This window comes from Helianthus annuus, chromosome 17 (assembly GCF_002127325.2).
Source record: "Helianthus annuus cultivar XRQ/B chromosome 17, HanXRQr2.0-SUNRISE, whole genome shotgun sequence".
Taxonomy (NCBI): domain Eukaryota; kingdom Viridiplantae; phylum Streptophyta; class Magnoliopsida; order Asterales; family Asteraceae; genus Helianthus; species Helianthus annuus.
Genome location: NC_035449.2, coordinates 129,597,321 through 129,669,409, shown reverse-complemented (window position 1 = coordinate 129,669,409; position 72,089 = coordinate 129,597,321). Strand labels below are relative to the sequence as shown.

The 72,089-nt window shown below is 39.5% G+C and overlaps 1 protein-coding gene across 1 annotated transcript; it reads left to right on the top strand.

Annotated features, from left to right (window-relative positions):
- Positions 1 to 51,038: 51,038 nt before the first annotated feature.
- LOC118488894 lies at positions 51,039 to 54,949 on the top strand. The gene is made up of 3 exons (XM_035986311.1): positions 51,039 to 51,308; positions 54,408 to 54,489; positions 54,588 to 54,949. Exons 1-3 carry the CDS (start codon positions 51,039 to 51,041, stop codon positions 54,947 to 54,949), a joined length of 714 nt encoding a protein of 237 aa, XP_035842204.1.
- The last annotated feature ends 17,140 nt before the right edge of the window (positions 54,950 to 72,089 follow it).

Below are 72,089 nucleotides of genomic sequence, written 5' to 3'. Positions count from 1 at the left end.
TTTTCATTTTTTTACTTGTCTAGGTTTAATGGGGAATTTCAAGTTCTAAAAAAAGTTATATTTTACTAATTTACAACCGATAGCATCGTGATAAAAAGAACCAACATAAGAAAATTATGAAATGGCATGACAACTTTAGTTAAAATTTGATTATATATACTTGATCATATAAAAACCCATTCCCACAAAGTGAGTTTTGAGCCTTTGTTGAGCATACAAATATATATCTTTAAACTAAATGCTCATTTTTCGTTTCTTGTGTGAATAGCCGCTTGGTTCTTACGACTCTAGAACTTGCCACGACGATACATTCCCGGTCCTTACCAACTTAAACCCGAGTAAGTAAATGATGGAGGCACTAGGACTAACCCTTTTTATTTCTACACCATTATTTTTTTTTTTTTTTTTTACCACTTACCCAAAATCCCCCAGTTAACCCCTTTGAGCCTAAACATTTTCATTTCTTAACCCAAAACAAACACCCTTTTACCCACCAAAACCCTTTTTCATTTTAAACCCTTTATTTTAGTAACAAGGCTCGGTTTTTCTTATGACTTCCTTAAAAAAATGATGATGATGAAGCCAAAAGAAATAAACAAACAAGTTTATCAAAAAGAACTTTGTTTGAAAGAAATGCTTCATCAAAATAAAAAGTTATGAAAAATAAAAAGTCTTCCGAAAAACCGATGCTTTTTACGCCTTTCGCCCTTTTACTAACCACTAACCCAACCACACACCTTTAGCCCAAGCCTAACCCTTCACCCCAAAAGTCCTCTTAATATTTACAAAGGTGTATAGTTAAAAAGGAGGAGAATTGATTGCTTGGCAAGCTTATGGTAGGAGAAAGTTCCATGTCGCTCTCGAGTGATTCACTAAAAATACATCTTCGGCCGAGTGTTGAGTGATCCCCCATGAGGTATGTGAACTTGTATATAAATGGAATTTTAAAAAGGCATGTTATGCCCTAATAAGTAATTTATCTTATGAAATGTTTTAAATAAATCATGACGAATAGGATTGTAAATAAATAAAAATAAAACTTAATAAAGAATCTTGGAAATCACGACACTCTATGACAAGCCCAAAAACCTTCTCTTCTACTCATTCCATTTGGGAGTGTAAAGCCACATTATAAAGAGTTTTGCTTGAGGACAAGCAAAGATTCAAGTGTGGGGGTATTTGATGTGCACAAAATGCAACATATAAATTACATTAATTGTGGCATAAAACTAACCCTTTTTTAGTACTAATGTTGGAAAAAGTGTGTTTTTGTCTTCCTTTTGTATTTTCAGGATTAAATGAGCTCAAATGAACAAAAGAAGCAAAAAGACAGCTAAATCTAACATAAATACAAGAAAAGGAACAAACGTAGCATGCCCGACCCCCCGACAACATCTTCCCAAGCAAAAAAAGAGAACAGAAGACTGAACACGCCCCATGCTCAATGAGCACGGGGGCGTGCCCAAGTGTCAGCAGAAAAGACAAAGTTGTAGAAGCTTCTATCACCCACCACGGGGGCGTGCCCAGCGGACACGGGGCCGTGGTCAACTCTAAGATTCACAGAATCTAGGGAAATCTTGATAGTACAGATATGCTTCTGCACACGGGGTCGTGCTCAGCGGACACGGGGGCATGGTCAACTAATGCAGACAAACTGTAATTAATGATGAAAGAGAAGGAGGATGGACACGGGGCCATGCCCAATGGGCACGGGGCCGTGCCCGAGCTGCTGTGTAGGCTATAAATAGGGGTGCTTGGCTCATTTGCAAACCATCCCTTGGCACACCACCTCTCTCACACTTCACCCACCACCCACCACCATCACAACACCATCATCCACCACCATTATCCATCATCCATCATAGAGTGTGTGAGTCGTCTCGGGATCCAAGATTGATCGTAAGAGTTCTTGACAATCAAAGGCCATGTTTGCCTAAGTCTCTTACATCACTTGGTGAAGACAAGTGTCTAGTGTAATACTTTTTACTTTTAATCTTTTCGCACTTTTTATTTGGTTATGTATTAATGACTTTAATAACTAGTTTCTTATGTTGAAGGTGATTCTTCCTTATCGTTTGTCCGTGGTGTCTTGGCATTATTTTACTGTCTATATAAAATAAAAGATTTTCACCATTCATATCTCCGCGGTCTATATGGAGATATGTTGGCTACCTTGTCGGGGGGGGGGGGGTTAAGGGAACGGTTTGGTAAGAGTCTTGCCATTGTTCAGTGTATAGATTCCGCAAAGGACCTGGGTCAAATTTAGTAGGACCTCCTTCAATACCCACCGGTATTGGATGGCGGGGGTCCAAACTCTTTGATCCCCTCATAAGTAAGCTACTATTAAAACTTTAACCCGGCTACTTAGGACTGTATCCCTGCTGACTCAGACTACTTAACCGAGGGTAACGTCACCTTCAAAAGAGGGGCCTACCACATTATGCATTAATAACTTAATTAATTATCTTTCAATAATCCGACCCTTTAGGATTGTATCCTTGCTGACTCAAACTACTGGGTTGAGGGTAATGTCACCTTCAAAAGAGGGGCCTACTATAATAACTAAGATAATCTCTTAAAAAGTGCAAAAGTGCGGAAATAATCAAAGGTTACACTATACACGAGTCGAATCAAAGTGATTCATCTTGTCTATCTGTTTTTACTTTTATTTTATTTTTCAGCATTTTAGTTAGTTTTATTTTTCTAGTTTAAAACCTTTATTCTTACGTTTTGATTTGATTAGACGTCGAGGATAAACCGGTACTAAAAGCTCTTGTGTCCTTGGACGACCTTGGTATGTTACCAACACTATACTGCGTCCACGATGGGTGCACTTGCCCATATGTGTGTTTAGTGTTAGTAAATATCGTGTTTTATAAATTTAAAACTTGCTAAAAAGTGTAAAAGGGCTTAAAATATACATTAAAAATCTATTAAACTACATGCACATCAATTCACTAGTTGGTTTTCTGTTCCACAGATTCTTTCTTCCTCACTAAAGGTAAAAACAAGATCCGTCGTTTCCTCACAATCACTGAACAAAACACAGAATCCTTCCACATGAATATTTCTTCTTCGCAACGTCACTTTAGTAGGTAATCTATCCATCTCCGCGCGCCACATGAAAATATTACATTTATTCGGGAGCCATTTACACCAATTAAAAATATATCTCCCACCAATGTCAACCGTACCTGCTAACCACTGTTTTACCTTAGCTACCGAGAAGGACCCATCGGAGCTCGAGTTCCACAGCCACCCATCCTTTCTAGCAAATAAACGCACCCCTTCCACTAAAGCGCAACACTCTAGAAGTTCCTGTAATTCCTCCACAGAATTCGGATCCACCCGCCAATCCCATAAAATGCCCCCTGATGGTATTTGATCATTGATCGGGTACGCCGTCGCCATCAAATTTGGTTCCTAATTCGGATAGTGAAATCATTGACTAGTTTCTGACTGAAGGAGGCCAAAGTGTGACTGTTTGTAACGACAATATAGTCGTTGCATTTAAAAGGTAATAATAATTTCTTTTCAAACCTAACTCTTCATCGAAAATAACAGATTATACCGGGAAACATAGTAAGGCCAATTTACGAAAATTAAAATTGAACATGTAATAGAAACAATCATTTAACTAGATATGTACAACGAATAGTGAGAAAGACAGTTCAGAGAATAGACGTTGTGGAGATGCAGACAATTTTCATCGCAGATCAGAGAGCCTTTTCATCGATTGGAATGTAACCAACTCTGATGTGTATGGTGATGAAGATCGTAAACTTCATCGACCGTTAGGTTTCTGGTTACGGGGTAGATATATCGGTGAACGTGAAAGCGGGATCGAAATGGTGGAAACACTACATGAATATGAGAAGTATTCACTTTTTCCCCTTAATGATTAAGTATTTTTATATATACTTCCTGTAAGGATCTTCAAAAAATGTCCCTAAATAACCCATAAATACAAAATCGGACCTTGAAACCCTACTGTTCATGAAAAATCAAGAAAAATCAAGAAAATTTGGGTTTCAGGCGGGCCGCGTAAGGGTAAGCCTATGACTTACGTGGGCCGCTACAACTCGATAACTAACCGGATAAGTTTTAAGGTTTCCAGACGGGCCGCGTAAACCATAAGGTATGTTTACGCGGGCCGCGTCAACTTAAGTTTGACCGGATAAGTATTCCAGGGCCACGTGTTGACCAGCTGGGGACCTACTCATGACCAATCAAACCTACGCCTAGACTAGGCGGCCTCGCAGGCCACGTAAGATGTATGTGTGGGTTTACGCGGGCCGCGTAAAACCCATTTTCAGGTTATAAATAGCCTAGCTCAGGGGCTTTCATTCTGTGTCGACGAAACTTTCCAAAAACGAAGTTAGGCTGTTCAAAATCATAAATTCATATAGTGAGGTACTGCTACGATATCGGGTATTAACTTGATCGCTATTACGATTCAATGTCCGATCAATTAAAACTATCCGATGAATGTTTAAGTGCTGCTCAAATTAGGGTTTATACTTTGTCATTCGTCGTTAATTCGATGGATGTTTAAGTATTGCACTTTGTCATTTATCGTGAGTGTTTGATCTCGTGAGTTTTCGTAAATGTTGTATTAGTTACTAACCTGGTTCGTGTGTATTGTTATTTAAATTAGGTTATCAGGATAATCAATAGGCTAAGCTTTGCCCGTATAAATCTGCAATGTGAGTCATTCTCTTTTTACCAAATTTGCTTTCAAAATCATGTTTAGTTTTAAAGTTATAATTACAGGGATTAAGTCTTTGTAATCACCAAGTTACAGCCGGTATGTGGGGTTTTGTATACATTACTTGATAACCGTCACCATTGGACAACGAGTTAGCCAAGGGGTGATATGACCACAGTCACAGACACCTATTGGACAACGAGATAGCCAATAGGTGGTCGAGTGACAAATACTGTGGGTATATGGTTGATAAACAGAAACATTGTAATCGTTCTTAATACTGTAAATTATAACTAAACATTGTTTTAACAAAAAGAATGATTCACTCAGTATTTCCCCGCTGACAAAACCTTTTTCAAACATGTTTCAGGTGATCTGTTGTGATCCAGGAAAAGTGTCGTGAAGCACTACAAGCTTAAGGAAGTGGCTCAAAATAAAATAAAGAAACATGTTTTGTAAAAATAAAGATTTCCCAGTGAAATCACTTTATTGTAAATTACAGGGTTTTATCCCTAAATTATATAATAAATCAAACGGGCATTTCAAGTATTAAAATGATCCTGATAAAATCTTCCGTTGTCGCATTTATTAAATACCATGGGATTCCTGTCCCGTGGCTCTTGACTGGGTCAAACTCGGGCTAGGGTCATGACAGGAAAAGGTGGTATCAGAGCCGCTGATTTAATCCTATTAAAGTATTTGGGGAATACTCAATTTTACTGATTGCCATTCTGTGATTATGTGCTTTATTAACTGATTATTTGTTAGTTACAGTATGGGTAAACAAAGACTTTCGGCTATCTATCATAAATTAGATACTTCACCTAAAGAAAAAGGAACTTCCTCAAATTACCCAGCAGATATGGATGAAGGAATATTTGTCCGTAAAGCCCAGTTTGAAAAGCCACTTTCTCCCAATAAAAGAAGTTTGATTATTAGGAAAAGTCAGGAGAAAGGAAAGAAATCCCAACCAAAGAAAGTGAGGTTTAATCCGGAAACCCAGGAAATAGGCAATGATCCACCTTGGGAAGACAAATTAGATGAAAAATGGGCAGATCTTTATATGTTAGCAACAGTAGCAGTAAATACCAACCTTTAAAAAGTATCAGGACCCTGAATCAGTATTAGCACCTATACTACCTACAAGCCAGAAGCTCTAAAGAAAAGTTATCCCGTAAATAAATAAGTAACAATAAACCCTAGTGTGTTTCAAATTTCAGTTGTCCCTTGTATTAAATTAATTACCCGGTTTGCAAGAATACTTAAATATTTATTTATGAAATTTTGTTATAAAATTTTAACTTAGCATTTTTGTGCATTTTGCATATATGCTAAACAGCATGAATGAGTTATCTGAAGCCTTTCAGAATCTCAATCTCTATCCTGTGCCAATTGAAGTTTCCAACAACTTCACTGGTTACTTTGCCGATGTGGAGGAACCTATGGAATTTCAAGCTCCACCTCCAGAGAAAGCAAAACTTAAGAAAAGAAGAAGATATGTAGGCTGGAGAAAAGTACGTAGGAGGAAACCAGCAACTAGGAGAATTCCAAAAATAGAAAATCCTATGGATAAAGGAAAAGGAAAAGAAATTGGGGAAAGTTCTAGGCCAACAGGAATAGAAATTGAGGAAGAGAATAGGCAAGCAGGAAAAGAAATCAGGGAAAGTTCTAGGCGAATCGAGGAATTGCCACTACATGAAGAATTAGATCGTACACTGGCAAGCTGTGACATCATCAGGCCTATTAACAATAACCTCTACCCTTATTCTGCTGAAACCCAACTTCCAATAAATTTGGAACCAGCTATTCCAGACCCTCTAATCCATGCCCAACCTTTAGGAGGAATGGACGAGTGGTGGACTAACGATTGGCAGTTTCAAAACCTACTAAATAGCCCTTATACCTTTCTCCCCCAGTTCGACCCAGAACCTATACCAAACCCACCAATGAGCAACGAAAACTTAGCCGAACTCCACCAGTTTGGCGAAGAGCTGATAGGTATAGGGAATAGGATCCGGGAAATGGGAGAACAAATTTCCTGGAAATACGACGAAAGGGAACGTCGCTACTAAAATGCCAGTTGACAAAGGAATGGTGGGGTTGGAAGGCTGTGTTTGTATAATAATAGTAATAACAAAAATATAACTTTGTAAATTAAAAATAAAACATTGTAAGATAAACAGTGTGTACGGATGCCTAATATAATCTATAAAAATGGAAGTCGAGAATCGACAATTTTGACTATACGTGTGTTAAAAGATTTATGTGATTATGTGCAATTGTTTTGTTATATTATCAATTATTTGACGCTAATAGTTTACACCTATAATAATTATCAGATGGAAAACGCTAATAATGAACCAGTTAATGAGGTAAATCAATCCGAGCAAAATCAGGAAAATCAATTTATGACTAAGCAAGATATCAAGAATATTGTTGCTCAAGGGATAGCCAATGCTATTCCAGCAATCCTGGCTGCTGCTCAGAAACCTGCTGAACCGCAACAAATTATTCCTAGTAAACGTACGTAAGAAGATAACTTCAGTAATAGCGTAAACGGAGGCGGTAATCACGATAATCACGACAATGATCCACGGCAGGCCCCACTTCCTAAGAAAATGAAAGCTGCAACATCTGGTTGCACTTATAAAGAATTTCTTGCTTGTAAACCAGCTGAATTTGCAGGCAATGTAGGGGCGACTGCAACACTGCGTTGGTTAGAGAAAATCGAAGCAGTAATTATGATAAGGAAATGTGCCGAAGAAGATAAGGTCATGTATGCGTCGCATCTTTTCAAAGAAGGGGCGCTAGAATGGTGGAATACGGTACTTCAAGCCAAAGGAAGAAATGTGGCTTATGCCATGAGTTGGGAAGAATTTAAGCAGTTAATGGAAAGAAAATTCTGTCCCGAATATGAAAAAGAACAAATGGCAAATAAATTCTTAACCCATCGGATGGTGGGTGTAGATTGTCGAGGATATACGTCAACTTTCTTCGAATATGCTAGAGTGGTACCAACACTGGCTTCGCCAGAACCGGTACTCATTTCTCGCTATATTTGGGGATTAATTGGTGAAATCCGTAATATCGTTAAAGCTGCGAGACCTCGCACTATTGACGATGCGGTAGAATTAGCTAACACCTTAACTGATGAACTGGTACGCACAAGAGAAGAAAACCGGAAGAAGGAGTTGGCTCAGAAAATTACCCAAGGATTTCATATGGGTAATAATAGCAAGTTCAAGAAAAAGGGAACCGGGCAATCTTCCGCTCCACCTTTCTACAGAAATTGCAGAAAGAAGCATTTTGGAAAATGCAATGAACCCTGCAACTTTTGCAAAGTTGTAGGACATCGTGAGGAAGATTGTAGGAAAAAGACCAGGATCTGCTATAACTGTGGAGAAGCCGGGCATTTCAAAACTGAATGTTCCAAATTGGTTAAACCAGCAGACAACAAGGCTAAGACGACCGACGGAACTACTAAGAAGAATGCCAGAGCATTCCAGCTGACTACTCAAGAAGCAAAATTCATTCCAGATGTGATAGCTGGTACGTTCCTAGTGCATAATGTGTATGCAAAATTATTATTTGACTCTGGTGCAAACCAAAGTTTTATTAATACTTCATTCTGCCAAGCTCTTAAGTTACCTTTAACCAATCTTAGGCAGATTTTTACAGTCGAAATGGCAGATGGAAATTCTATTAATATAGATAAGGTTTTGCAAGAAGGGAAGATAGAACTTTTAGGCCATAAATTTTCTGCAAACCTGTTACCTGTGGAATTAGCCGGATTCGATATTGTATTAGGAATGGATTGGTTAGTAGCCAACCATGCTCGAATCCTTTGTGATAAGAATTCCGTAGAAATTCGTACCCCTACAGGAAAAGTAATTTCAATTACAGGAGATAAGCCACGAAAACCATTGAAATTTATTTCAACAATAAAGTTGGCCAATTATTCAAGAAAACAAGCAATGGTGTATATGATTTCTGTAATCGTTAACACTAAGAATAAGGAACTTCAGAAAATCCCAGTAGTCTCAGAATATCCTGATGTATTCCCAGAAGAATTACCTGGATTACCACCTGACAGGGAAGTAGAATTTAGGATTCATCTAATTCCTGGAACTACACCGATAGCTAAGGCACCTTATCGATTAGCACCCACAGAAATGCTAGAATTGAAAAAGCAGTTAGATGAATTACTAAGCAAAGGTTTCATACAACCTAGTTCATCCCCGTGGGGAGCATCAGTGTTGTTTGTGAAAAAGAAAGATGGATCGATGAGAATGTGTATCGATTATAGGGAACTGAATAAGGTTACAATTAAGAATCGATACCCATTACCTAGGATCGATGATCTTTTTGATCAACTTCAAGGAGCTAGATATTTTTCTAAGATAGACTTGCGCTCCGAATATCACCAATTGAAAGTACAAGAGGAGGATATACCTAAAACTGCTTTCAGAACTAGGTATAGTCATTATGAGTTTACAGTCATGCCCTTTGGATTAACGAATGTACCTGCAACATTCATGGATATGATGAATAAGATCTGTAAACCATACTTGGATAAATTCGTAATTGTCTTCATTGACGATATACTTATTTATTCCAAAAGTCAGGACGAGCACTGTCAGCACCTACATGCACTCTTAACATTGTTAAGAAAAGAGAAGCTTTATGCCAAATTCTCAAAGTGTGAATTCTGGCTGCAAGAAGTGCAATTTTTAGGACATGTGGTGAATCACGAAGGTATTCATGTAGATCCTGCTAAAATAGAAGCAATTACCAAATGGAAGGTTCCGCAATCAGCCATAGAAGTTAGAAGCTTTCTAGGATTAGCTGGATACTATAGGCGCTTTATTAAGGATTTTTCTAAAATAGCTGTGCCACTGACTAAGCTAACCTGTAAAGCAGTAAAGTTTGAATGGGGACCCAGGCAAGAAAAGGCTTTTAAGATTCTAAAGCAAAAGTTAACAAATGCTCCAATTCTGGCCTTGCCAGAAGGAACGGAAGATTTTGAAGTATACTGCGATGTTTCTAAGTTAGGATTAGGATGTGTATTAATGCAACGCAAAAAGGTAATTTCATATGCATCAAGGCAATTGAAAAAGCATGAAGAAAATTATACAACTCATGACTTAGAATTAGGATCAATAATTTTTGCCCTTAAGATTTGGAGGCATTATTTGTATGGAAGTAAGTTTACTATATATACGGATCACAAAAGCTTAAGGTACATATTTGGGCAAAAAGAATTGAACATGAGTCAAAGAAGATGGATGGAAATCCTAAGTGATTACGATTGTGATATTCAGTATCATGAAGGAAAAGCGAACGTTGTTGCAGATGCCTTAAGTCGTAAGTATCATGAGAAGCAACGACGAGTTCGTATGCTTAGATTAAATCTGCAATTAGATTTAATGGAACAATTGAAGAAAGTTCAGGAAACAGCAATGAAGAACGATGCTGAAGGAATGAAAGGATATACAAAGGAACTGGAGCAAGGAAATGATGGAATTTGGAGATTCCATAAGAAAAGAGTTTGGGTACCTAAGCAAGGAGAATTAAGAGATAAAATTTTAGAAGAAGCACATAAATCTAGGTATACCATGCATCCCGGTAACAATAAAATGTATCAAGATTTAAGAAATAATTTCTGGTGGATAGGTATGAAGAAGGACATAGCTAGATATGTATCTAAGTGTCTAACTTGTTCGCAAGTAAAAGCAGAACATCAGAAACCTTCAGGACTACTACAACAATTAGAAATGCCTGTATGGAAATGGGAACTCATAACAATGGATTTTGTTACTAAGTTACCCAAAACCAGAAAAGGTCATGATGCGATTTGGGTAATTGTGGATCGATTAACCAAATCAGCTCATTTTCTACCCATGAAAGAGACCTTTGGCATGGAAAGGTTAGCAAAGTTGTATGTAGAAGTGTTGGTGCAGTATGTCTAAAGCCTATGTCTTAAGTCTAGGGTCTAAATATGTCAAGTTTGTATAGTTTAGGGGTCAAATATGTAAAGTTTTAGTTTGTTTATTGTCTGTCCGTTTGAAACTAGTCCGTTTGAGTTTTAAAAGGAAGGGTATGTAAGCTGGCCGTTTGAAACGGTGTGTGTTATTTCAAACGGTCAGGAATGCCTATATATAGGCTTGTGTGCTTTTCATTCCAAACGGTCAGATCTGAAGTGTACTGTTACTCTGCCAAATTTTCAAGTCAAAGTGAATGAGAAGCAAGTAGTTAAAGTATCTGCAACGTATCTTCATCTATTTTCTATTTTTTCTAACTGATTCTGCTCTGATTGAGTGTTTCCGCCACTCAATTAGTGTGTATTGCTCAAATTGACTCATTCTAGAGGTCAAACTGTCACACCCCCAAAATCCACACGCGGAGTATCACCGCTTGGGAGCGTGACTGACCAGGACCAAGCCACCAATCATATAGAACATTGTATAAAGTAAAAGTAATTGCAATATAATTCAGAACAAATCCATATGAAAGGTGTTTCCAAAACATAAGCCAGTTATCAATGTTTAGCGGAAGCGTATATATAAAAATATCCAATGTAAAAGTGTATCAAGTATCATATGGGTTCCATATGATGTTCACGATCCAAGTCCACAACAACCGCGCCTCCAGTGCAAGCTCCCAGTACCTAACGATCTGCGAGGCATGTAAAGGAAAGGATCAACAAAATAGTTGAGCGAGTTCACAGTACGTAAATGCGTAATAGTAAGTAACGGGTGGCTCTACCGGGCCAATAGTAAGTTATACAGGTGGGGGCTTCCCATGTTAAGTGACCACTAGACTATTCGTATTATGACCACGTAGGTGTTATCCCAACCTACGGAAGAAGTAAGTAATGCGTACACGTATGTCTTACGTGCGTATCCTTTGTATCGAGGATAGTAATTTGCATATGACCACGTAGGTGTTATCCCAACCTACGGAAGAAGTAAGTAATGCGTACACGTATGTCTTACGTGCGTATCCTTTGTATCGAGGATAGTAATTGGCATCTGACCACGTAGGTGTTATCCCAACCTACGGAACCACGTAGGTGTTTTCCAACCTACGGAACCGTCCTGACATCCGAGGACTATGATAGGTGATAGTCTAGGAAAAGCGTAGTGTATGTACGTTATTAGTTTATCATCAAGCCTTTAACCCATTCCCACAACCCGGGAATCCCATGCCTTAGTAAGAGTGTGAACTCACCTTGGTTTGCTCGGTATGCTAGGTTATGTACTCACAAGTAATTAATCACGTCCTATTGTATGCATGTATAACAAATCAGTTCATGTTCGCAATGATACGTATGCAAATCGAGTGTCACACAATTGCAAATGTAAACATTCATCATCAAGCATGGCATGTCAAGTAAATCAAACATACATTCCACTATCTTTCGAAAGATGTTTATAACCTACCATCCTTCGAATCCAACCTTATCTTTCGACACATTAGTGATCTTTCGACACTTACAAGTTTTCACAGTTATCTTTCGGACTAGTTGGTATGTTTCGTACCATCAGTCATCTTTCGACCTAAGGTATCTTTCGGTCAACTTAATTATGTTTCGGTCATATCTATCCTTCGGTCAATACTATGTTTCGACTACAAGCATCTTTCGATCAATCAACAGTTACGTTTTCACAATCAGTTACGTTTTCACAGGAACAGCAACCCTAATCATCTGTACAGCCGTCATCATCATTACCAAAACATCAGAATCATTTAGCACATCTAATCATAACGCAATCATCCAGAAATCATTGTCTAGCATGAACCTAGTTTAAACGTATCACGAAACCGGTTAACGCACATTAACACATCATCAAACCCTATGTGAAATCTATATCGATATTCAATCGTATTCAAAATCATAATATTCAGGCATGTATCAGTTCAGGTTACATCAACAATCAAGAACACACTACACGTGAACACATACGCATATAAACGAACGATCGAATCAAATAGATTTTACTAACCGAAATGAGGGTTTGGTCGCAAGGGTCTCCTGTGGTTACTAGCTTGCCGTCACAGTTTGGAGAGCTCTAGGGTTGGGAATATGATAGAAAATGACAGCCGATACATGCTGATACGTATTTATACGTATTACAGAAATGGGCCAAGCCCATCTGAAAGACTGGGCCGAAGGATCTGGGTTCCAGTCGAAGGATATGGTCTTGGTTCGAAGGATATGTTTCGAGATCCTTCGAACCGGCAGTTGATCCTTCGAATCGAAGGATATCTTTCGGGGTCCTTCGATTGGCATAACATGTTTCGATCTAAACTAAGTGTTTTAATGATAATTCTAATATTAATTCTAATATTATTTTCTACCACAACAAGTAATCACATATAGGCAAAACAACAATACGTTTCATTAAAACACCACGCGTACAATTCAAGTTCACAACCCAAGCAACTAAGCAGTCAAAGTCAACGCGCATTTAATGCGAAAGCGAAAGTCAGAAACTCGAGTTGTCACATTATCCCCAACTAATTGGAAATTTCGTCCCGAAATTTGGTATGCACTCACTGAGGAAGCTAGGTAAGCTGTATCGTTTACTGGTTTTCCTGGGGTGTCACATCATCCCCCCGTTGATTTGGAATTTCGTCCCGAAATTCAGTAGTAGTAGCTTCAGCCTCAGTAGTGGTTGTATTGGTTTCGAATAACTGGGGTACTTTTCTGTCATCTAATCCTCGCGTTCCCAGGTGTACTCTGGGCCACGTCGGGAGTTCCAACGAACTCGAACAAGAGGGATTCTCTTGTGTTTGAGGACCTTCACATCCCGGTCCGTGATTTCAAGTGGTTCCTCGACGAACTGCAACCGCTCGTCGATAGTGAGTTCCTTAAAAGGAACTATGAGGGTCTCATCTGACAGACACTTCTTCAGATTCGACACGTGGAATACGTTGTGAACTGCACCGAGTTCAGCTGGTAGGTTCAACTTGTAGGTTACCTTGCCAATCTTTTCTGTAATTTCGAATGGTCCGACGTACCGCGGATTTAGTTTGCCCCGTTTGCCAAAACGTACCACACCCTTCCAGGGTGAAACTTTCAATAAAACCCGGTCCCCGACCTCAAATTCCAATGGCTTTCTACGCTTGTCCGCGTAGGCTTTCTGACGGTCGCGTGCTGCCGCCATGCGTTGTCGTATCTGTGCAATCTTTTCTGTGGCGTCCACTACAATCTCTGGACCCGTAATTTGACTATCCCCCACCTCTGCCCAACAGAGAGGTGACCGGCATTTACGTCCGTACAATGCCTCAAATGGAGCGGCTTGAATGCTGGTATGGTAACTGTTATTGTACGAGAACTCCACCAAAGGGAGATGTTTTTCCCAGCCGTTGCCGAAATCAATGACACATGCCCGAAGCATGTCTTCAAGTGTTTGGATCGTACGCTCAGACTGTCCATCCGTCTGAGGGTGATAGGTTGTGCTCATGTCTAGCCGTGAGCCAAAAGATTTATGCATTGCTTGCCATAGTTCCGACGTGAATCGTGCATCGCGATCCGAAATGATAGAATTTGACACTCCGTGCCTTGAAACAACTTCTTTCATGTAGATGTCTGCTAGAGTAGAAAACTTATCCGTTTCTTTGATTGCCAAGAAGTGAGCAGACTTTGTGAGTCGATCAACTATGACCCATATTGTATCGTTTCCATGCTGAGATCTGGGTAAACCCGTGACGAAATCCATGGAAATTTCTTCCCATTTCCATTGAGGTATCTTAGGCTGCTGAAGTAAGCCAGCTGGTTTCTGATATTCAACCTTGACTCCCGCACCGGTCAAGCATTTTCCACGTACGTAGCGATGTGGGCCTTCATGCTAGGCCAGCAATAAGTAGTTCTGATGTAGTGATACATCTTGTCCGACCCTAGATGTACCGAGTAGCGGGACTTGTGAGCTTCATCCGTTACAAGTTCGCGTAGACCGTCGTAAAGTGGGACCCAAATACGCCCCGTTAGATGGTAGGCGCCGTCTGCCTTCTGTTCCATCTGTTGTCGTGAGTCGCGTAAGGCTTCAGCCTTGACGTTTTCAGGCTTCAGTGCTTCTATCTGAGCAGCTCGTATCTGTGCTGGAGGACTAGACTGAATCGTAAGCTGTAGCGCTCGCACGCGCTTAGGTAGAGTGTCCTTCCGACTGAGGGCGTCTGCCACAACATTGACTTTGTCTGGATGGTACATGATGGCGTATTCGTAGTCGCTAAGTAGTTCAACCCATCTTCGTTGACGCATGTTCAAATCCTTCTGCTTAAGGATATGCTCGAGACTCCTGTGATCGGTGTAAATCGTGCACTTGGTACCGTACAGGTAGTGTCGCCATATCTTAAACGCGAAAACAACAGCTCCCAGCTCTAAATCGTGCGTCGTATAGTTCCGTTCATGAACCTTGAGTTGCCGAGAAGCGTAGGCTATCACTTTATCACGTTGCATCAACACACATCCAAGACCCTGGATGGATGCATCACAGTATACCACGAAGTCATCTGTGCCCTCTGGCAATGAGAGAATAGGTGCGCTGCAGAGCCTATCCTTTAAGTACTGAAAAGCGGTTTCCTGAGAATCTCCCCAACGGTAGGTGACACCTTCCTGTGTCAGCATTGTAAGCGGCTGCGCGATCTTGAAGAAGTCTTTGATAAATCACCTGTAGTAACCCGCCAAACCCAAGAATTGGCGTATCTCTGTTGGTGTACGCGGTGCTGGTCTGTTCCTGATCGAATCTATCTTGGATGGATCGACATGGATCGCATCCCTGTTCACTACATGGCCTAAGGAGTGGACTTCACGTATCCAGAAGTCGCATTTAGAAAACTTGGCGTACGTTTGCTCCTTCCGAAAAGTTCCAAGATAAGACGTAAGTGTTGCTCATGTTCTTCCTGACTCTTGGAGTAGATCAGAATGTCGTTGATGGAGACAAGGACAATTTGTCCAGGTAGGGTTTGCACACCCTGTTCATAAGGTCCATAAATACGGCAGGTGCGCTCAATAATATCAAACCATTCATCATATCAAACATGAAGTATAGCAGTTAAAATAATTCATAAAACCCAACATGATTAATGTTCAAACCAAACTTTGTTTGAGTAGCGTAAACATAATAATAAAAATCCAAGACAAGTTATGAGTTCAATTAGCGTTCATTGCGTCTCCTCCTCCTAACATGAAAACTCGACCTCTTGCCTCGTTGCCATTGTTATTGTTGTTTCCCCCGTTGTTGTTGTTATTGTTCCCGTTGCCCTGATTGTTGTTGTTGTTGTTCTGGTTCCTGTTTAGCTGCGGGCAGTGTCTCTTGATGTGACCTTCAGCACCACAATTATAGCACCCCTTGTTGCCCTGTTGCTGATTCTGCTGAGCGTGTGGCTGCTGCTGACCCTGGTTCTGGTTCGCAGGACGAGGGCTCCTGCAGTCTTTGGCCTCATGACCCATCTTGAGGCATCTTTGACAACGACCTCTGTTACACTGGCCGCTGTGGTGCCTGTTGCAGTTGTTACATTTCGGAAGATTTCCCCGATATCCTCCCTGTTTGTGACTACCCGAAGAGTGCTGACTGGGGCTTTGATAACCTTCAGTCTTTCGTTGCTGAGCCTGGGACTGGACTGACGCTGATGCTTTACTTGAATCCCCCTCCCATTTTCGCTTATTGTCACTGGGAGTAGCAGTAGTAGCAGACGTAGTAGCAGTAGCAGTAGCGCTGATGCGCTTAGGCAGGCGATTCTGATCCACGGCCTGATCTGTGATGCGATGAGCGAGACGCTGGATCTCCTGGATGTTGTCGAGGTTAGCTGAGGTAACATGGCTCTGAATTTCTGGAGCCAAACCTTTGAGATACAACTCGATACGCTTGTATGGAGGGTCCACCATAGTTGGACACAGCACGGCCAGCTCATTTGACCGTTTAGTATACGCTTCAATCTCTGATCCAACCATTTTCAGATTATACAGCTCGTCTTCCAACTTGTGAATATCTTCACGTGTACAATACTCTCTCTTGATAAGTTCTTTGAATTCGTTCCAGGGTGTGGCGTTAGCAGCTGCCAACCCGAATATCTGCACTTGCGCGTTCCACCAAGTTAACGCGATTCCCTCTAGGGTACCGGTAGCGTATTTCACCCTGCGTTCCTCAGGGCATTCACACATTTCGAATACTGATTCTAGCTTCTCGAACCAGTGAAGGAGTCCAACTGCTCCTTCTGTGCCGCTAAACGTGCTGGGACGGCATTCCATAAAGTTCTTGAATGTGCAGGCAGGTTGTTGCTGAGCGGGTTGACCTATTGTGTACGAATAGGGCAAAGTTAAATACGAGAATTAATGTAGGATCTAAAGATCCTAGTGCCTATACTGCAGGGTATACTACCTGCTTGGGCGGCTGCAACTGCCGCAGCAACGAGAGCCTCTAGCTGGGCTTGAGTCATGGTAATTCGTGCGGCCATTGATCTTCAAATCAAAGGCAACGTAAGTAAGAAAAAGGGTTCGCGAGTAGTGCGATGACAGAAGAGTGTAGGCACGTAAGTGTTCTCAAGCAATAACAAGTTGTGAGCAAGGTAATGTAAGCATACTACGAGCAAAGTTCTATGCAAATTCTAGCATGTAGGCAATAAACATAAACCTTATTACCTAGGAAGTTGAGTCTTGCACGTGGAGCGAAGCGTCGTTGTGGATCGTTGAGAGCACTGTTCTGGTTATAGTCTGGTTTTAATAAAAACGTTTTTCCATATTAAAACCAAGTTCTCTATAACCAATGGCTCTGATACCAATCTGTCACACCCCCAAAATCCACACGCGGAGTATCACCGCTTGGGAGCGTGACTGACCAGGACCAAGCCACCAATCATATAGAACATTGTATAAAGTAAAAGTAATTGCAATATAATTCAGAACAAATCCATATGAAAGGTGTTTCCAAAACATAAGCCAGTTATCAATGTTTAGCGGAAGCGTATATATAAAAATATCCAATGTAAAAGTGTATCAAGTATCATATGGGTTCCATATGATGTTCACGATCCAAGTCCACAACAACCGCGCCTCCAGTGCAAGCTCCCAGTACCTAACGATCTGCGAGGCATGTAAAGGAAAGGATCAACAAAATAGTTGAGCGAGTTCACAGTACGTAAATGCGTAATAGTAAGTAACGGGTGGCTCTACCGGGCCAATAGTAAGTTATACAGGTGGGGGCTTCCCATGTTAAGTGACCACTAGACTATTCGTATTATGACCACGTAGGTGTTATCCCAACCTACGGAAGAAGTAAGTAATGCGTACACGTATGTCTTACGTGCGTATCCTTTGTATCGAGGATAGTAATTTGCATATGACCACGTAGGTGTTATCCCAACCTACGGAAGAAGTAAGTAATGCGTACACGTATGTCTTACGTGCGTATCCTTTGTATCGAGGATAGTAATTGGCATCTGACCACGTAGGTGTTATCCCAACCTACGGAACCACGTAGGTGTTTTCCAACCTACGGAACCGTCCTGACATCCGAGGACTATGATAGGTGATAGTCTAGGAAAAGCGTAGTGTATGTACGTTATTAGTTTATCATCAAGCCTTTAACCCATTCCCACAACCCGGGAATCCCATGCCTTAGTAAGAGTGTGAACTCACCTTGGTTTGCTCGGTATGCTAGGTTATGTACTCACAAGTAATTAATCACGTCCTATTGTATGCATGTATAACAAATCAGTTCATGTTCGCAATGATACGTATGCAAATCGAGTGTCACACAATTGCAAATGTAAACATTCATCATCAAGCATGGCATGTCAAGTAAATCAAACATACATTCCACTATCTTTCGAAAGATGTTTATAACCTACCATCCTTCGAATCCAACCTTATCTTTCGACACATTAGTGATCTTTCGACACTTACAAGTTTTCACAGTTATCTTTCGGACTAGTTGGTATGTTTCGTACCATCAGTCATCTTTCGACCTAAGGTATCTTTCGGTCAACTTAATTATGTTTCGGTCATATCTATCCTTCGGTCAATACTATGTTTCGACTACAAGCATCTTTCGATCAATCAACAGTTACGTTTTCACAATCAGTTACGTTTTCACAGGAACAGCAACCCTAATCATCTGTACAGCCGTCATCATCATTACCAAAACATCAGAATCATTTAGCACATCTAATCATAACGCAATCATCCAGAAATCATTGTCTAGCATGAACCTAGTTTAAACGTATCACGAAACCGGTTAACGCACATTAACACATCATCAAACCCTATGTGAAATCTATATCGATATTCAATCGTATTCAAAATCATAATATTCAGGCATGTATCAGTTCAGGTTACATCAACAATCAAGAACACACTACACGTGAACACATACGCATATAAACGAACGATCGAATCAAATAGATTTTACTAACCGAAATGAGGGTTTGGTCGCAAGGGTCTCCTGTGGTTACTAGCTTGCCGTCACAGTTTGGAGAGCTCTAGGGTTGGGAATATGATAGAAAATGACAGCCGATACATGCTGATACGTATTTATACGTATTACAGAAATGGGCCAAGCCCATCTGAAAGACTGGGCCGAAGGATCTGGGTTCCAGTCGAAGGATATGGTCTTGGTTCGAAGGATATGTTTCGAGATCCTTCGAACCGGCAGTTGATCCTTCGAATCGAAGGATATCTTTCGGGGTCCTTCGATTGGCATAACATGTTTCGATCTAAACTAAGTGTTTTAATGATAATTCTAATATTAATTCTAATATTATTTTCTACCACAACAAGTAATCACATATAGGCAAAACAACAATACGTTTCATTAAAACACCACGCGTACAATTCAAGTTCACAACCCAAGCAACTAAGCAGTCAAAGTCAACGCGCATTTAATGCGAAAGCGAAAGTCAGAAACTCGAGTTGTCACACAAACTGATCCTACAATTGGAATCAGAGCCAGTTGTGAGTGATTACACTTGAATCAGTTGGTTTTTCAGCTCAGAAAAGGATTACAGAACATTTGGCCGGTTAAATTGGACTGAATTTTTGACAGAGTGTGTAAAACTATCTACTAATCAATCCTTGTGAATATCAGATCTTGATTCAATCTAAAAATTAGAAAAATTGACTGAAAACTACCTTCCGTTTGAACGAAGATATGGTGTCCGTTTGAAATGTGTATCCCATCGTTTGAAAAATCAGGTTCTGTCACACCCCGATCTCCACGTGTCACCGGTGGGCCCGGTGTGGAGTACAGTGACGTGGTTGGCATCGTCATAGACAAACAACACAATATAATAATGCACAGCGGAAGCAGAAATAGATTCATTTCAACTTTATTTAAAATGTAATAATAACCATCATAAGTAGTTGAAACGGATCCACAGGCGGATCAATAAAATAAGATAAATTGTTCAACAGTTTATTTGTCGTCCGAGCTTGCGAGACTATAGTGGACGCTCTTAGGAAAACAGCCAGCCTAGTTCGTATAGTACCTGCACTTAACCTTTTGGGAAAATACGTCAGTTTACACTGGTAAATACAAATCAACTGACTCATTTTGAAAAATGATTGAAAATTTATTTAAATGCACAAGGCATAAATATTTTTATTAACTTGGGATAATTATGCAATATAAACTTGTGAACGAATTACATGTTACTCGTACATTTGGTGGCCCGGGATCTGCTGTCCGGGCTAAAGATTAAATGACACACCACATTAAAGAGTTATACACGTCGGGTGTACGCCTACACCCCGTGCTCTGGTCGTGGCCATCTCGTAAGATAATGCCAAGGATATCCGGGACACGGTCAATAACCCCCCAAACCCTTAAAGTAAAACAAGACTGTTTAAACGAGTCGCACAAACTATTCAAGACTGGACACCCAAGGGTGCAGGATTTGTGCGCTCGATCAAGCGGCATTTTAAATACCGTACCCCAAGCCCGTATAGGGAAAATAAGTCAAAATGTATTTACCTGAGCAAGTATGAATCACAATTTGTAAGTGTAGGTAGCTTTTACTGGGCCTCCTAATCTGGAACAAAGGTTTATAATAACCTATTAGATTCCTAACGGGTCTTTTATTTAAGCTTTAGCTTAGACCGGTTAGTTTTAAGGACGATACGGTACAAGCGCACGATTAAGCGAAAGACCGGATAGAATGTGATTTAGACCCGACAAGTTTGAATACTTGTATAATATGGGTATACTAAATACATTCTGGATTTTGAGATAAAAATGATAACGTTTGACCCGTTTCGGTCAATTTACGCAAACTAGTTACGTAAACCGAACCGAACGCAAAAAGGGCGTTACGGGTAGCCAAAAGAGTCAAATGCAAGTTCCCTGAGATAATATGCTTTAAATATGATATAATATCAGTAAGTTATGTTCTATTATGCCCCGAATAATTTTAAACTCAATTTATGCCTTAGAAGGGCATTTTGGTCATTTAAAAGATTATAAAAGAGTCAATTTGGAAATCTGAGTTACGGGTCTGAATTATACAGTAAATATACTTAATTTGTCATGTTATAATAGTAGGGTATGACCCGTAGACAAAACTTATCATTTAAAATCAAACTATGCACCGTAGGGGTATTTTAGTAATTTCACAAGGGCTAAAAATGCTAAAACTGGAAATCTGAGTTCAAACATTTATACTTACTGTTATTATGTGAAAATATGCTAAATACATCAGTAGGTATAATTCTTATATGTTTAAAATGAGTATAACGCCTACTATGCTCTAAAAACGCTAAAAATGCGATTTAGAGCCGTTTCCGGGTTTTTAAAAGAAAGCTGAGATTTTTATATTTCCAGAATGCTCAAAATAATTTATTTAACATATAAAATCAGTAGAAAAAGGTTTGGGGTCAAAAGAATGTATAAAACTCATTTTATGGCTTAAACGGTCAAAACCGGCATTAACCGAATCGACTAAGCGATCTATGATACGATCAGCCAAAAATTAAATAAAAATCATCAAAAATCCCAAAATAATATATAACATCAGTGGGTAAAAAGTTTTATATCAAAACGTGGCCTGAAATAGGTTATACGCTAAATGCGCCGTTTATGTAACTTTAAGATATAGTTATACGCTATCGGCCATAACTCAAAATCTGGACCACTAACTGATCTCAAATTTTCGGTGCAAGTTTATATATTAGAAGTAAAGATTTCTACTCTTTCACTTTTCCAAAAATCACGTTTTATATCAAAAAGGGCAAAATAGTCAACTTTAAGCATAAATCGGAAACATGCAAATGAATCGGCTAAGCATAGACTCAAGTATCAAAAATTCCAGAAAGTTATACTAAAATAAAAATAGTCAAAAATAAACTCTAATACAGATCTCAAACATGCATGCACGGATCCGAATCGATAGTCTACGAAAAAGTCGTTTTACAAGACTTTCGGTTCCGATTCGTATTTATAATAAGGATTGTCGAGTTTATTATGATAAAACACATTCTTATATTCATTATAATTTATTTTTGCTGATCAAACTGATTGCATGTCATCTACATTACCATTTAAGCTATTTTTCGCAAAAATGATTTCTGTTGACTTTTTAATAACATCTTTGACTCGACAATTAGCATGCATAAGGTGGAAATCAGAGAATACCCTTTTGAGGGTTTGTTTCCCACATAAATACCAACATATTAGTGGTTTCAATTTGAGAAATGACAGAGTAAAACTCGTTTAATCGAAAAGTCAAACTATATGAACAACGGTTTGACTTTTTGTAGGATCGTTTGCTGACCCGAACGAGTCGTTCAGAGGCTTTCTCCTTGGTTTCAGGTGCGGAATAACAAGAAACTAAGGTAGAAACAACAGGCAAATCACTTTTAACTACTTGTTTATTGATTTCAAACGTTTACAGCTCAAATCTCGCACCGGCAGAGCTTCGGCACGATTTCTACACCTCTTACAAATGAAATCGCTCATCGGACTATTTATAGACATCTGGAACCGCTAATTGGACAGGCCCAATAAGCGGTCCACACATGATGACACAAGAGCGGTCCAACCATGTGTCATATCGACGGTCCATAAGCTGCTTTGCCGTTCGAGCGGTCCAAACATGTCCGATCGAGCGGTCCAAACCCTAATGGGCCTAATGAGCGATCCACTAACCTAAAACCTATACATTTTGACCATTTCTCGTATTTCAAGCCCAGATCTAACGTTCTAAGACAATGACTCGATCTAAGACGAAATCAACAGATGTAGTGCACCAACACTTTTAGCAATTAATCTATGCTAGAACGAATTATAGGATGATATAAAGGATTACCAAGGTCCTAATGAAGCCTAGCAAGCACTTGGAGTCTGCCTTGATGATCAGAAAGCTCCTGGAGAAGTCTTGAGAGTTCTTGCAATTGCTAGTATTCTTGTTTACAATGCATGTGCCCAAAAATGAGAGCTTTTGATCTAATTTATGATGAAATCAGGTGTTGCCAGAGTTCCACAGGTGTCCCAACATGCAAGCATTCTCATTGGTGAGTTTAGGAGGTGTTGCAAGCTGTTTCCCATTCAAATTTCGGACCCAAAATGCCCATTTCGCGAATTTCTGCATCTGATAGGGTCACGCGGCCCGCTTGGGTCTGTCCAGGCGGGTCGCCTGGCCTGCTGGTCAGCCAAACACTTTCAAACTTTGGCAGCTTTGGTCCCTGTCCTTGCACGTGATGTTTCGGCTACTTATTTTGACTCGTAAACCCCCAAATTTGGTTTTTAAGAACCTTGGGACATTTACCAACATGGTATTGTCCTCGGATAACTTTGCGCTCAACCGAAAAGCCATGAAATTCGACGTTGACGCTTTTAACCCCTCAAGTACGGTTTTGGCCATAACTTTCTCATACGTTATCGAAACTTCATGAAATTTTTACCACATATTCTAGTGAGTATATTTTAGCATTACAAAGCTTCGGGTCTGCCAAAAGTTCACTCAGAGGTATAAATTCAACATGTTGACACTTTTGGCCCCTATAGTTTGTAATTCCTCACTTTTGGGCATTTTCCGCTTCGTATGATCCATGAACCATCCGTTTAAGGTTATAAACATTATGTAGGGTTATCATAGAGTCTATTTATCCATTGTTGACACTTTGGACCCTTACGTTCCATAGTTTTCACCGTTTGTCACTTTTAGTCCCTTTAAAGTTTGTTTTCACATACCGGAACCTTATGACACGTGTCAACACATTATTGGACAAAATTTTTCGAGGTGTTACATCCTCACCCCCTTATAAGAAATCTCGACCTCAAGATTTACTGAAACAAATGAGGATATTTCTCTTTCATCGTGGATTCCACTTCCCACGTATATTCGGGACCTCTACGGGCATCCCATTTGACCTTAACAATAGGCACATGCTTCCTTCGAAGCTTCTTCACCTGTCGATCCTCAATCGACAAAGGTTTTTCCACAAACTTCAGACTCTCATCTATGTGTATATCTGTATGCGGTATAACCAGTGATTCGTCAGCGAAACACTTCTTCAAATTACAGATGTGGAACACATTGTGAATAGCACTAAGCTCTTCAGGCAAGTTTAACTTGTAAGCGACTGACCCGACACGTTCGATAATCTCAAAAGGTCCTATGTACCTCGGGCTTAGCTTGCCTTTCTTTCCAAATCGCATCACACCCTTCCAGGGCGATACTTTAAGCAATACCTTATCACCTACATCGAAGTGAAAATCCTTGCGCTTAGGATCCGCATAACTTTTCTGCCTATCTCTGGCAGCTTTCAATCGATCGCGAATCTGAACGATCTTGTCCGTCGTCTCAAAAACGATATCTGGTCCTGATAATTGGACATCTCCAACTTCTGCCCAACAAATGGGCGATCTACACTTTCTACCGTATAGGGCCTCAAAAGGCGTAGCCTTTATGCTGGAATGGTAGCTATTGTTGTAGGAGAATTCAATCAGTAGAAGGTTCTTATCCCAACTACCACCCAAATCGATCGCACATGCACGAAGCATGTCTTCCAAGGTTTGAATAGTACGCTCACTCTGACCATCAGTCTGAGGATGATAGGCCGTACTAAAATTCAAACGAGTGCCCAACGATTGTTGGAAACTCTTCCAAAAATGCGACGTATATCTAGTATCTCTATCAGAGATAATAGATATAGGTATACCATGAAATGCTACAATCTTATCAACGTATAATTGAGCTAACATATCGGAGCTATACGTCTCCTTGATGGGTAGAAAATGAGCTGACTTAGTCAGTCTATCTACTATGAACCATATGGTATCATTTCCCTTTTTCGTCTTCGGCAACTTGGTGATGAAATCCATTGTCACCATTTCCCATTTCCACTTGGGAATTTCAGGTTGTTGAAGCAAACCTGACGGCTTCTGATGCTCAGCCTTGACTTGCGCACAAGTCAAACATTTAGCTACATGCTCAGCTACTGACTTTTTCAAACCAATCCACCAGTAGTTTGCTTTCAAATCCTGGTACATCTTATCAGCTCCAGGATGAACGGAATATTTAAAGCTGTGGGCTTCCTGGAGGATAACATCCCGAAGTCCTCCATAAACTGGAACCCATATGCGTCCGTTTAGTCGTAGCATTCCATCTTTGTCGTAGGATAACTGCTCCTCAGTTACTCCTAACTTTTCTTCAGGATAGTTAGCTTCCAGCACAGCTTCCTTCTGTGCAGCTAACACCCTTTCATTCAAATTGTTCCTTATCTCAATGCGTTTGGCATTGATTCTGATCGGTTTCACCCTTTCCTTTCTGCTTAAGGCGTCGGCAACCACATTTGCCTTGCCTGGATGGTATCTTATCTCACAGTCATAATCATTTAGAGTTTCCATCCATCGCCTTTGACGCATGTTCAATTCCTTCTGATTGAACAGATGCTGAAGACTATTGTGATCTGAATATATTATACACTTGGTTCCATACAAGTAATGTCTCCATAGCTTCAAAGCAAATACAACTGCACCCAATTCCAAATCGTGGGTGGTGTAGTTCTTCTCGTGCACCTTTAGCTGTCGAGAAGCGTAGGCAATGACTTTGCCTTTCTGCATGAGTACACAACCCATGCCAGTGTGTGACGCATCACAGTACACCACAAATTCTTCTACGCCATCGGGCAATGTCAACACTGGAGCATTGCTCAACTTTTTCTTCAAAATATCGAAGGATTCCTGCTGCTTAGGGCCCCAATCGAACTTAATCTTCTTACGAGTCAACGAAGTTAGGGGCGCAACAATTCTTGAAAAGTTCTCGATAAATCGCCTATAATATCCTGCCAATCCGAGGAAACTGCGAATCTCGGTAGGAGTCTTCGGCTCCTGCCAGTTCATGACTGCTTCTACTTTAGCGGGATCTACTTGGATACCACGCTCGCTTACTACATGTCCAAGGAATTGGACTTCTCGAAGCCAAAATTCACACTTCGAAAATTTGGCATAAAGCTTCTCTTGATGCAGAAGTTTGAGAATACAACGAAGGTGTTTCTCATGGTCAGCTTGGCTCTTCGAGTAGATAAGGATGTCGTCAATAAAGACGATAACGAATTTATCTAGATAGGGCTTGGAGACACGATTCATGAGATCCATGAATGCGGCTGGTGCGTTAGGGAGCCCAAACGGCATCACTAGGAACTCGTAATGTCCATAACGAGTCCTAAACGCTGTCTTGTGCACATCTTCGTCTTTGACCTTTAGCTGATGATAACCTGACCTCAGGTCGATCTTGGAGAAATAACTTGCTCCTTGCAACTGATCGAACAGATCGTCGATCCGGGTAACGGGTACCTATTCTTGATAGTGACCTTGTTAAGCTCACGGTAATCGATGCACAGACGCATCGATCCATCCTTCTTTTTAACGAACAACATTGGTGCTCCCCAAGGAGACGAGCTAGGTCTAATAAAACCTTTAGCTAACAAATCATCCAACTGCGTCCTCAACTCCTTCATCTCCGTTGGTGCCAATCTGTATGGTGCTCTTGCTACAGGCGCATCGCCTGGAATGATGTCTATCCGAAACTCCACTTGCCTATCTGGTGGCAAACCGGGTAGTTCTTCAGGGAATACTTCAGGGTATTCTGAGATAACAGGGATATCTTCAATCTTCGGCTTCGGCTCATCAATGGTAACTTGTGCCATATAAATGACACATCCCTTCTGCATGCATCTGGATGCCTTGAGCATGGACACTTGCTCAGGCAATCCATGCTGGGTATCTCCTTGAATAGTGAGTGACTCACCAGACGGAGTCTTCACTATCACTTGTTTTCTGCTGCACAGAATCTGGGCTTGGTTACTCGATAACCAATCCATGCCTATTACAATATCGAATCCAGCTAGCTTAAAGGGAAGCAAGGATAACGGGAAAGAATGATTCCTAATGGATATAACACATCCATCTAGAACAGTTGAGGCGGTTTCTATGGTTCCATCGGCTAATTCCACCTCATATTTCACACTTAAGGTTTTAACAGGAAGGTTTAACAATTTACAAAACTTATCATCTACAAATGACTTATCAGCTCCTGAATCAAATAGGACTCTAGCAAAAACATCATTTACAAGAAAAGTACCTGTAATGACGTTGTCGTCTAGAACTGCTTCCTTGGCGTCCATTCTGAAGACTCTCGCATTAGTCTTCTTTCCGTCGTCAGCTTTCTTCGCATTCTTTGGGCAATTTGGCCGGATGTGCCCTTTCTCATTGCAACCAAAACAAGTTGCGTCCTTAATCTTCTTGCAATCTAAGGCTTTATGGTGTGTGGACTTGCAGATTCCACATCGTTTTTCGTGAGACTGGGATTTCGCTTCCAAACGACATTTCCCAAAATGGTGTCTCTTGCAGGTCTTGCATCTGGGTTTTTCACCCGATTGATGATCTCCCTTCTTAAATCCCGACCCTTTCTTATGGTCATTGTTCCCTCTGTGTCGTTTCTCCGATCTTCGTGAGGTGTCATCCTCACGTTTCCTCTTGTTTTCCTCTGAGCTCTTCATAGCTCTCAATCTGACTACATCTTGAGTGAGGGAGAGGGATAGATCAGCTACGGATCTGAATGTCGTAGGCCTTGATGCCTTAACGCTCGCTTTGATCTCTGGTGCCAGACCCCCAATAAATCGAGCAATCCTTCGCGGCTCCGGGGTCACCAAATACGGCACTAATCGAGATAAGGTGTTGAACGTGGTGAGATATGCCTGACAATCGAGGTTCTTCATTACCAGGGATACGAAATCCGACTCAATCCTCTCGACCTCATGCTGCGGGCATAAATTCTCTTTGATTAGGGCTACAAACTGATCCCATGTCAAGCTGTACAGAGCGGCCTTACCGGCAGCTTGTAGAAGAGACTTCCACCATGCTAGAGCATCTCCCTTGAATGACTGGGACACGTACTTCACAACGTCCCTATCAGCACACCCGCTGATGTCAACAACTGTATCCATCTCATCAATCCATGTCATGCAGTCAACTGCTCCTTTTTCCCCAGTAAAATCCCTGGGTTTGCATGAAACGAAACACTTGTACGTACAGGACTTGCTGTACGTATCATGCTTCAGCTTGATTTCTTGCTTAGGAATACTGCTGTGGTTGGAGGAGTGATTATCCCCCTCATCCTTCTTCGGCTCATTCTTCTTAGAAGGTGGCTTACTATGAGCCTCTGAATGAGTCTTGGGCTTGACGTGCGATACGGTTCGGGTTCTACTCCGAGTCCCGCTAGATTCCCTGAATTGCCTATCCATAGCTTTGGCAACAGCGTTTTCAACCAGTGCTTGCAGTTCCGCACCAGTAACGTGAATCTTTGTATCATCTGGGTGTTCTCCAGAATGACTGTTGGTCTCCTCCGATTTGGCCATGTAGTTTTAAGCTACATAAAAGGACAAGGTCTTATTTAGAAACCTAACAATATTATCGTTCTAGGCGATTTATTAACCATGATATTAAGAATCATAATAGTTAATTTATTTAATTTCATTCAGGGCTTTTATTAGCAACTATATTATGGAATGAAATATATATATTGGCACAATAGGCCTAGTCACTTCGGACAACTTCTAAATTATAAATTTAGATTTTTATAGGATTAGCATTGTATAATTAAACAAATAATCCTTTACTTGGCAGGGAGTCATAGACCACAACTGCCTTTTTGCTTTATACGACATAGTCATAACCCGTAGGTATCAAGTCACAATCAGACTTGTATACAGATATAATCTGTAGATAATTTATTAAAAAGGGTGACATGTGTGATTTTACGAATCACGCTTAGTCAAGAATGTTAACATGTTTTCAGATGTTAACAGAGATTTGAATCTTTTCAACCAGGTTTTACCATATTGGCTAGGCCTTTTAATAAGACATTCAAGCTAGGTTCTACCTTACTAAGATTCTTATTAAAATGGCAAATCAAATAAAAATTGATATTTTCCATTTATTTGAATATTATATTCATGCACATAGATAAAATGAAAAATTTAAATTAACTATTTAAATTAAAGTAAACTAGTACAACTTTTGCCCTAAACGGGACTTTTCTCAAATAGCATGCCCACGCAGGGGCTAAACCAAACAACAACAACAAAACAAACAAACAGACAAAACAAACCCACGCAGGGGCTAACAGAAACAACATACCCACGCAGGGGTAGAACAAGAGAAATATACCCACGCAGGGGTAGAATACAGGAATGAATGTCCTCGCAGGGACATGAGTAAATGAGCTAACAACCAAAGGATTTAATAATCCTTCTTACTCTTACCCTTAATCAAGTCAACCATCTTCTTGAACATACCGCGGTTGTGTCGGCGATCATGTTGCAATTCCCGTCGCACGTCGTGTATCCCTTGCAGGATTTCTTGGACTTGCGGTGGCGACATCATCGGCGCCGACGGCGGTGGCTGATACTGCGGTGGCTGTGGAGGCTGCAGCTGCTGGTACCCTTGCGGTAAGTACCCAAAAGCTTATTGTCCCGTAGCCCAGGGACCTCCAAAAGCACTCTCCTGGTTGAGAGGATTGTAGCCTGAAGCTAACCAGTAGGGATCTCCTATATAGTCATAACCTGGAGGAAAAGTCGGCTCGAAAGGGTTGAACTGTGCTGCGCTAGCATACGCAGGGATTGGCTCTCCAAAGTTCTGTGGTGGCGGTGGCGCAATAGGCGCAGAAGAAACCTCTGAGACGGGATGCGGAGACTCTCCCATCTCTGACTCCTCGTGGAGCGGCGAGTAGCGGCCGCTACCTGAATGTCGAGGGGTGCCAATGCGAATCCCTCCTCGCGTAGACATACGCGCGTTCCTCCTTGGCCTCTGAGGCGGAGGAGGCAAAACCGGTGGTGGTGGTGGCGACGGAGTGACCACGTCGCGCCAGAAGGCCTCAGATGGGTCCTGCTGCTGGGGTTGCGGCTGATGCTGCTGCTGCTGGGAGTGGTGCGGAGAGTGCACGGGAGAACCGTGGTAAGACTGGTGCATGGGGGAGTTATGGTAGCTGGGGGTATAGACCCAGTCGTGTTGCTTAAACCTCTCCTCGTAGCTGTCAACACCATTGAAAGGTGATCCCCTGTATGGTGACCCATCCGATATCTCAATGGGATGGTTGGGAGTGCCGGACGGCGGCATGGAGGGATCGGTGTCCTCGTCGACCTCCATCTCGTTGCCACCAGAGAAGTGGTCTTCAGGTCCTAGTGGGTTATGACCCACTGGTTCATCCAAGTAGGCATCAGGGTTGTACAGGCCCTGATAACCGGGTGCTGGGTAGTTGTGAGGTGACTGATGAAGAGGTATGAAAGATCCATGGGAGTCGTGGGGCCCATTTTCAGAATGGGGCCCAAATGAGTGGGGTAGGGATGGCGAGGTACTCAATGATACCGAGTGCCTGGCTGGCTCGGCGATTGATCTCCAAAGATCATGGGCTGCAGTGTTGTGCGATGCTGATGGGGCTCACCTGTGCGAAGGCCCTGCCTCGTGGTCATGTGATGTGGCGAATCCTCCTCGTCCTCGCATACGTGGCGGCATGATGAACCTGTCAAAAATCAAACAAGTTGCACAACAAGATATATAAGACAAGCTAATAATAAATAAAATGAAACAAACGAAACTTTGAACATTTCCTAAGTTCTTTGTCTAGACTCGAAAATCGAGGAACGTGCAATTGTGTAACTGAGATTAAACACAGAAGGCTAGTGTTTAATTCACTCAGCGTTGGCTCTGATACCAACCTGTCACACCCCGATCTCCACGTGTCACCGGTGGGCCCGGTGTGGGGTACAGTGACGTGGTTGGCATCGTCATAGACAAACAACACAATATAATAATGCACAGCGGAAGCAGAAATAGATTCATTTCAACTTTATTTAAAATGTAATAATAACCATCATAAGTAGTTGAAACGGATCCACAGGCGGATCAATAAAATAAGATAAATTGTTCAACAGTTTATTTGTCGTCCGAGCTTGCGAGACTATAGTGGACGCTCTTAGGAAAACAGCCAGCCTAGTTCGTATAGTACCTGCACTTAACCTTTTGGGAAAATACGTCAGTTTACACTGGTAAATACAAATCAACTGACTCATTTTGAAAAATGATTGAAAATTTATTTAAATGCACAAGGCATAAATATTTTTATTAACTTGGGATAATTATGCAATATAAACTTGTGAACGAATTACATGTTACTCGTACATTTGGTGGCCCAGGATCTGCTGTCCGGGCTAAAGATTAAATGACACACCACATTAAAGAGTTATACACGTCGGGTGTACGCCTACACCCCGTGCTCTGGTCGTGGCCATCTCGTAAGATAATGCCAAGGATATCCGGGACACGGTCAATAACCCCCCAAACCCTTAAAGTAAAACAAGACTGTTTAAACGAGTCGCACAAACTATTCAAGACTGGACACCCAAGGGTGCAGGATTTGTGCGCTCGATCAAGCGGCATTTTAAATACCGTACCCCAAGCCCGTATAGGGAAAATAAGTCAAAATGTATTTACCTGAGCAAGTATGAATCACAATTTGTAAGTGTAGGTAGCTTTTACTGGGCCTCCTAATCTGGAACAAAGGTTTATAATAACCTATTAGATTCCTAACGGGTCTTTTATTTAAGCTTTAGCTTAGACCGGTTAGTTTTAAGGACGATACGGTACAAGCGCACGATTAAGCGAAAGACCGGATAGAATGTGATTTAGACCCGACAAGTTTGAATACTTGTATAATATGGGTATACTAAATACATTCTGGATTTTGAGATAAAAATGATAACGTTTGACCCGTTTCGGTCAATTTACGCAAACTAGTTACGTAAACCGAACCGAACGCAAAAAGGGCGTTACGGGTAGCCAAAAGAGTCAAATGCAAGTTCCCTGAGATAATATGCTTTAAATATGATATAATATCAGTAAGTTATGTTCTATTATGCCCCGAATAATTTTAAACTCAATTTATGCCTTAGAAGGGCATTTTGGTCATTTAAAAGATTATAAAAGAGTCAATTTGGAAATCTGAGTTACGGGTCTGAATTATACAGTAAATATACTTAATTTGTCATGTTATAATAGTAGGGTATGACCCGTAGACAAAACTTATCATTTAAAATCAAACTATGCACCGTAGGGGTATTTTAGTAATTTCACAAGGGCTAAAAATGCTAAAACTGGAAATCTGAGTTCAAACATTTATACTTACTGTTATTATGTGAAAATATGCTAAATACATCAGTAGGTATAATTCTTATATGTTTAAAATGAGTATAACGCCTACTATGCTCTAAAAACGCTAAAAATGCGATTTAGAGCCGTTTCCGGGTTTTTAAAAGAAAGCTGAGATTTTTATATTTCCAGAATTCTCAAAATAATTTATTTAACATATAAAATCAGTAGAAAAAGGTTTGGGGTCAAAAGAATGTATAAAACTCATTTTATGGCTTAAACGGTCAAAACCGGCATTAACCGAATCGACTAAGCGATCTATGATACGATCAGCCAAAAATTAAATAAAAATCATCAAAAATCCCAAAATAATATATAACATCAGTGGGTAAAAAGTTTTATATCAAAACGTGGCCTGAAATAGGTTATACGCTAAATGCGCCGTTTATGTAACTTTAAGATATAGTTTTACGCTATCGGCCATAACTCAAAATCTGGACCACTAACTGATCTCAAATTTTCGGTGCAAGTTTATATATTAGAAGTAAAGATTTCTACTCTTTCACTTTTCCAAAAATCACGTTTTATATCAAAAAGGGCAAAATAGTCAACTTTAAGCATAAATCGGAAACATGCAAATGAATCGGCTAAGCATAGACTCAAGTATCAAAAATTCCAGAAAGTTATACTAAAATAAAAATAGTCAAAAATAAACTCTAATACAGATCTCAAACATGCATGCACGGATCCGAATCGATAGTCTACGAAAAAGTCGTTTTACAAGACTTTCGGTTCCGATTCGTATTTATACTAAGGATTGTCGAGTTTATTATGATAAAACACATTCTTATATTCATTATAATTTATTTTTGCTGATCAAACTGATTGCATGTCATCTACATTACCATTTAAGCTATTTTTCGCAAAAACGATTTCTGTTGACTTTTTAATAACATCTTTGACTCGACAATTAGCATGCATAAGGTGGAAATCAGAGAATACCCTTTTGAGGGTTTGTTTCCCACATAAATACCAACATATTAGTGGTTTCAGTTTGAGAAATGACAGAGTAAAACTCGTTTAATCGAAAAGTCAAACTATATGAACAACGGTTTGACTTTTAGCAATTAATCTATGCTAGAACGAATTATAGGATGATATAAAGGATTACCAAGGTCCTAATGAAGCCTAGCAAGCACTTGGAGTCTGCCTTGATGATCAGAAAGCTCCTGGAGAAGTCTTGAGAGTTCTTGCAATTGCTAGTGTTCTTGTTTACAATGCATGTGCCCAAAAATGAGAGCTTTTGATCTAATTTATGATGAAATCAGGTGTTGCCAGAGCTCCACAGGTGTCCCAACATGCAAGCATTCTCATTGGTGAGTTTAGGAGGTGTTGCAAGCTGTTTCCCATTCAAATTTTGGACCCAAAATGCCCATTTCGCGAATTTCTGCATCTGATAGGGTCACGCGGCCCGCTTGGGTCTGTCCAGGCGGGTCGCCTGGCCTGCTGGTCAGCCAAACACTTTCAAACTTTGGCAGCTTTGGTCCCTGTCCTTGCACGTGATGTTTCGGCTACTTATTTTGACTCGTAAACCCCCAAATTTGGTTTTTAAGAACCTTGGGACATTTACCAACATGGTAATGTCCTCGGATAACTTTGCGCTCAACCGAAAAGCCATGAAATTCGACGTTGACGCTTTTAACCCCTCAAGTACGGTTTTGGCCATAACTTTCTCATACGTTATCGAAACTTCATGAAATTTTTACCACATATTCTAGTGAGTATATTTTAGCATTACAAAGCTTCGGGTCTGCCAAAAGTTCACTCAGAGGTATAAATTCAACATGTTGACACTTTTGGCCCCTATAGTTTGTAATTCCTCACTTTTGGGCATTTTCCGCTTCGTATGATCCATGAACCATCCGTTTAAGGTTATAAACATTATGTAGGGTTATCATAGAGTCTATTTATCCATTGTTGACACTTTGGACCCTTACGTTCCATAGTTTTCACCGTTTGTCACTTTTAGTCCCTTTAAAGTTTGTTTTCACATACCGGAACCTTATGACACGTGTCAAGAAATTATTGGACGAAATTTTTCGAGGTGTTACAGGTTCCATCGCTTGAAAGTTGATCCCATCATTTGAAAGTTGATCCCATCATTTGAAAGTTGATCCCATCGTTTGAAATTAGATCCCATCGTTTGTAATGGATCCTATCGTTTGAAACCCACCGTTTGAACCTGATCCCACCGTTTGAACCTGATCCCACCGTTTGAACCTGATTCCACCGTTTGAACTTGATCCCATCGTTTGAAAAGTGACTGTCCGTTTGAAACTGTTGTGTAAACTACAATCTGTCGTTTGAGACTGTTTCACCGTTTGAACATTAGCAGTCCGTTTGAATCAACAGTCCGTTTGAAAATATACAATTCGTTTGAAATGGATAATCAGGATTTTTACAACATGTTTTCGGGAGTTGGTGCTACTCAAAGTCCGGCGAGCATCATGTAAAACGTCAGCTTAGAAAACGAATTGGGAACTATGTAGAAGCCGCCAAAGTTGATGAGTTTAGACGAGTATTCGGGATGGTCCGGGAGATTCAAGAACTGGGTGCAGGCTAATCATTTAGAATGCTGGATGAAAATCGAACGCAAATATGTTCCTCCGATGGATGGGTTGAATATGTTGAAAACTATCACAAGTCTTACAGAAGCGGAGCAAATAGAGTTTAAAGCAGAGGAGAAGATGGTTAGCATTCTGCAGCAAGCGATAAAAGAGGATATTCTAGTTCTGCTACAGCACGATGATAGTGCACAGTCGATATGGCAAGCTTTAGAACAAAAGTTTAAAGGCAGTGCGTCGATGATAAAGAGTAAGAAAGCGCTGATAAAGAAAGAATTTGATATCTTCGCTGGAATTAAAGGCGAATCAACAAAGCAGCTGATTGAGAGATACTGTCATCTAGTCGTTGAAATGAGAAGGTTGAATATTGAGAAAACGAACGAGGAGTGGATAGACAAGTTATGTGATGCACTTCCCTATGAAGAATGGGGAACATATCTGATGATGTTGAAAAATAGTTCAGATTTTGTGAATTACAGTTTGAGTGTGTTTATTGAGAAAATAGAAGCTCATGAGCTGGAGCTGGTAAAAATAAAGAAGATGAATTCAGCAAATATGCCGCAAGATGTGTCATTGTATTATAAAAACAGTCCGACAGCAACAAATGTTCAGAGTCCGAAGATTCAGACCGGTTTTAGTGCAGACAACACCTCCAGTGCTACATCAAATGCTTATCAGTCAAGCCAGTCTACTCCATTTGCCAACTTTGAACCAAATGTTAAAGTTTCAGAATAGAATTCGCCTCAAAGTTCTACAGGGTCAAACCAGCAGGCATTTGTATCTGGGGTGCAGTGTAACATTGCTGTCAACATCAAGAACGGAAATGAGATCACCGAGAATGCAGCCAAGCAGCACATTGCTTTACTGGCATCAGTTTTGGAAGCTTATGAAGGTTTGGTAGCTGGAAGGATCGGTAATCCCGATATGACTAAAGAGGATTACGATCAGATCGATCCGGAAGAACTTGAACTGATAGATATAAAGTGGTGCATGGCGAGTCTGGTACGAAGAGCTCAACGCTTTATGGAGATCACTGGTAGAAGCAGTTTATCAGGCCCTGATCAGAAGTTAGGGTTCGATAAGTCAAAGGTTACCTGTTTTAAGTGCAAAGAACGAGGTCACTTCAAGCGCGAATGTCCCAATCGTGAAGTGCAGAATCATCAAAACCCGTTTACAAACGATTATTACAGACAAGCTATATATCATCGACCAAATCAACAACCTGCTATTCAGAGGCCTCAGATTGAGAACAAACCAGAGAAGGCACTTATCGTAAACCAAGATGATGAAAAAGTTGCATCTGGGTTTAGTTGGGACAAGTATATTCCAGGAAAGGATGATCAAGCAATGATGGCTGAGGTAGTTGAGATTATCGAGACAGTTACAGAGTCGAAGGTTATCGATGAGGTAGTTACTGAGAAGGTCGGTGAAGTAGTTTCTGAGAGTGTTGTTGTTTCTGGTTCTGAAGTGGTTGAGGAAGTAGTTACAGAGATGGTAGATGAAGTTTCTGAAGTGGTGGTTGAAGAAGTTGTTGAGGTTGGTGATCAAGTGATTCCGGAGGTTGTTGAAAAGGTTTCTACAGATAGTTCTGCAGAAGCTGAGGAATCAGTGACTGAAGTTCTCAACTTTCAATCACGGCAGGAGGAATTTGTTTATATAATGAAATCTATTCTGCCTCCTAATGTTTTTGATTCTTTTGCAGATTATTTTGAAGAGCCAAGAACTGGAACGTGTCCGAGATTTGAAGCAGAGAAAGAAGAAGTCGAAGAGGTGATCGATGTTTCAAAGGAAATGACTGGAGAAGCTCTAAAGGAAATTGCAGACAAAGCGTTGATGAGCAAGTTGAAAGAGGTAGACACAGATTTCCAGGAGTCAGTTGATAAGGTGTCAGTTCTAGGAGGGGAAATTGGAGTCCTAGAGGTCAACGTTGTCAAATCGTCTGAGTCAGAGTCAAATCAAGTCGGTAAAGTTGTGTGTGAGGATAAGATTGTTCTTGAAAAGGTTTTAATTCCCGAAACACCATGTCAAAGTTGTTCACAACCTTGCATGGAGTGTCTTGAAAAAGATACTAAGTATCAGGAATTGAAACAATATGTTGATTTGGTGAAATTTGATCTAGAACAGTTAAAAGAGGCTTATGACACGTTATCTAGGTCAATCAAAATGATTCAAAAAGAAAGTATTGAAAATGATAAAGCGACAAAGTTGGCTCAATCCACATTATTTGATAAACAAAGAGAAGTTAATTTTCATCTTGACACGATCGCATCATTAAGAAAAGAACTTGAGTTGGTTAAAATTGAGAATGACAGAATTGATCAAAAATTGATGAGTTATGTAGCTTCATCGTATGTGTTAGAACAAATTGTACCTCAACAGCAACATGCTTCACCTGTCTTCAACAGTGTTCCACCCCAATGTGGAATCATTACACGCAAAAGTATCCAGATGGGGTGGAAGCTGCGTTAAAGCTTAAGTTGAAAACCATTGAAAGTGATTTACCTGATAATATTGACATCACTTTCACTACATCTGACACTGATAACGAATCCCAGGTTATCAAAACTGTCATTGATCAGGTGTTGGATGATGAAAGTGAAAATTCTGAGAAGGCTAACTCGGTGAAGTCTGTCAGTGATTCTGAGGAGGAGGGGAATTTCTTAGATGGTTATTTGTCGAAAACAAATGAAAGTGCGAATGATGATCCGATCATGGTGGTTTACACTATGATTGGAACTGACAAACTTTATTCGGACATTGAGTTTCCGCTTGAGAACGTCAAGTTTGAGAATGTTGAGAAAGTCTTTAAGTTGGATGAATTGAGTGTTAACGAAACCAAGAAAAATGATTTCTTTTCAAAACTGAAAAAGTCAATAGGTTCTTCACATCCCACTAGTCCAGAAAAGAGAAATGGGGTGGGTAAAAGCCAAAACAAGAAAAATCAGTTAAAGAAAAAAGGCATTGGTTTTGAGAAGAAAATGGCTAAACAGGTGTTCAAGCCAAAGGATAGAATTGATGATGTGTTTGTTGTGGGTCCTAGCACTGAGACTGAAAAAGAATATATCTTTAGTCAAAAGGCCGTGGATGATTTCAATGCAGCGCAGAAGCTGAAAGTGGAAACTGTTACTACCACTTTTGTAGAGTATGACAAACGTGTGTGCTATCGCTGCAATGAAATCGGACACATGGCTAAACAGTGTCAGAAAGTTTCTAAGAAACCGGTTATAGAAAAAGCTGTTCAAAAACAAGTAGTTGAGAAGCCAAATGTTGAAAAACCTAAGGTTCAAAACAAAAGTGTTTCAAAACAAATTGTTCAAAAAACTCGATCAAAATCACCGGTTCTTGCAAAGGGTAAACAAGAAATGGTTTCTCCAATCTGAATTCTTAAAAGAGGTGAAAAGTTGAAGTCGGAAGATAAGCCAAAATCGATTTTCGAGATTGGCGAATCTTCTAAGTCTCATAAGACTTCAAAATTTTACCCCAAAGCAAAAGTTTTTGAAAATCAATCGTGGATTGTGAAATCGAAACCGCCAGTTGAAATCAAGAAAATGGAAAGTGTTTTGAAAAATGAGTCAAATCTTGTTAAAGATGATGTTGTTGTGTTTGAGTCTGAGCTTGATAAGTTTTTGTCAGAATTTCCCACATTGAACAACAAAGTAAAACAAGATGTGAAAGAAAAAGAGGCTTCAAATGTTACATTTAATTTTCCTAAAACAAATGAGAAGTGCAATGTAGTGTTCGATTCTGTGTCAGAAGTGAAGAAATCGTGGGCATCATTGTTTGACTAATGTGTTTGTATGTTGGTTGCAGGGGCTGCCCAAGTCTGTGCTTTCGAGATGGATAATGGACAGCGGAGCATCACGCCACATGACTGGGTCATTAGCTCTCTTGTATGATGTCAAAGCCATAAATGGAAGCTACGTGGGGTTTGCTGGAAACCAAGGTGGCAGAATTGTCGGCCAGGGAAAGCTTACCAACGGCGTGATATCTTTTGACAAAGTGAACTACATTATAGAGTTGACAAACAACTTGTTGAGTATATCACAAATCTGTGATAAGGATTTTAGTGTTCATTTTACAAAATCAGAGTGTTTGGTTTTAAAGCCAGGGTTTAAAATCCCTGATGAGTTGGCGCTGTTGCGCGCTCCGAGGGTTAATGATCTTTACATTTTAGATATGAGCGCTGCAACACCAACAACTCCTCAAAAACAATGTTTTGTTACAAAATCAAAAGCTACTGAAAAAGAAACTGTGATGTGGCACCGGAAAATGGGTCATATTCATGTTCGAAAGATGAATTTTCTGGTGCACAATGATTTAGTTGAGGGTGTAAATGTTAAGAATTTTCATTTGTCTGATGATTGCATTGCTTGTAAAAAAGGTAAACAGGTTAGAAAGTCACATCCGCAGAAGATGCTCAACACTATCGGGTTACCTCTTGAGAGATTGCACATGGATCTCTTCGGGCCTGTTAATGTCAAAAGCATCAGCGGGGATTCTTATTGTTTGGTGGTGACAGATGATTATTCGAGGTTTTCGTGGGTCGCATGTTTGGAAAGAAAGGATGAAACTTTCGAGACGTTGATGATTTTGTTTAAAAAGATGGAAACGGTGTACAAGCTGCCAATCAGAAGAATTCGGAGCGATAACGGAACGGAGTTCAAGAATAACAAAATGTACGAGTTCTGCAACGAGAAGGGGATACTACGTGAATTCAGTGCGCCGTACACACCGCAGCAAAACGGTGTGGCTGAACGAAAGAACAGGACCCTGATCGAGACTGCACGTACAATGTTGGCCGATTCCAAGCTTCCGATTTACTTCTGGAGTGAAGCAGTGTTAGCGGCATGCTATACCTTGAACCGAGTTCTCACCGTGAAGAAATACAAAAAGACGTGTTTTGAGCTGCTACATCGATACAAGCCAAATCTTGGATTCCTAGAACCTTTTGGCTCTCCGTGTACTTTTATAGATGTTGATGGTAAATTCGGCGCAAAAGCTAATGAAGGGTTCTTTGTAGGATACGCCAGCCCGCTAAAAAGGGTATTTGTACCGTGTCTGGGGAAGGTGATTCAGGTCCATCATGTGGATTGTCAGAAGCACACACCGTCGCAACAACTTCCCGGACAAAGATTCCTGTTTGACTACGACAAGCTCTGGGAATCGTTTCATTTGCCGTCCGAGCCGAGTGATGAGGAACTTGCTCTTATGTACCTGTATCAGCAAAGTCAGTCACAAGAGCCAGTATCTAGACCGCTAGATGTTCCTACACCCACCGTGGGTACTCACGATGATGAAGCAGGTCCGAGTGGAACCGTTCATATACCGCCAGAGGAACCAGAGGAACCAGCTCCATCATTTGACGTTTCTGACGACTCAGAGGAGGAACCCGCTCCTACCTTTGACGAGGAACCAAATGAGACATCAGAGGAGGCTGTTGATCAAATCGTTGATCTCGACATTTCAAATCTGGAATCGGAAGTTGTGGTGCCTGATACTGTGATGCCACGGACACTGTCTTACCACCCTTCAGAACAAATTATTGGTGATCTACAGAGTGGTGTTAAGACGAGACATCAGATAGACCGTGCTTTCACATGTTTTTATTCAGATATTGCTGATATGCAGAAAGAAGTCTCATTCAAATGTTTTATTTCGCAGATAGAGCCCAGGACTTACAAAGAAGCATTGACCGAGGATAGTTGGGTGAATGCTATGCAGGAGGAACTGCAACAGTTTGAGAAATTGGGCGTCTGGAGACTTGTTGATCTGCCGAAGAACCAGAAGTTGATAAAGACGAAATGGATATTTAAATGTAAACATGACGATAGAGGAGTCGTGGTGAGGAACAAAGCACGTCTAGTGGTCCAAGGCTTCAGCCAGCAGGAGGGAATAGACTATGAAGAGGTTTACGCGCCGGTCGCAAGGCTTGAAGCAATTCGTATTTTTCTAGCCTTTGCATCCTGGAAAGATTTCAAAGTCTATCAACTCGATGTTAAATCAGCTTTTCTGTATGGCAAGATTCGAGAAGAAGTTTATGTGGGGCAACCACCGGGGTTTGCAGATCCACTGAACAGAGATAAGGTGTACCTACTGGATAAAGCATTATACGGTCTACACCAGGCCCCGAGAGCCTGATACGAGACACTTTCAACCTACTTGCTGGACAACGGGTTCACAAGAGGAACAGTAGACAGCACCTTGTTCACGAAAGAAGAAGCTGGACATTTGCTGATCGTGCAGATCTACGTTGATGATATAATTTTTGGTTCCACCAACGACGAGTTGTGCAAACAATTTGAGATTGTAATGAAGAAGAAGTTTGAAATGAGTTCTATGGGGGAGATGAAGTTCTTCCTCGGGTTACAAGTAGAACAACTGCCTGATGGAATCTTCATTCATCAGACGAAGTATGTAAAGGACGTGCTAGACAAGTTTGACATGACAGATTGCAGTCCTACATCTACCCCCCTCGCACAGAACCATGGTATTTGTCCTGACGAACAACGCGTGAAGATGGATGAAACTTTATACCGATCAATCATTGACTCGTTGATGTATCTTACAGCCTCCCGTCCCGACATCATGTATCCGACATGTCTGTGTGCACGATATCAGTCGAATCCGAAGCAATCGCACCTGACGATCGTCAAACGTATCTTACGGTATTTGAAGGGTTGCCCAAGCATCGGCTTGTGGTACCCTCGCTCGGGTGACTTTACCTTATCCGGTTTCGCTGATTCAGATTTTGGTAGCTGTAAGCAGAACGCAAAGTCCACCACTGCTGGGTGCCAGTTCTTTGGAACTCCGCTCGTTACCTGGCAGTGCAAGAAGCAAACTGCAGTTGCGCTCTCCACGTGTGAGGCTGAGTACGTCTCAGCCTCTAGCTGTTGCTCGCAGATCCTCTGGATCCAACAGCAGATGCGCGACTTCGATCTGCAATTCTTGGATACTCCGATATTTGTGGACAATGAAGCAACTATAAATGTGACTAAAAATCCGATTCACCATTCGAAAACAAAACACATTGAAATCCGTCATCATTTTATAAGAGATTGTCACGAAAAGAAGTTAATACGGATTGAACATGTGGGCACCGATGATCAGAAAGCTGATTTTCACACAAAACCGTTTGATAAAAAGAGATTTTATTATCTTTTAAGGTTAAATGGGATGAAAAATCTGCAATCTGGGAGGGTAATCGAGTGTGAAGCCGAATTGGGCGGCGATCTGACATGAATCGTATCGTGTTGTCAATTTTCTTTTGTACAGTTGTATTTTTTTTCCTGCTTTTCGTTAAAAACAAAAACACAAAAATATGTTTTAGTTTTAGGGGGAGATATTCGCAGAAAAATACAAAAACATGATAAAACCATAAAAAATCCAAAAACATTAAAAAATGCCAAAAAGAGCTGTGTAGTATAGGGGAAATGATAGTACATTAGCTAGACGGGCACAGTACGCTAAAGAATTGTAATGTAAAAATGCAATTAAGCAGTCTCGCTAAAGATGTGCCGGTAGGTTCTTACAGAATTAGTAGATCAGTTTGGGATATAAGCTAAATTTAACTTGCGTTTTCGTGGGGAACACCTCCAGGATATATAGGTAACCCCTGAAATCCTGTTTGAAAGGTCCCGTATTCTAAGATACTAGGTCTTTATGCTCGGTGATATCTGGGGTATTATCCCGGGACTTCTGCTGTATGGAAGTACTGACCTAGTCCCCGGATAATACTTTTCGCAAAAAGCTTTGAAACATAAGCTTCACCCTCAGCATGCTGATGAAACAATAAAATTGATAGTCGCTGCTGTTGAAATGCAAAAGATCCTCTAAAGGGGACCCACCTTAAAGTCGAACCGTCATCTCTCTGCTGAACGGAAGTTCTGACCTGAGCTCTCACGGTTTCGCATCTACCCCCAACAGATATCAGCCGTGGTATACTCACCTGTAAGACTGAATACTGGGATCAGGATACGGGAGTATATACTGAGGTGGGAACACATGTCAACGTTTAAGTCTTTAAAACACTAATCATGTATCCCGAACAGTTTGAAAGTTTTGCGAGAATTTAAATGGATCAATATATCGGCAATCTACGCGAACTGTTTAATGCTTAAAATGTAATATCAGCTTAATGGTACTTGGGTTCTGTCGGCAGCTGATATGATCCCCTAACACGCTCACAAAAATATTGTGTGTATATATTTCAGTTTGTACAGCTTAAAACCCAAAAAGATTTTCTTTTCTCATTTTATTTTCGACAACTGATACTGGGAATTGGAAGATCAAAGCCTGTGTGCAGATCATGTCAGTGTCTGATGAGGGTTGGGAAAGTTGTGATTGAAAGCTAAGATTGGTATAGTATTTGACAGATAAAATTTGAAATGTTCAAAGTTCATTAAGTTGAACCGTTTTTGAAACAAAACGTCAGGGTACTACATAAATCTGATCTGATCATCCAGGGCCATTAATTTGGACTTGGTAGATCAAACAGTTGACCAAGGTCATTAACTTGGACTTGGTCAGCTGGGTAGAACAATGTTCAATCAGAAAATTGCTTAAAATGAAAAGTTTTGAAAATTCAAGTGTTTGACCGTTTGAAAACTCAACCTACCGTTTGAAAATGGTTAACCGTTTGAAAGCTGTTTACATCATTTGAAAATCACTGACCGTTTGAATGTTTCAAACGGAAGGGTCTTAAGTATAAATACCTCAGATGTCCGTTTGAAACATTATTACATCACTTAGTTCATTTCAAACGGCAAGGCGATTTCAAACGAAAGAGCGTACAACTGTGTTTTCTTTGAATTTTCAACCGGATCTTGTGAGTTTCTTTGGATTATTCAGTCATAATCATGGTGAAGGTAAGTTTCTGAACCGATTGTCTTCGTATTTTGTCCTATTTACATGACAGTGATGCTCTGTTTCGAATATTTTTAGATCTAGGGTTTCTTACATAGTGAAAATTGCAATTGATCAATAGGGTAGTGTCGTTTTGGATGAAATTTCATTGTATGATAGTTTAATTGTTCAAATTTGTAGTGTTTACACACATTTACATGTCTGCAGATTGTTCATGTATAGATTTAGGATGTTACAGTTGTTCTTGATTGATGAAATTCATATCTGTGTGCTCGGTTTCTTTCATAGATCAAACCCTTAGCTGTAATTTCTCTGATTTGATCTGTAGATATAGGTTAGGGTTTGGATCTAATTTCAAACGAACAGGACCTAACCGTTTGAAAAGTGTTCGTTTGAAGGGTCCCGTTTGAAAGTCTTCGTTTGAGGGATCCAGTTTGAGTTTCCTCGTTTGAACTCAGATCGTTTGAGTTTTATAGTTTGAACTTAGTCAGTTTGAGTTTCCTCGTTTGAACTCAGACAGTTTGAGTTTCATCATTTGAATATTATTCGTTTGAATGATTGACCGTTTGAGATTCATCGTTTGAACTCAGGCCGTTTGAGATTCATCGTTTGAACTCAGGCCGTTTGAGATTCATCGTTTGAACTCAGGCCGTTTGAATGTCAACCGTTTGAATGTTGCCTGTTTGAATGTCAACCGTTTGAATGTTGCCTGTTTGAATGTCATCAGTTTGAAGTTTGATATTTTTGTATCTAATTGTGTTGAATGTTTGTGTTTTGCAGCCAACTTCGACATTATTCAATCCTATTCACAATGCTTGCTGCAATCTGGATGAGGAGCAAAATCCGAAGTTATCAGAATTCAAAGATATTCTGGAATTCATGAGGAGGATACCTATTCTGAAAGCTTTGACAGAGAGACGTCTAGTATTCAGATCACATATCAAACGCTTTTGGAAGAATGCTTCGTATGATGATCAAAACAAGACAATTAACTCAGTTGTGAAGATAGACGATGAAAAGAAACCTATTGTCATTACTGAAGCATTTATCAGAGAAGTAATTGGGTTTCCAGATGAAGAGAATTCACCAACAAAGTTGCTAGAAAAGATGGTCAAAGGGTGTTTACTAAGAATGGGATATGTAGGTGAATTGAATAGTGCCAGTTATTTGAAATCAAAGTTCACCAAGCCTTATAAGTTTCTGATTCATGCAGTATTGATTTCAATGAGTCATCAGAAAGGCGGTTATGATACCATGCGTGATTATTTGATGAACATGGTTGTAGCACTTGTATTGAACAAAAGATATAACTTTTCTCATATTGTTTTCCATTACATGGTTGAGGAAATAGTGTCGGACAGAAAGACTTGGTTATATCCAAGATTTGTACAAATGATATTGGATCATGCTTATCCGAATTTGATTAGAGATGAAGTAAATGATCTATTGGTGTTATCGCACATGGATAATGATTCGATTAGAGCTTTAGCCAAGTATCATCCAAAACATCCAGAGCCGACTAAATCTACTGAACTATTTGGAGCAATTAAAGATATCAATTATCAAGATCCTGATCCTGAGAATCATGAGCATTGGAGAAATGAGGAAGAAAGAAAAGAGAAAAGTTATGAAGAAGAACTGAAGATCCTTAAAAGTTTTATTTCTAAGAGAAGTGAATGGTTCTTGAAAGAAGAAAAGAAGAAGTCAAAGAAATCTACTCCTACTGTGAAATCAGGCGAAGAATCTTCTTCACAACCGAAAAAGAAACAAAAGAAAGCAACTCCAATGTCCTTGGTTGATGAGCCTGATGAAGATATCCCTGCTGCAAATGTTGAAAAGGAGCAAGAAGTGGCTGCTGCTGAAAATATAGAAATTAATGCAGAATTGTTTACAACTGATACAGATTTTGTTGAGAATGTTGTGCAGACTGTTACGTCTGACATTCAGAAAGAGAAAGAGAAAGAGAAAGTGATTGATGATATTGAAGGTGATGACGTGGACAAAGTCACGACTAGTTCTTCCAGTTCCTCAGATGATGAAGTTGTGGATGAGGTTGAACGTGAAAGAAGAATGAGAGAAGAGGCAGAGAAAGAAAGGCTGATTAAGAAAAGAAAGAGGCAAGAACAGGAGGATGCTCCCTATGTTCCATCACCAGAGCATGTGACAGGATCTCAATCAACTCCAAAAGTTAAAAGAAAAGCTGGTGGTCGGAAGAAAGCAACTCCAAAGATACAAATGTCTAAGAAACCCCAGAAGATTGTACAGAAGAAGCAATTAGAAAAGGAAAGTCAAAAACCTCCAACACCTCCTCATGAACCTACACCTCCACAATCTCCCATTCACCAATCTCCACCTAGACAGCCTACACCACCACAACAATCATCTTCACCAAGATTTCCTACACCCCCAAATCAACAATTACCTATTTCACAATCAACACCACCACCACAACAACCATATTACACTTCACAAGATATCTTCGGCACACCTCCACTCACCCAAGTACAACCTGGTTCTTCGAGTAAAGGTCTTCTGTCACCGCAAGATAGTCTACTAGACGTTGACTTCGACTTTGCAAATAATTCGCAAGTGTTGAAATTGGAGAAGAAAATAGAGAATGTGATTGCAGAAAACAAGAGGTTGGCAGCTGAAAACAAAAAGGCAGCTAATAGAGAAAAACTGCTTGTAAATCGTGTTCAGGAATTAGAAAAGAAAGCTGAAGATGATCAATCTGAAATTGATATTCTGAAGGTTCGTGTATCTGAACTTGAAGAAGAAAAGAACAGACGTGATGCACAGAATGAATACTTTGAGTTGAAACATAAAGAGCTGAATGAAGCGAAAAGAGCTAAAGATCATGAGTTGTATATGTTACACAAAGTGGTTGAAAGTATGTTGGGATCATCCGTAGAAGATAAGTTTGAAGAGCTACAGGTTGCAGAAGTTCGTGCTAAACGTCAAGCAGAGATTGAACGACAGATGAAGGATAAGGGTAAAGGAGTTGAAGAAAGTTCAGCTATGCCTGAAATGTCTCTTGTACCTTCGATGGTGATCGATAATCCTGAGCCTATCTCTGCAGTTCCTGGCCTATTCGAAGAAGAAACTCCAATGCCTAAATTAATTGGTGGCGAAGATGAAGAGGATGATGAAGATGATGATGAGGATGACTTTGTATTCTCTGCAAGCAGTCATAGTTCAAAAGGTAATGATGATGATGATGATGCAGGAGGATCTGGGATTAAAGTTACAGAAGCTGCAAATGAAAAAGTCGTTGATGATTTGATGAACGACACAATCAATGAAGAAAGTGGTGAAGCTGAAGGTAAGGGGGAGTCGAGTAAGACACAGATTGTAGAGCATCATGAGCCTTTGTTTGTGAATCTAGATGCGTATAAGGAAATGTTGAAAGGTGTAAACCCTGAAATTTCCTTCGACTTTGAAGAGGACTTAGAATCGTTTGATATCAATAAACAACAAGATTATAAGTATGATTATGTTGAAGATGCTGATATCTACGACAGAGTTGAGGTTGAAGAATGTTCGGATAATGAAGAGGTTCCTGAAGATACTTCGAAACTTCCAACGTTAATTGAGTTCTTTGCTGCTGAGAATAGAGATGAATTACGTCAAAAAGTGACTGAAGCGGTGAATGATAATGTATTTGAATGTTTGAGGAAAGAAGCTGAGCAGGAAGGCCAATCTAATGTTGATAAAGAAGGTCAATCGAATGTTGAAGAAATTGATCGTTCTAAATGGTTTAAAGATTCTCATGAAAGAAAATTCAAGAGGCCGCTGAAGTTCTTCCAACGAGATCGAAATGTTTCGCTTGGAGATATTATTAGTTGGGGTTTTCTTCCGCAAGTTAATGCTTATGCTATTCGAAGAGAATATGGCGTCCAGTATTTTGAACGTTTATATGACATAATGTCATTACCGTGGTGGGACGTTGATGAATTAGCAAAGGTGAGAGTCTTGGATTACAAGGTGAGAAAGAATGATACCGCGATGTGGGGCTACATCAAATATGAACAATTGAAGTCATTTCGAAAGTGGAAGCCACATCGTCCAAGGCGTGTTCAGAGAGTTGATCCGGAAACTGGGGTTGTAGAAATTATTCTGAATGTGAAGCCTCCGCGTACAATGAAGACAATTCCGATGCCAGAAATGGAGCAGGAATTCTATAAGGCTTTATTGATTGGGTTTACAGTTGCAGAACGACCGAAGCAATAATCACGTACAGAGCTGGTGGAGAGTTGAGAGATATTCATGTTTACGACCCGATGTGGTTAGTTAATTGCTCAGCGAAAGACATCGAATGTCTATTCATTAACAAGATTCGCTACTCGCCAGCAGATAAAGAGCAAGCTCTTCAGTTCCAACGTGTTGTATCACTATGCTTTCAGAAAGGTATCAACTCTGAAAGCAAGTGGAAATCATCGTGGTGGTCTTTAGACAAGAAGATGAAGAAGAAAGCGAAGCGTGAGCGTGAACGTGAGAATCAAAGGATGGAAGAAAATAGAGGAAAGTTTTTGAAGCAACAAGAAAAAGAAGAGAAAGCGAGGAAGAAAAAGAATGAAAAGATCAGAGTTGCGCTAAGTAGAAAGCCAAAACCGAAGGAAGAGAAATACAGAGCTGTTCAAAGACCTAAAGACCAAGACTGAAGACTGCGGCTCTATCCAAGGGGGAGTTTGTTGGTGCAGTATGTCTAAAGCCTATGTCTTAAGTCTAGGGTCTAAATATGTCAAGTTTGTATAGTTTAGGGGTCAAATTTGTAAAGTTTTAGTTTGTTTATTGTCTGTCCGTTTGAAACTAGTCCGTTTGAGTTTCAAACGGAAGGGTATGTAAGCTGGCCGTTTGAAACGGTGTGTGTTATTTCAAATGGTCAGGAATGCCTATATATAGGCTTGTGTGCTTTTCATTCCAAACGGCCAGATCTGAAGTGTACTGTTACTCTGCCAAATTTTCAAGTCAAAGTGAATGAGAAGCAAGTAGTTAAAGTATCTGCAACGTATCTTCACCTAATTTTCTACTTTTTCTAACTGATTCTACTCTGATTGAGTGTTTCCGCCACTAAATTAGTGTGTATTGCTCAAATTGACTCATTCTAGAGGTCAAACTGATCCTACAATTGGAATCAGAGCCAGTTGTGAGTGATTACACTTGAATCAGTTGGTTTTTCAGCTCAGAAAAGGATTACAGAACATTTGGCCGGTTAAATTGGACTGAATTTTTGACAGAGTGTGTAAAACTATCTACTAATCAATCCTTGTGAATATCAGATCTTGATTCAATCTAAAAATTAGAAAAATTGACTGAAAACTACCTTCCGTTTGAACGAAGATATGGTGTCCGTTTGAAATGTGTATCCCATCGTTTGAAAAATCAGGTTCCATCGCTTGAAAGTTGATCCCATCGTTTGAAATTAGATCCCATCGTTTGTAATGGATCCTATCGTTTGAAACCCACCGTTTGAACCTGATCCCACCGTTTGAACCTGATCCCACCGTTTGAACCTGATTCCACCGTTTGAACTTGATCCCATCGTTTGAAAAGTGACTGTCCGTTTGAAACTGTTGTGTAAACTACAATCTGTCGTTTGAGACTGTTTCACCGTTTGAACATTAGCAGTCCGTTTGAATCAACAGTCCGTTTGAAAATATACAATTCGTTTGAAATGGATAATCAGGATTTTTACAACATGTTTTCGGGAGTTGGTGCTACTCAAAGTCCGGCGAGCATCATGCAAAACGTCAGCTTAGAAAACGAATTGGGAACTATGCAGAAGCCGCCAAAGTTGATGAGTTTAGACGAGTATTCGGGATGGTCCGGGAGATTCAAGAACTGGGTGCAGGCTAATCATTTAGAATGCTGGATGAAAATCGAACGCAAATATGTTCCTCCGATGGATGGGTTGAATATGTTGAAAACTATCACAAGTCTTACAGAAGCGGAGCAAATAGAGTTTAAAGCAGAGAAGAAGATGGTTAGCATTCTGCAGCAAGCGATAAAAGAGGATATTCTAGTTCTGCTACAGCACGATGATAGTGCACAGTCGATATGGCAAGCTTTAGAACAAAAGTTTAAAGGCAGTGTGTCGATGATAAAGAGTAAGAAAGCACTGATAAAGAAAGAATTTGATATCTTCGCTGGAATTAAAGGCGAATCGACAAAGCAGCTGATTGAGAGATACTGTCATCTAGTCGTTGAAATGAGAAGGTTGAATATTGAGAAAACGAACAAGGAGTGGATAGACAAGTTATGTGATGCACTTCCCTATGAAGAATGGGGAACATATCTGATGATGTTGAAAAATAGTTCAGATTTTGTGAATTACAGTTTGAGTGTGTTTATTGAGAAAATAGAAGCTCATGAGCTGGAGCTGGAAAAAATAAAGAAGATGAATCCAGCAAATATGCCGCAAGATGTGTCATTGTATTATAAAAACAGTCCGACAGCAACAAATGTTCAGAGTCCGAAGATTCAGACCGGTTTTAGTGCAGACAACACCTCCAGTGCTACATCAAATGCTTATCAGTCAAGCCAGTCTACTCCATTTGCCAACTTTGAACCAAATGTTAAAGTTTCAGAATAGAATTCGCCTCAAAGTTCTACAGGGTCAAACCAGCAGGCATTTGTATCTGGGGTGCAGTGTAACATTGCTGTCAACATCAAGAACGTAAATGAGATCACCGAGAATGCAGCCAAGCAGCACATTGCTTTACTGGCATCAGTTTGGAAGCTTATGAAGGTTTGGTAGCTGGAAGGATCGGTAATCCCGATATGACTAAAGAGGATTACGATCAGATCGATCCGGAAGAACTTGAACTGATAGATATAAAGTGGTGCATGGCGAGTCTGGTACGAAGAGCTCAACGCTTTATGGAGATCACTGGTAGAAGCAGTTTATCAGGCCCTGATCAGAAGTTAGGGTTCGATAAGTCAAAGGTTACCTGTTTTAAGTGCAAAGAACGAGGTCACTTCAAGCGCGAATGTCCCAATCGTGAAGTGCAGAATCATCAAAACCCGTTTACAAACGATTATTACAGACAAGCTATATATCATCGACCAAATCAACAACCTGCTGTTCAGAGGCCTCAAATTGAGAACAAACCAGAGAAGGCACTTATCGTAAACCAAGATGATGAAAAAGTTGCATCTGGGTTTAGTTGGGACAAGTATATTCCAGGAAAGGATGATCAAGCAATGATAGCTGAGGTAGTTGAGATTATCGAGACAGTTGCAGAGTCGAAGGTTATCGATGAGGTAGTTACTAAGAAGGTCGGTGAAGTAGTTTCTGAGAGTGTTGTTGTTTCTGGTTCTGAAGTGGTTGAGGAAGTAGTTACTGAGATGGTAGATGAAGTTTCTGAAGTGGTGGTTGAAGAAGTTGTTGAGGTTGGTGATCAAGTGATTCCGGAGGTTGTTGAAAAGGTTTCTACAGATAGTTCTGCAGAAGCTGAGGAATCAGTGACTGAAGTTCATCTATTTTCTACTTTTTCTTACTGATTCTGCTCTGATTGAGTGTTTCCGCCACTCAATTAGTGTGTATTGCTCAAATTGACTCATTCTAGAGGTCAAACTGATCCTACAAGAAGAAGTAGTATCCTTACATGGAGTTCCGCTCTCCATTGTATCGGATAGAGCTAGTCGTTTCACTTCCCATTTCTGGACTAGTTTTCAGAAAGCAATGGGAACCCGACTAAATTTAAGTACTGCATATCATCCACAATCAGACGGACAAAGTGAAAGAACAATACAAACTCTGGAAGACATGCTCCGGGCATGTGTGATTAATTTCGGTGGAAATTGGGATGACCTCCTACCTTTAATTGAATTCTTCTATAACAGTAGTTATCATTCAAGTATCGAAGCTGCCCCATTCGAAGCACTGTATGGACGCAAGTGCCGAACCCCAATTTGTTGGGCAGAAATAGGAGAAAGACAATTATCAGGACCTGAAATTGTGCAAGAAACCACTGACAAGATAACTCAAATCAAAGAAAGACTGAAAACGGCCCGAGATCGTCAGAAAAGCTATGCAGACAATCGCCGCAAGCCGCTAGAGTTTCAAGTCGGAGACAGGTACTTTTAAAAGTTTCTCCTTGGAAAGGAATCATACGATTTGGTAAGAAAGGAAAGCTGAGTCCAAGGTACGTAGGACCATTTCCAGTAATTCAACGAATAGGACCAGTTGCTTGTCGTTTACAACTACCAGAAGAACTAGCTGGGGTACATGATGTATTTCATGTATCCAATCTCAAGAAATGTCTATCAGACGAATCCCTGGTAGTACCTCTTCAAGATGTAGAGGTAAATGAAAGGTTAAAATTTGTAGAGAGGCCACTGCAGATAGAAGACAGAAAAGTCAAATTTCTCAAGCACAAAAGACTAGTGCTGGTCAAAGTCAAGTGGGATTCAAAAAGAGGACCTGAATATACTTGGGAGCTAGAATCAGAGATAAAGCGAAAATATCCTCACTTATTTCAATAAATCTCGAGGACGAGATTTTAATTAAGGTGGGGAGGATGTAAGGATCTTCAAAAATGTCCCTAAATAACCCATAAATACAAAATCGGACCTTGAAACCCTACTGTTCATGAAAAATCAAGAAAATTTGGGTTTCAGGCGGGCCGCGTAAGGGTAAGCCTATGGCTTACGCGGGCCGCTACAACTCGATAACTAACCGGATAAGTTTTAAGGTTTCCAGACGGGCCGCGTAAACCATAAGGTATGTTTACGCGGGCCGCGTCAACTTAAGTTTGACCGGATAAGTATTCCGGGGCCACGTGTTGACCAGCTGGGGACCTACTCATGACCAATTAAACCTACGCCTAGACTAGGCGGCCTCGCGGGCCGCGTAAGATGTATGTGTGGGTTTACGCGGGCCGCGTAAAACCCATTTTCAGGCTATAAATAGCCTAGCTCAGGGGCTTTCATTCTGTGTCGACGAAACTTTCCAAAAACGAAGTTAGGCTGTTCAAAATCATAAATTCATATAGTGAGGTACTGCTACGATACCGGGTATTAACTCGATCGCTGTTATGATTCAATGTCCGATCGATTAAAACTATCCGATGAATGTTTAAGTGCTGCTCAAATTAGGGTTTATACTTTGTCATTCGTCGTTAATTCGATGGATGTTTAAGTATTGCACTTTGTCATTTATCGTGAGGGTTTGATCTCGTGAGTTGTCGTAAATGCTGTATTAGTTACTAACCTGGTTCGTGTGCATTGTTATTTAAATTAGGTTACCAGGATAATCAATAGGCTAAGCTTTGCCCGTATAAATCTGCAATATGAGTCATTCTCTTTTTACCAAATTTGCTTTCAAAATCATGTTTAGTTTTAAAGTTATACTTACAGGGACTAAGTCTTTGTAATCACCAAGTTACAGCCGGTATGTGGGGTTTTGTATACATTACTTGATAACCGTCACCATTGGACAACGAGTTAGCCAAGGGGTGATATGACCACAGTCACAGACAATTGGACAACGAGATAGCCAATAGGTGGTCGAGTGACAAATACTTTGGGTATATGGTTGATAAACAGAAACATTGTAATCGCTCTTAATACTGTAAATTATAACTAAACACTGTTTTAACAAAAAGAATGATTCACTTAGTATTTTCCCGCTGACAAAACCTTTTTCAAACATGTTTCAGGTGATCTGTTGTGATCCAGGAAAAGTGCCGTGAAGCACTACAAGCTTAAGGAAGTGGCTCAAAATAAAATAAAGAAACATGTTTTGTAAAAATAAAGATTTCCCAGTGAAATCACTTTATTGTAAATTACAGGGTTTTATCCCTAAATTATATAATAAATTAAACGGGCATTTCAAGTATTAAAATGATCCTGATAAAGTCTTCTGCTGTTGCATTTATTAAATAACACAGGATTCCTGTCCCGCGGCTCTTGAGCGGGTCAAACCGGGGCTAGGGTCGTGACACTTTCCCCAAATGTAGGCATTGACTTGTTAAGGACAATGTTTTTATTTTTTTTTTTTTTAACTTTTTACCTTGCACAAAATAGTATCAACCATGAGCAAAAATCTTCTAATTTACCAGTGTCAAAGAGTGCAGTGAATATCTAATTTATTTATTTAAGGAAAAGAAAAAAAGGTTTTAGAGTCATTTAAAAGAATTTTGTCGGTAATAAAGGTGTTTTTATGGTAGTTGAATATAAAAGTTTAGGTGGTAATGAATGATTGGTGGAATCTAAGATCACTCGGTGTGTGGCTCGTCCCGAGACGTCGTGGGGCGGCGACAAGCCTCAACACCATTTCCACACTTTCGGCGTCGTCAAGATCGGCCAAGGGAGACGATGGGACGCACACAAAATGACAAAAAAATTGAACGTTGGAATGTAGCCGTTGTAAAAAAAGTTATTTTTCTCAATCCCACTTTATAAATATACACCATTTATTCTCCCACTTTTAACCCAAAATCTTTCCAATCTCTCTCATATTTTTATACACCATCATAAGGCATGTCTTCTTCTTTTTCATCGTGGTGCTCGTCATCTTCGGGTGAGGGCGAATAATTTTTTGCAAACTTTATTATGCACGCAACGCAGATGATCATGGAGGAGGACGAAGAGGCAGAAACGTCGTCACAACCGCAAACTAGGGCAACGACCTTAAACCGAGACCGAGAAGGTATTTTTTTAGTGTATCTTTATTTAAATTTAATAATATATTTAATTTTTTACAGTGTTAATAATGAATTTAATTTATTTTTCGTTGTTAATATATAGCCGGCCGTGATAATTTAGTGGCCGATTATTTTGCCGATGAACCTGTGTACACGGACGCGATGTTTCGATGTCGGTTTCGAATGAGTCGTCAACTGTTCTTACGTATCGCAGAGGACTTGGCGCAGTCTGATCTGTTTTTCACACTACGATACGACGCTAGGGGCCGTAGGGGATTCACCACTTTACAGAAATGTACGTCGGCCATTCGCCAACTGGCATATGGGACGGCACCCGATTCATTGGACGAGTATTTAAGGATGTCCGAAAGAACTGCACGTGAATGTTTGCACAGGTTTTGCGAATGGACCGTGAAGTTATATAGCGAGAAATATATACAGAAATCAAACGCAAACGACGTCTAAAAATTATATCAAGCACACAAACAAAGACACGGTTTTTTAGGAATGCTCGGGAGCATTGATTGCATGCACTGGCCGTGGCAGAACTGCCCTACTGCCTTGCAAGGTCAATATACTCGGGGCGATCATGGTCATCCAACTATAGTTCTAGAGGCTGTTGCGTCACAGGATCTCTGGATTTGGCATTTTTTTTGTCTGTCTGGTTCACTAAACGACCTTAACGTCATCTACCAGTCACATATATTTGACGATGTAATAGCAGGAACAGGTCCAGACACCTGTTTTATGGTTTCGGGGGTGGAATACAGGCGAGGTTATTACCTTGTGGATGGTATATACCCAACGTACTCTACAATCGTTAAAACTATTCCGCACCTGACAGATAATAAAAGAAAGAAATTTGCGAAGTTTCAAGAGGGAGCAAGAAAAGGTATTGAACGGTGTTTTGGGGTTCTACAAAAAAAAATGCCATATCATTGAACATCCATCACTTTCTTTTACACCACAGAGGTTGCGATACATTATGTATGCTTGTATCTTGCTGCATAACATGATCATCCAAGACGAAGGTAGAGCGATTTGTGACTACGACGAAAATGCGTCTAACGAGAATTCTGTTCTAGTGAGTTTGGAACAACAGGAATTAAACGGATTCTCTCTACGTAACGAGTACACACATCAAAACCTACAAGCGGACTTAGTGGAATACATTTGGAACAACGCACAAAACGAACTTAACAACGACATGTTGGATGAAGACTAGTAGTTTTTATAATTTTTTTAAGAATATGTTGGTTTTTTAATGTAATATTGGAATTAATATTTATTTTAGAGTTTAAATTAATTTTAGTTATATATATATATATATATATTGCATATTTAATTTGCCAAAATAAAAAAATAAAAATTAAGTTGGTGGGGTAGGTTCATCCTCCATTTCCTTGGTTCTATTTTTGGAGAGACATCCTCCAAGTACTATGACGTGACGCTGAGGTGAAAGGTCATCCTCCAAGGACTACCCTCACTCACCCATACCGAGTAGCCTAAGGTACTTTCATTGAGCACCCCTCCCACCCTAAGTTTGTTGGTTTATTTGAAAAAGACAAAAAAAAAAAAAGAAAGGTTTTTACGAGCATTCACATCCCATTCTCCATCCTCGAATATATAACTTAGTTAAAAACATATTTTCTTAAATTTATATATCAATTTTGAGCAACATTCTATAACACATTCCCAATATCAATATTTATCTGTATTCAATTAAATAATATTTCTTTATTATTCTTTATATTATTTTTTTCTTTTTCACACTCACACCATACTCTTAAAAAGTAAATAAAAAAGATATGAGGATTAAAGGTTGGAATCAAACTTGAGGCACTTGCTATTATTACATTATAAAGAAGCAATTTTTTTGTGTATTAGAAGTTGTACCCCAAGTTTGGGGAGTTTTTCAAAAAAAAAAAAAAAAACCTTGATTTTTCATTTTTAACCTAAACATTTCATATCTTATATTTTAACCCCTTTTAATTTTTTTTTTACTTTTAACCCAAAGTTTTCTATCTTTTATAATTTAACACAACACTTTATTATTTACAACTTTGGTCCCCATACTTTTTATCTTTCGCAAGTTTTTCGTTTAACGTTTAGTTCTAAATTTTGCGAGTTAACATGTCGTTGCGTATATGTGAGGTTCAACGTTTTTTGCTCTATTTTTTCATATTTGACAGACCCGTTGCAACGCGTCCATTTTTTCCCTTTTGAAAAGTTCGCCGCAACGGGCGGGTCCTAGATCGACTAAGTTATTATTTTCTGTATTTTACGTTTTTAGTTAATTTCTTCGCATTAACACACTGTAACGGGTGTGCGTGGTTCAACGATTTTAGTCTGCTTTTCGTTCAGTGTAATTTTTACCATTTTATCTTTTTTATTTTTACGATGTTGAGAGTCGATGTCGTTGTGACGTTGGTGCTCCTCGGCACGGTTTTAAGAACATTTTTAACCTATTAAATTTTTTTACTAATATTTTGTTTCGGTTTACCCCTACACTTCCTTTACTTAAAAACTATTTTTTACGTGCATATTTTATGTACGAGTATGTGTAAATATGATTTGTTCTACATTCTGATGTAAACTTTTTTTTATAAACGAGTCAGATCAAATATAATACGTTTTCGTTTAAAGAAACCATTTTTACGTGCATATTTTTATGTACGTTTTCGTATAAATTCAAGTTGTTCTATGTTTCGACATAAACTTTTTTAGGAAATGATTCAGGTCAAATATAATATGTTTTCGTGTTTATTTTATGTATGTTTCGTAAAGTTTGTTTCGAACCGAGTGTAGTCAAATTATGGTTTCTTTTTCTCCCTTTTTTTCGAAAGCTCTAATTAATCTCTTTCGATTACCGGTACATATTTTCCTTCATACCCATTACGTTTTCTATGTATGAGTTGGGTCACATATAATACGTTATGTTTGTTCGATATGAATTTGATTTACTTTACGTTTGATCCAATCACAATGCTTATACAGGTTACATTGAGTTCAACTGGATATGTCAAAATGTGTTTTCATATGGTTAATGCATCATATAACGTTTGGACTAATCTATTCAATGTTTACGATGTACCCGCGCCGCAACGCGGGCGGGTCTTAACCCTAGTTATATATTATAAATTAGCAAGTTTTTTGTGCATAACAAGTTGTACATTATGCTTTGGACATTTTTCATAAAAAAAAAACTTGATTTTTAACTTTTAACCCAAAGGTTTTTACCTTTTGCAATTTTAACCCTATATAATTTGTTTTTTTAACTTTAACCCAAAACTTTTCATTATTTGCAATTTAACTTCACAAATTTTGTCACTTATACTTTTCATCTTTCGTAAATTTTTGTTTTACGTATAGTTCTAAATTTTTCGAGTTAATACGACGCAACGTGTATGTGTGGTTCAATGTTTTTGCCTCTATTTTTCCATGTTTGACAGGTTCGTCGCAACACGCATATCCTAGGTCGAGTCAGTGTTGGTAGTTGATGCCGGTTGTGTGACATTAGTACTATTTGACACCGTTTTACGCCCCGCTGCAACGCGAGGTATGCTTTGGGGGGGGGGTGTTTCAAAGAAAAAATGGTTATGCATATGGTTCTCATAATGTTGGCTTTGGGGGTTTTCAAAAAAAAAATGATTTTTTTTTTACTTTTCACCCAAAAGTATTTCATAAATTACTTTTAACCCAAAACTATTTGTTTTTTTTTTTACTTTTTACCCAAAACTTTTTATCTTTTGCAATCTATCCTCATAACTTTTTTTACTTTCAACTTTGGTCCTTTATAGTTTTCATTTTCCGCAAATTTTTCGCTTTATGATTGGTTCTAAATTTTGTGACTTAACATATCGCAACGTGTGTCTTTGGCTTAACTTTTTTACGTTTCGTTCTAAATTTTGGGAGTTAACACGATGCAACGTGCGTGTGCGGGTGAACGTTTTACATTGTCTATTTTTTCCCCGTTTGACAGGTTTAACATAACATTCGGGTCCTAGATCGACTTAGTTATAACTAAAGAATCTCCGCCTCATTGCGGCGGGTCGCAATCCTAGTTTAAAAAAAAAAGTAGGGATGGGGACGGGGGAATGAGACTGAGGATTAAAGGTTGGAATCAAATACGAGCATTCACATTCCATTCTCCATGTCTCAAACCCCCGCCCCACCATACCCCACGATCTTAGCTGCATAAGTGTTCTCTTTCTCTATGGTTTTTTTCTCCAAATTTAAAAATGTGAATGATATAGATTGGATATGTTGGTGTAGTTTTAATTTTTCTATCTTTACGGCTCGGACTGTCCATTTAGGACTTTGAGTTGTAATATTTTCTTGGAAAAATTACAAGTTTTGTCCTTTATCTATATACCACTTTTCAGGCGGTGTCCTTTTCAACGAATTTTGACAGGTTTTGCCCTTTACAGGGAATTTTGTTGCACGTTTTGTTCTTTAACCCTAACTCAATTATATTTTTTTGTTAAATCTGGTCAAACATGGGTAGTTTGGTCTTTTTACCCATTTTTTATAAATCTTTTTAATGTATAAAACAAAAAGAATTTATAAAAAAACTAATAACATTTTTCTTTAAATTAAGAAATCTCTCTCTCTATAAACACACAGTGCTTTTTCTCTCTCTCAACCTTCATTTACCACCACCATCTCCCACCACCACCACAACCATCTGCCATCACCTTAGCCTTCACCTTTGTCACCCTCCCCACCTTCCCTATCACCGTCACCACCGCCACCTTTCTCTCTACGCACCGCCACCCACTATCCCCTACCCACACCATCTGCCATTGTCCCCCATCCTCTATGTCAACTGATCTAACCACCGTCTTCACCTACACCCACCTACGCCATCACTCACCCCACCACTACCACCACTTACCCTACAATTATATCTTAACTTATTTCAATTGAGTTCAAATCAAATAAAATAACATAATCTACAGTTTGACATAAACCCTAATACCCAAATCGAATATGAATGGTGAAAGTTGACCTGACATCTCGTAATAATGCAAGTGAGATCATTAAGAGGAGGTAAGGGCATATGATTCTGTAAATGGGAGGCCATTAATCGCTGAAAAAGCATCTCGTATGCCAAATAGAACCATCCTCTTAGCCACTCCATCCACCCTAACGCTTCCTTCTTGCCGTCACCGACACGGTGGCGGTGTTGTCACCGGTATCTTTAGAGGACGCCAGTGTTGCAAGAGAATATTAGATCTGTCTGGTTTGGCTTTACTGACTAGGTTTCGTGTACAGATACTCTGTACAGATACGACATTTTAGGGCTCAGATCTGGTATCAAAGTGATGAAATGACAGAATTGAAGAAGATGAAATGGAGATTTACAGGTACAGATCCAGAAACGTTCTGGTTGTCGATTGTTGTGTAATTGCCGGACATCATTTTGAAGAATCTCCGGTGAGATGTTGTCGGCGATTGTTGTGTTATACACACACATATATATAATTTTTTGAAATATTTTTAAAGAATAAATTACAAGCTTTTCCTTTAAATAAGTAAAAAGACTAAATTACCCATGTGTAATAAGATTTAACAGAAAAATTTAACTTGGTTAGGCTCAAAGGACGTAATTTGCAACAAAATTCTCTATAAAGGACAAAACCTGTCAAAATTCGTTGAAAAGGACACCGCCTGAAAAGGGGTATATAGATAAAGGACAAAACTTATAATTTTTCCTATTTTCTTTTATAAACCTTTTATTTTTTAACAACATACTAATTACTTTTAGATACTCATTTTACTTTGGCATCTTACAATAAACACCTTACATTTTTACCATGTCTCTTTAGACTCATATCATATTGAAAAAAAATTACTTAACGTTGAATCTTTGTCATTAAATAAAACTAGTAATAAGACCAGCTCGCGTTGCGGTACGGGTACATCGCAGACGTTGGATGGATTAGTCCAAACGTTACGTGATGCATTAATCATATGAAAACGCATGTTTTGATGTATCCGATTGAACTCAATGTAACATATACTTGCATAGGGATTGGATCAAAACGTAAAGTAAATCAAGTTAATACCGTACAATCATAACGCATTTATACCGTCAAGTCAAAACGTATTATATGTGACCCGATTCATATGTAGGAAACATACAAAATAAAGCACGAAAACATATACACTAAATTTGCGTCGAAACGTAAAAATGCAAATTTTAAAAGTTGAAGAGTCGGTATAAAGCATACGTGCCAAAAACGTAAATTACCAAAGTATAGGTAAAAATGTAAGTTACAAATGTAGGATGTAAGAAAAGGAAAAATTTTATGTGCCAAAAATGTAAATTATCAAAGTACAGGTAAAAATCTAAGTTACAAATGTAGGATGTAAGAAAAGGAAAAATTTTATGTGTCAAAAACGTAAATTACCAAAGTATAGGTAAAAATGTAAGTTACAAATGTAGGAGGTAAGAAAAGGAAAAAAATTATGTGCAAAAAATATAATATACCTTATCTTGTTGATAAGGTATGCCCTGTTTGTCATAAGGCATGCTTGGATTATTTTGGAGAGCATACCGTTCATTGTAGAGAGCTTCCATGGTTTAAATGCCGACATGATTTGGTTAGGGGATGTCATTTTTGACCTATTCAGGCGCGCTGGTATTTCTGCTAAGAAAGAGGCACCCGTTAATTTCTTAACTGACCCGTTGGAAGGGAGATCTACCATTCGACCAGCCGATATTCTGGTCTTTGGATGGGTTGAAGGAAAACATGCATGCGTGGATTTAACAGGGGTTTCCCCGCTTATGGGATTTTTTTACCCCGCTTTCACGGTGTGTCAGGCTACTTCGGGTAAAGTGACCAAACATGAGAAAGCGTGCCTTGACAACCAGCACGTGTTTATACCATTTGCTTTTGATACTTTTGGTTTCCTGGTGCCAGAGGCTGTGGAACTTCTTTAGTCGAGTTCAAAAGGATCATGCATATTCGATTGATTGGTCTGAGGTCAGGGGCGGACCCACGTTAACCGGAACGGGGTCCCCGGACCCTAATCTTTTTTTAAAAAGTAGTAGAAGCGGTATGTAAAATTTTCTATGGACCCCATAAAATTTTTTAGTTGGACCCCATAACAATAAGAGTGAGTCTGGTGCACTGGTAAAACCCTTTGTTTACACACAAAAGGTTCCGGTTCGAAACCTGTAAGTTCCGTTTTTTGGTGTGTTTTTTTTTCTTTTTTTTTTTAATTTGATTTTTAATTGGGGTATTCTAATAGCCTTTCAAAGCAATTTGATTTTATAATCAGATCACAAAGGACGCTCGTTTCTCCTTTCTCCTCCTGCGTACAGACATCAAGCATCAATATTCAAGAAAACCTTCAACCTTCCTCCGGCCTCCCTCCTCCTCCGCGGCTCCGCCTCCGGCCTCCCACCGCCGGCTCCCCTTCCTCTGCCCTCTCTGCCTATCGCTGCCCTATCCGCCTCCACTCACTGGTAAGAATTTTTTTATCTTTAACTAGAATTTTGGTATATATCTCTATGTTTAAGGACTTTTTTTGATATGAATATTTCTATGTATGTCACGGCCCCCGACCCGGTTTGACCCGTTTCAGGAGCCGCGGGACAGAAATCCTGCGGTACTTAAATTTTTAGGCGACAGCGGAAGTCTTTTTAAAAACAGGATCATTCAATAATTCAAACTGCCCGTTTTATAACTGAGGGATAAAATCCCATAATTTACAATAATGTGATTTCTCCGGGAAATCTTTATTTTCGAAACATGTTTCTTTTATTTATTTACACTGAGCCACTTTTCTAAGCTGGGAGTGCTTCACGGCACTTCTCTTTCTTTGCTCACAACATATCACCTGAAACATGTTTGAAAAAGGTTTTGTCAGCGGGGAAATACTGAGTGAATCATTCATTTTACTAAAACGACACATTAGTTATAATTCACAGTATTAAGAGCGATTACAATGTTTCTGATTATCAAACCAACTACCCACGGTACTTTACCACTCGACCCAATGGCCCACCTTTCTAGTGGTGTCTGTGATTATGGTCATATCACCCATTGGCTGCCCCAATGTTGAAGATTATCAAGTAATGTATACAAAACCCCACATACCGGCTGTAATATGGTGATTACAAAGACTTAATCCCTGTAATTATAACTTTGAAAATAACTTGGAGTTTTGTAAAACAGTTGATAAAAAGAGAATGACTCACATTGCAGATTTAACGAGCAAGATATAAGCCTACTGATTTGCCTGTGATTAACCTAATTTAACACAATGCACACACAAACGGGTTAGTAACTAATACAGCAGTTACGTCAATTCACGAGATCAAACCCTCACATCGATTAACAAGTGTGATACTTAATAATTCAATCGGATTCACAACGAATAACAGAGCATAGTCCGAATTCGAACAACACTCAAATATTCAAGTCGAAATCACGACGAATAATCAAAGTACAAGATCAATTTGAGCAGCACTCGGACAATCGTTGGATAGTTATAATCGATCGGACGTTGAATCGTAATAGCGATCGAGTTATTACCCTGATTGCGGCAGCACCTCGTGATTCGTGTGTGTTTATTGTAGTGTAACAGCTCTAACTCTACGTACAGACAACAACTTTACGTCGTTTTCATTTCTCAGTTCAAGTCCCAAGGTCGGCTATTTATACTAATTTTTGGGACTCGCTTACGGACCGTATGCCTGATCCCCTTACGGTCCGTAAGCTAAGCAGTCTAATTATAGGCTGCCTAGGCTCGGGACTAGGCTTGCTGAATCAAAATTTCAGCCAATCAGATGCTAGCAACGTTTTATTTTAGATAATTATTAAACTAGGGTTTGCCCCCTTTGTGTTTTAGGGGCCCTGATCCTGATTCCGATTATTCTGAAAATTCTAGGGCTAATGCAGAATTACTTAGGGGTCTCAATTAGGGTTTTCTTATTGACTAATTATCATCTTAATTATTGATTTTAGTGACAGTTGTTACATCCTCCCCATCTTAAGAAAAATCTCGTCCTCGAGATTTACTGAAATAGATGAGGGTACTTTCGCTTCATCTCTGATTCCAGTTCCCAAGTGTACTCTGGTCCTCTCCTAGATTCCCATTTGACTTTTACTAGCACTAGTCGTTTGTGTTTGAGAAACTTAATCTTCCGATCTTCTATTTGTAGGGGTTTCTCTACGAATTTCAGCTTTTCATTTACCTCTATATCTTGAAGAGGTACTACCAGGGATTCGTCTGATAGACATTTCTTGAGATTGGATACATGAAACACATCATGTATTCCAGCTAATTCTTCTGGTAGTTGTAAACGATAAGCTACTGGTCCTATTCGTTGGATCACAGGGAATGGTCCAACATATCTTGGACTCAGTTTTCCTTTCTTACCAAATCGTACTACTCCTTTCCAAGGAGATACTTTTAATAGTACTTTGTCTCCGACTTGGAATTCTAACGGCTTGCGGCGATTGTCTGCATAGCTCTTCTGACGATCTCTAGCAGTCTTTAGTCTTTCCTTGATTTGTGATATCTTGTCAGTAGTTTCTTGTACAATCTCTGGACCTGATAATTGACTTTCTCCTATTTCTGCCCAACATACGGGAGTTCTGCACTTGCGTCCATACAATGCTTCAAATGGAGCAGCTTCGATGCTCGAATGATAACTATTGTTATAGGAGAATTCAATTAATGGCAAATGGCTATCCCAATTACCACCAAAGTCAATTACACATGCTCGGAGCATGTCTTCCATTGTTTGTATTGTCCTTTCACTTTGTCCGTCCGTTTGAGGATGATATGCAGTACTTAAATTAAGTCGAGTTCCCATTGCCTCTTGGAAACTTGTCCAGAAACGGGAAGTGAAACGACTATCTCTATCCGATACAATGGAGAGTGGGACTCCATGTAAGGATACTACTTCATCTACATACAACTTGGCTAACCTTTCCATGCTAAAGGTTTCCTTCATTGGTAGAAAATGAGCTGATTTGGTTAATCGATCCACAATTACCCAAATAGCATCATTACCTTTTCTGGTTTTGGGTAACTTAGTAACAAAGTCCATTGTTATGAGTTCCCATTTCCATACAGGCATTTCTAACTGTTGTAGTAGTCCTGAAGGTTTCTGGTGTTCGGCCTTAACTTGCGAACAAGTAAGACACTTGGTTACATATTCAGCTATGTCCTTTTTCATTCCTACCCACCAGAAATTATTTCTTAAATCTTGGTACATCTTATTGTTTCCTGGATGTACAGTATACCTAGATTTATGTGCTTCTTCTAGAATTTTATTTCTTAATTCTCCCTGCTTAGGTACCCAAATTCGTTTCTTGTGGAATCTCCAAATTCCATCCTTTCCTTGTTCTAGTTCCTTTAGGTAACCTTTCATTCCTTCGGCATCGTCCTTGATTGCCGTTCCCTGAACTTTCTTTAATTGTTCCATTAAATCTAATTGTAGATTTAACCTAAGAGCACGGACTCGTTTTTGCTTTTCATGATACTTACGACTTAAGGCATCTGCGACTACGTTTGCCTTTCCTTCGTGATATTGAATATCACAGTCGTAATCACTTAGGATTTCCATCCACCTTCTTTGCCTCATGTTTAGCTCTTTTTGCCCAAATATATACCTTAAACTTTTATGATCTGTATAGATAGTAAACTTACTTCCGTACAAATAATGTCTCCAAATCTTAAGGGCGAAAATTATGGCTCCTAACTCTAGGTCATGAGTTGTATAATTTTCTTCGTGCTTTTTCAACTGTCTGGAGGCATATGCAATTACCTTTTTGCGTTGCATCAACACACATCCATATCCTAATTTTGAAGCATCACAGTATATTTCAAAATCTTCGGTTCCATCGGGTAAAGCTAAGATTGGAGCGTTCGTCAATTTGTGCTTTAGAATCCTAAAAGCTTCCTCTTGTCGAGGTCCCCATTCAAACTTAACTGCCTTACAGGTTAGCTTAGTCAAAGGTACAACTATCTTAGAGAAGTCATTAATAAATCGTCTATAATATCCAGCTAATCCTAGAAAACTTCTAACTTCCATAGCCGTTCGTGGAACCTTCCAATTGGTGACTGCTTCTATTTTAGCAGGATCTACGTGAATTCCTTCGTGATTCACCATATGTCCTAAAAATTGTACTTCCTGCAGCCAGAATTCACACTTCGAGAATTTGGCATAAAGCTTTTCCTTTCTTAACAAGGTTAAGAGTGCATGCAGGTGTTCACAATGTTCTTCCTGACTTTTGGAATAAATGAGTATATCGTCAATGAATACAATTACAAATTTATCCAAGTATGGTTTACAGATTCTATTCATCATGTCCATAAATGCGGCTGGAGCATTTGTTAATCCGAAGGGCATGACTGTAAACTCATAATGACCATACCTAGTTCTGAAAGCAGTTTTAGGTATGTCCTCCTCTTGCACTTTCAGCTGGTGATATCCAGATCTTAAGTCTATCTTAGAGAAATACCTAGCTCCTTGCAATTGATCAAAAAGATCATCAATCCTAGGTAGTGGGTATTGATTCTTAATTGTAACCTTATTTAATTCCCTATAATCGATACACATTCTCATCGACCCATCTTTCTTTTTCACAAACAACACTGGTGCACCCCAAGGGGATGAACTAGGTTGTATAAATCCTTTGCTTAGTAATTCATCTAACTGCTTTTTCAATTCTAGCATTTCAGTAGGTGCTAATCGATAAGGTGCCTTAGCTAGTGGTGTAGTACCTGGAATTAGATGAATTCTAAACTCTACTTCCCTATCCGGTGGTAACCCAGGTAATTCTTCTGGAAAGACATCTGGGTATTCTGAAACTATAGGGATGTCCTGGAGTTCCTTACTTTTAGTGTTAATGATTACAGAAATCATATACACCATTTCTTGTTTCCTTGAATAACTAGCCATTTTCATTACAGAAATGAATTTTAATGGCTTTCGAGGTCTATCTCCTATAATTAAGATTACTTCTCCTGTGGGGGTACGGATTTCTACGGAATTCTTATCACACATGATTCGAGCATGGTTGGCGACTAACCAATCCATTCCTAATACTATATCGAATCCGGCTAAATTCATAGGTAACAGGTTTGCAGAAAACTTATGGCCTAATAGTTCTATCTTTCCTTCTTGCAATACCTTATCTATGCTGACAGAATTTCCATCTGCCGTTTCGACTGTAAAAATCTGCCTAAGGGTAGTTAAAGGTAAGTTAAGAGCTTGGCAGAATGCAGTATTAATGAAACTTTGGTTTGCACCAGAGTCAAATAATACTTTTGCATAGACGTTATGCACTAAGAACGTACCCGCTATCACGTCTGGAATGAGTTCGGCTTCTTGAGTGGTCAGCTGGAATGCGCGAACATTCTTCTTAGTTGCCCCTTCAGCTTGTTTGCCTTTGTTATCTGTGGCTTTAACCAATTTAGGGCATTCTGTTTTGTAATGTCCGGTTTCTCTACAGTTATAGCAAACTATGGCTTTCTTTTTGCAGTTATCTTCACTATGTCATAAAAATTGCAGGTTATATAGCATCTTCCAAAATGCTTTCTCTTGCAATTTCTGCAGAATGGCGGGGTTGAGGATTGCCCTGTTCCTCTCCTTTTAAAGCGGTTATTATTACCCGTACGAAATCCCTGGGTAATCTTCTGAGCCAATTCTTTCTTTCGATCTTCTTCTCTTGTGCGCACCACTTCATCGGTTAAGGTGTTAGCTAACTCTACAGCATCGTCAATAGTGCCTGGTCTTGCAGCTTTAACGATGTTACGGATTTCTCCGATTAATCCCCAAATATAACGGGAAATGAGTACCGGTTCTGGCGAAGCCAGGTTAGGTACCACTCTCGCATATTCGAAGAATGTCGAAGTATATCCTCGACAATCTACGCCTACCATACGATGACTCAGGAACTTTTTTGCCATTTGTTCCTTTTCGTATTCGGGACAGAATTTTCTTTCGACAAGACTCTTAAATTCGTCCCAATTCATCGCATAGGCCACTCTTCTTCCTTTTGCTTGTAGCACTGTGTTCCACCATTCTAACGCCCCTTCTTTGAACAAGTTTGACGCATACATAACTTGATCTTCTTCAGCACATTTACTTATTGCAATTACTGCTTCGGTTTTCTCTAACCATCGCAGTGTTGCAGTTGCTCCTTCATTACCTGCAAATTCTGCTGGTTTATAGGCAAGAAATTCCTTGTAAGTGTAACCAGGCGTTGCAGCTCTTATTTTCTTAGGGAGTGGGGCTTCTTGCAGATTGTTATCATGATTATCATGATTGCCGCCTCCATTTACACTATGGCTAAAATTATCTTCCTGAGTACGTTTACTAGGAATGATTTGTTGTGATTCAACAGGTTTCCTAGCAGCAGCCATGATTTCTGGAATAGCATTGGCTATCCCTTGAGTAATGATATTTTCAATATCTTGTCTAGTTATGTATTGGTTTTCCTGATTTTGCTCAGATTGATTCTCTTCATTAACTGGTTCATTACTAGCGTTTTCCATCTGCTAATTTATATTGATAGGAATTATTAGTATCTAATTATTGGTAACAAAATCAGCACAGATAACACATAGATTATTACAACATACAAATATAACCAAAATTGTCGATGCCTCGACTTCTGTTTTGTTTTATATATTATACCTGCTTCAATACACACCTTTTATCTTACATTGTTTTATTGCCCATTTTACAGAGTTAGTTTTACTGTATTAGTTATAATACAAACAAACTTTTCCAAACCCTCCCCACTATTCTTGGATTAACTGGCAGTTCAGTAGTGACGTTCCCTTTCGTCATACTTCCAGGAAATCTGCTCCCCAATTTCCCTGATCCTATTCCCAGTGCCTATCAGTTCTTCACCAAACTGATGCAGTTCAACTAAATTTTCATAGCTTATTGGCGGATTAGGGATAGGTTCTGGATCAAATTGTGGGAGAAAACTATAGGGACTATTAACTATATTCTGGAATTGCCAGTCTTTGGTCCACCATTCTTCCATTTGGCCTAATGGTCGTGTGTGTACTAGTGGGTCTGGAATCATTGGTTCTAGGTTTATTGGGAATTGGGCTGTAGCAGGATAAGAGAAAAGATTATTGTTGACAGGCTCTATGACATCACAATTGGCCAGTAGACGGTCTATTTCGTCCTGGAATGTGATCTCCTCCGGCTGTTTAGAGCTTTCTCCGATCTCTATTCCCTTTTGCTTTAGGTCTATCCCTATTTTTGTCCCTACTGGTTTGGAACTTTCTCCGGTTTCTATTTCCTTTCCCTTGCTCACACTTACAGGATTTTCTATTTTAGGGAGTCTCCTAGGTTTCCTTCTGCGCACTTTTCGCCACCCTACATATCTTCTCCTCTTTTTAGGTTTTGCTTTTTCCAGCGGTGGAGCTTGGAATTCCAGAGGTTCCTCTATGTCAGCAATGTAACCAGTGAAGTTGTGGGAGACTTCAATTGGCACAGGATAGAGGTTGAGGTTCTGAAATGCCTCGGATAGCTCACTCATGCTGTGTAGCATATATGCAAAAAATGCACAAAAATGTTAAGTTAAAACTTTGGAACAAAGCTTAACAAATAAACATTTTTTTTATTGCACACTAATTTGTACAACATAACAGCAAACAATACACACTCAGATTTATTTATTTATTTACTGGGAAGTACTTATTTCTAGATTTAGAGTTTAAAGATTTGCATTTTCTGCTACGGTAGCGAGCAGATACAGATTTGCCCATTTTTCATCTAGGTTATTTCCCCTGGTGGATTATAGCTAATTTCATGAATCTCTGGGTTAAACCTCACTCTCTTGGTTTGGGGTTTCTTTTTCTCTTGACCCTTCCTAATAATCAAATTCCTTTTCTCCGGTGTAAGTGGATTTTCATAATTTGCCTTACGAACAAAGATTCCTTCCTCTAACTCGATGGGAGATTTGGAGGAAGAGGTTCCCTGTTCTGTAGGTGTACTATCTAATTTGCGGTAGATAGCAGAAATCTTTTGTTTACCCATACTGTAATTTCAACAATTAATAAGTTAATGCACATATATTCACAGAATGACAAATAAAATTTTCCTAATTGTAATAGGCTTATATCAATTAGAACAGTGAGCTTAATCAGTAAGCTTAAAACAGTGGCTCTGATACCACCTTATTTCTGTCACGGACCCCGACCCGGTTTGACCCGTTTCAGGAGCCGCGGGACAGAAATCCTGCGGTACTTAAATTTTTAGGCGACAGCGGAAGTCTTTTTAAAAACTGGATCTTTCAATAATTCAAACTGCCCGTTTTATAACTGAGGGATAAAATCCCATAATTTACAATAATGTGATTTCTCCGGGAAATCTTTATTTTCGAAACATGTTTCTTTTATTTATTTACACTGAGCCACTTTTCTAAGCTGGGAGTGCTTCACGGCACTTCTCTTTCTTTGCTCACAACATATCACCTGAAACATGTTTGAAAAAGGTTTTGTCAGCGGGGAAATACTGAGTGAATCATTCATTTTACTAAAACGACACATTAGTTATAATTCACAGTATTAAGAGCGATTACAATGTTTCTGATTATCAAACCAACTACCCACGGTACTTTACCACTCGACCCACTGGCCCACCTGTCCAGTGGTGTCTGTGATTATGGTCATATCACCCATTGACTGCCCCAATGTTGAAGATTATCAAGTAATGTATACAAAACCCCACATACCGGCTGTAATATGGTGATTACAAAGACTTAATCTGTAGGTCCCCTTGAGTCTATGGATCGTCACAGAATCGTCTTTCCAATCAAGAGTGCGGAATCCTCTTGATCAGAATTAGCAGAAAAGTGTAGAAACAGAAATCAGCAATCACTTTCAAACCGGGTTTTCTATTGATTATCATTCTCACGAATTACAATCAATCCAAAACCCTAACAACCCTAAATTTCATCCAAGACCTAGTCCCTCACGAAATTGCTCTCTCAAACACTGTTTTGGCTGATTAACCTTAACCCTAATGTCTAACCTTGTTTATATAACACAAGGTTCACAACTAGGCTAGGTTAAAGACTCCTGGGCTGCGAATTGGACAGGCCCAATTCGCCCCCCATCACCCAATTCGTTGGGTTTAGTTAGCCCAAACATTACAACTAACTATTACAAAGCTAAACCCGCTAACCGTTTATCGTTTAACTAATTACAAGATATCCAAAGACCAAATCTAAGCTGTTGTCACAAATATGCACCAACAAACTCCCCCTTGACAATAGCTTCATAAAAACTTTGTCTTTAGTCTTTTGTCTTCGGTCTTCTTGCAATCTTCATGTAATCTTGCACTGTCTTTGGTCTTTGGATAGCGTCAGCTTCAATAGCTTCTGTCAGCAACAGACTCCCCCTAAGCTGATGCATCCAATCAAACTCTCATCTTCAAACTTCTCAGCAACAAACTGCTTCAATCTGTATACTATAAAACAAACATCTCGAGAAACCATAAGAATTTTTCAACAAGGTTAAATAAATTATTATTTTTCAAGAGATAGTTAAACTGTATCACAGATTAAGCTTTTTCAATTTCATCACCAACACGCAAAACTTTTGTCCAACACATAAGAACCTGCATGATTTAAAATTTTGAACTCACTTTCTAACACCGTCTCCCCCTATCAGTAACAATTCCTCCAAGAATAACAGTTTTCCGTACATTAAGAATTTTAAACAGAAAATGACACTATTTTTGGATTTTTATATTTTCTGAAAGCAAGTAAATAACAAAAACAATAAACACTCTATTTTTGTGAGAATCACTGGTAAGAAGATCATATCAGCACAATCAAACTGTTTGACACAAATTAGATAATTCTTTATTTAATTTTTCGTGAAGAACAGTTCAAGACGATTACCAGTATGTTTGTCCTCTTAAACAAAATGCATGAACATTTCAAGTACCATTACCGTATGATACGTTAAGGTAATTTTATTTTCTGAAATACAAGCGTGTCCCACTTCAGGATATACCCCCACGATCAAGGTATGCACAAAGATTCATCGTAGTAGGTGAGTATACTGATGTCATCCTTTAAGATATCCTGACTGTGTCTAGGTCTGCATTTAAACTGTTTTATCATGTTTTGATTGCTTAACTATGAACACCCAAATAAATACAAATCAAATCCTGGAAATATAAACAGCACACTCTATCATGCAAGTATCTTCCCTACCACATATTTTCACAAGTCCAATCCAGATTTCTGAAATCTTAACTGGGAATAGGTTGAAAAGAGAACAGAATAGATCTTTAGTAGAGATGGTATAATATACAAATCAAATGAGATTCTCTCAGTTTGATATAGGTTTCTTGGGTTTCTTTTGGGCACTTGAGGGTCTCTTTCGGGTGTATTAGATCTATAGCGCGACAACGTACAGCTAGGTCAGCATGTATCTGGATGCAGCAGAAGCTGTCGTTGCCTAGCACCTCCAGGTCAGCATATATCTGGATGCAGCAGAGGAGGTACACGACTTTTTTCAGAGAAGATTTTCAGAATCAGATCAAAATTGTGTGTATCGGGAAATATACAGACATTCAAATAGAAATGAGCTAATTCCA

What these genes read in the sequence shown, in the direction of transcription:
- LOC118488894 (XM_035986311.1), top strand. Translation starts at nt 51,039, where the DNA reads ATGATAGCTGAGGTAGTTGAGATTATCGAGACAGTTGCAGAGTCGAAG. An exon ending in CTGAGGAATCAGTGACTGAA is followed by an intron (nt 51,309 to 54,407) that starts GTTCATCTATTT and finishes CACGCAACGCAG; the next exon opens with ATGATCATGGAGGAGGACGA. An exon ending in CTTAAACCGAGACCGAGAAG is followed by an intron (nt 54,490 to 54,587) that starts GTATTTTTTTAG and finishes GTTAATATATAG; the next exon opens with CCGGCCGTGATAATTTAGTG.